A 72,089-nucleotide genomic window follows, 5' to 3' on the forward strand; every position below is an offset into this window, starting at 1 on the left:
TAAACCAATCACGCAGAATGAATTCGGCGCGATGTTTTTTATATGTGCGTGATTTGCTCCGTCGGATCGGATCGATGACTGCCGTTGAACTAAATATGAAACTGGGTATGCAATACCTTCGCCTCTCCCTTTAAGGTACGCATGCCGCTACAGGAACTATTGGATCAAAGAAAAGCTGGTTCATGAGGAATTCTCCCTCCTGCTGGGACCTCTGCGGAAAGTCTTCATTACGGCAAGGGTTTTTTGGTTTGACAATGCGTGTTACGCGGAATCATATCCCCCTTTATTCTTGAAAGCATGGCAATTACCCGACGGAGCCACTGAACGCCCGACCGCCTTAAAAAAAGCGAGGAGCAGCGCCGAACGGTTACGTATATATATGGTAGTGCAGATCAACTTCTGGGGTGACCAGGGAGTCAGCGCCACGCGATGGCCTGCGGCCTCTCCACGAAACATGTTTGCGTTTGGATGTTTGCATTACCTCCGAGATCATTTCCACCCGCAGGCGGTCAGCAGCGCGGTGGAAGAAAAGGAGGCTATGAAAAGGGGAGGGGGGGGGGGATGAGGGTGGTGCTACTGGCGCGTGTATAAACGGGAGAGGGGCGGAATAGTGGAGTGTCGACGCAAAATGTTATCCTTTTCCGAAAGAAGCAAAACGAAAAGGAGCACATCCGTGTTTCCGGATTTTACCGCCAGGGGAAATCTTTGGCGCTGCATGATAGGCCCCTTGCGTATGCCCTCTTCCCTGATCTTCTTTGCCCCTTCCAGCAGCCACGTTGTTTCGCGATCTGACATGCTTTCTAGAATAAAGGAGGGTATGAGAATATACAAGTGCTCTGAAGAGTGAGACATTATTGCTAAAGGCTAGAACCTAACTCGTTCCGATTAAGTTTGCTATGTATAGAGGGACGCACGGCGCCTCTCCTGTGGGGCATTCAAATGCCGTCCGACAGCGTTCGAAGCCAGCCTTCAAGGAGCCCTCAGACCTCAGACTTCTTCAGGGACCCTGTGCAGGGTTTTCTCGAGCGATAATCAGGCGTAAAACAATCGTATAAATAGAGCAACGAACGGAGTGATTAAACATTTTACAAATGCGTCTTTAAGCAGTAAAATGATCATACTAACATTTTGTTAATGTGAGTTAAAAAGATGCAAGAAACAAAAATAAAACAACAACAGCGTGCCATTCCTGTGCATCGAAAGAGAAGTGGAAACAAACCATTTTGTTGACGCTGCTGCTCACATACGGTGTCACACACAGATCTGTCGGATCTGCTTACGGGTGAATTCATCTGAAAAAGCTTTCATGTCTTTGTTCCAAGTCGTGCCATCTGGTAGTAACAGAGTCAAACAGACCGTTTGTTTTCGTTTTTCTCTCTGTGCGTAGAAATAGCACGCTTTTTTATTACTGATTTGTTTCTTGAAATTGACGTTTACGTAACTGTACCGTATTTTCCGGGCTATATCCCGCACCTGGTGTATAGTCCGCAGGGGCCAATTTAGGCTGAAAACAAACGCTTTTGCTTAAATAGTCCGCACCTGGTGCCTAGTTCGCACGCCGTGCATAGTCCGCATCTGGTGCTTACTCGACAAGAAAATCTTCTAATTTACGGCACCGCTTGACAGATGTCTGCTTTCCTATTTCTCAAAGAAGCCTGTATTATACATGAATCATCATTAACATACTCTTTCATTCACAAATTCCCTCACGTTTCGTCAGAATGAACGATCTTGAAAAACAAAATTTCTGTATAGTCCACACAGCCCGAAATTTTAACTTTTAAAGCTGTATAGTCCTCGGTCTATAACCCGGGAAACACGGTTAAATGATAATAAGCGCATCACCTAAACACATTTTTAATAAAAAGTTTCAGTGCACTCCCTGCAGCTTGTGTAGAGGCGGTAAGGTGTTCTTTGGCCTGAAGTTTTTCGAAGTTCCAAGCGCTCAAATTTATGGTTTGAGCGCGTGTACTCTTGTAGTTGAACGGTGTTTGAAGGTTTGAAAGATTACAGTGGGACAGCGCTTGACATATACTTGACCAATTTAAATTTAGCATTGAAGACATTAACATCGCTTCTGTGCTGATGAAATAAAAAAAAAGAGTTTAATAGGATCACGATTTCATAGCAAATAATAAAGAAAAATAGGACTGAGTCTGAAACATATGTGTGGCACATGATAAACGGCCTGACTAAGTTGATGCAACGTAGTCTTACATGCCACGTAAATAGACTGACTGAAGTATTGACCATAACCAGATCTTTGCAGTATATAGCCTTCCAAGTCATAAATTGACTACCGATAACAGCATGGTCTACGCCCATTACAACAGGTCGGTCGCAACAGACTTTCCACTACCCCATCCGTGCTGCTATTATGTTTCTTGTTTACCAAAAAAAGAAAAGAACTAACTTAACAGCCAATCTCTGTCTTCTTGCAAAGTGCGATGGAGGAGAAATCAGTCTAAAGATTGTAATGTCGCTGGTGCTCTTGCCTTTGAGAACTGCCATGCTTTCATGTATTTGTTGCAACATAAGAACCACAGGAAAAGCTCCACTCAATGGCAAATGCGCCAAGGTGAGCTGGAGCATTTTACAGGGCAAAGCTCTTAGGCAACTGTTTCCGGCTCGAGCGACAACGCCGTCGCTGTCGGCGTAACCGCGCGTCGCATTATGGGACGTTTCCCAAAATGACGTCACACGTGACGTCACATGTGACGTCATGAGGATTACCCTCGTGAGGGTTACGAGGGTTACCCTCACGATGGTTACGAGGGTTACCCTCACGAGGGTCACGAGAAGCATGAGGGTTACCTTTACGAAGGTTACAAGGTTTACCCTTACGAGGGTCACGTGGGTCACGAAAGATACTCTCACGAGGGTTACCCTCACGAGGTTCACGAGGGTTACCCTCCGAGAGTTACCTTCGTAACGTCACACGTGACGTCACGTGTGACGTCAATATAGGAAGCACGTGACGTATGACGTCACGTGACGTCACACGCATCTAACATTGCCTATATTCCAGCTAAAAATTAGAGGGTAAATTTTTTCGCGAAATATCGCGGAAAAATATTCTTGCTAAATCTACCCTAGTGACGTCACGTGTGACGTAACGAGGGTAAAATTTATTCCGCTCAATATACACCTTTCCAAAAAACACTCGACCCCAGGGGCAACAAACCGTTTTCGAGCCCAGTCACTGAGTTTGAGGCTAGACTCTTACCGGCGTCCCTCCTAACCCTAACCGAGTGGACTGTGATTTCAATAGGCGCAGCCTGCGTAGGCGCAGTTTAAAACGCTGCTGGCGGCTAAATTCTCGTCTTTTCCCGCTATATTTTGTGTTTCATGGTACATGTATTTTCTCAAGGACATTGAGAAAGTATTATGCCACATTTAAAAAAACAAAAAAAGCAACAAAAAACTAAACTATTTCTATTGGGTACGCGCACGACAGAACGAATGCGACTGGAATATATAGTTCTAGTTATTTGTTTTTTTCTTGCGATAAGTTTTGACGGCGCCGCGGGATTCGCCGCATGTGAAACAACAAAGCGCTTTGCTGTCAAAAATAAATTACAACAGAAGGGGGCCGAAAGGCACGCATTTTTCACGGTCACAAATAACGTGTTTATCGATGGACAGGGTACGGACATACAATTGAGGAAGTGTTAACATTCCAACAATAAATCGTATACGTACCACACGATGCAGCGTTATCCGAAAAGAATTTATTTGAGAAAGATCTCAAATAACACAATCACAGTCGACGAAAGTCACATCTTGACGATCGGACGGAATCCGAGATGACTTCGTTTTGGGGCGCGTTTTGGGGACAGCTTCCTTTTTTCACAACCGCACCAAGGCAAAGAAACAAACGCGACTGACCCGTTTCTCACCCCAACCCGGACAACTATTTTTGGAGATGACTGAGGATTCTACCCGGATTATCTCTGGGAGGGGAGAGAAGAATGTTCACAAAATCGCGTCGAGGGTCGTTCGACGTCCTTCACCTCCTTCGTTTCCCGTGAATGTCGAACAGAAAAGCTTGAATGGCAGGCACTTACCAGCCTTATTTCTCACAATGGAGGATAACACAAGAAGAGTATGCAGCACGCATAAAAAAGAATTAAGTGGAAACTTTGAATAGAGGCGAGAAAAAGTCGAATGCAAAACCGCAAAAACGTAGGTAGAGAACCGCGCTGAGCGGGTCTTCACAGTCCCAGAGAGTGGCAGAAAATTTCTAGCTGATAGAGGGCGCGAGAGTCGCACCAGCCGCATCAGCAACATGGCGGCGGCCTAGGAGCGTTTTTTGGAAAGGTGTATAGCTGGGAAGAAAGAGGGGCATACTCTCCTCTCAGTACCCTTTCCTCTTCGTCTTCAAGGGCTGCACCCTGATTCGGCGTTACAGAAATTTTTAAACGTTTTTCATTTTTTGTAAGCGTTAACAAAAAAAAAAAAACATATTGATCGAATCAGTTTTTTCTCTTCACGTGACGTCAGAAAAATGTTGCTTCATACTGAGGGGCGCAGTAACGCCATTTCTCCCCTCGCATTCGCGGACTAATCCTTCCTGCGGACCTATGTTGTAGCAGACTAGTAGAAAGGGATAAGTTAAAGGGGTCATGAAACGCTTTTCCAACTTTTTCCTGTTTAGCTTTCCTCCTCAACTCATAAATCGCCCATTCCACCCAACAGTTAAAGAAGACGAAAAGAAGGGAGGCCCTTCTCGCTCGGAATCTGGTTTGTGTAGCCGGATAGAGCCATTGTCCCCCTAGAAGATTAGCCCGTCGTTCAAAATTCAGACAAAAGTTGCTTTCCCCACCCCGTTCATTCCGAAGCTGATAGTGCTGTTGAAGCTACGTGCTCGTTGGGCCAGCCACACTTGCCACGTGAGCGTGGCAAATGTGGCTGCAGAGAATGAAGTCAGGTGATAAAAGGGAGGTGGCTGATTGGTCCGGCAAGCGCGTAGCTTCCAGCACAACGCCAGCTTAGGGGTGAAGGGAATAAGTGAGGTCCGGTTGCGTGTGACGTCAGTTTGGACCCGATGACGTGCTTTTGGAACCGCGCATGTATCACAGTGAAAAGGCAGAGAGGTTGCGAAGGGGAGGAGGAACGAAATAGTCCGCTCTGTTTTCAAATTTTCGCACTGAAAGTCGGGCTTTTGACTTTCTACCTTTTTTCTTTTGGTCCACTGAACGATGTGGTATTAGTAAAATCCCCATCTAAAATGATTTATCCCAACCCAAAAATCGTTTCATGGGCCCTTTAAAGATGTACGCGAAAGCGTCTTAGAGCTTTTTTTTTTTTTTTTTTATAGTTTTGAACCAAACCTGGTTCAGGCTTTGAATCACACGTTCTATATTTCGACGAGTTATTTTGTTATGCAGGCGTGTTGGAACAACTACCAAGCAATATAAAGGAATTACAATTCAAAGTGCGTAACTTTAAGTGTATTTATTTATTTAAATAAGAATGCTACCTGCTTTACTCACACCAACAGATAAAAGAATCACACCAACAGATAAAACTAGTTAAATCGCAGCTCCATATCCTTTACAAAATGTTCAAAAGACTCCTGATTGAGAATGTTATTTGTTAAATCATTCGTCCCGAATCGCACGATTGCAGTCGTTTTGGAACCTGTTTTAAGTTTACCATACCGGTGAAGATCCTCAAACAAAATGTTCAACCTCCTGAAAATCTGAAACATCAAGCAAGAAAACGGCTCTCTTTCGGGTTCTCATGATATGAATCCGCTTCGCTCGTGTTTTTTGTTCGAAGTCTGAGCGAAACAAAACAAGAAAACCACTCGTGCCACTCCCCAAAACTCATATATTTTCTAATTGCTTGAGGTGTCATGTTTAGATGTTATTTATGTTTTCTTTTTGTTTTTTCTGTAGCCAATTCACCTGGTGGATCAGGAGTTGTATAAGAAGTATGGACGACTATTTGGGTAAGCATAATCAACATATGACGTATCCCAGTGCGAATGAGATGAGCGTGTCAACTAACGAGCTCTGGCTTTTTCAGCTCCTTTGAGGCAGGCAAGCCCGCTTTGTATGTCTCTGAGCCCGACCTCATCAAGTTGGTCTTGGTGCGAGATTTCACCTCTTTGTCCGACAGAAAGGTGCGAAATCAATACGAAAAATGCATAAATTCTCATTTGTTTTACATTAATTGCAGCCTTTGGGTTTGTTTAGCTCGTCAAACACGCTAACCCGGACTATCCTGCCTTGTGAGATTTTAGGTAGTACATCTTTTAAACATATTAAAGGATTTCTTTCCAGACTACTACATTAGAAAGAAACTAGGATTCCATGGTCATTTTAGGGCTATAGTATGTTGCAAGTTAAGAAAAGAAGGACAAGCGCCTCCCACACAGCCTGCCACTCTTTCCACTTTAGCAGGGTGAACTCTGGAGAGGAGGTGAATGGCGAGAAGGAAACAACCAATTATAGCAAGCAAAACGTTTTGCGCGAGAAGCTTGTCCTACTCTCCTTTTCCAGCAACAGACTATAGCCGCGATCACTAATCGCTCAACGAATGTGTCAATGGATGCGAGTGGCGGTATCATTCAAGTCCAAATTAAAAAAAAAAAAAAAAAAAAAATTTACAGCGCCAGAAAGTTTGATATCTGCGCACATCATCGAGCATGACGGCCTGGTTTGGACTTCTTGTGTGCAAGCACGCAAGCATGAAAATAACTTCGCCAAGATTACAGTTTGACCTGTTTGCACAAAGAGCAGATCTTGCATGCGAGGCCAGAATACGCTGTTTTGAAATCATGTATGTAGCGGCAAACGAGCGTACGATTTTGTCAGTCATTGCATCAATACCAATAAGATAGGCGAGGCTTCGTGGTGTCGTTCAGTCTTCGGGAAAACACCGAATGCAATCGAATGCTTTACATGTTGTCATACGCAGTGACCCCACACACCAATCAGTCTACTTCGTGGCGCGAAGAAATGCCAAAAACGACATGCATGCGCCATTTATCCCAAGGTTTGGTCAGCCTACCCAATGTCTCTAATGCCTGAACCCCGCTAGAGCGAAACATAGAATCAAACGACAAACCCCAAGCACATGCAGAATGCACGCGAGGGTACTTTTGGCAGGCTTGCAGCCTCTGGGTGCTCGCGAAGTGAGCACAGTCGAGTTATTGCAAGCCTGCCTGGATACCAGGAATGGGCAGTATTTCAAATACAAGTATTTGAAATACGTATTTCAAATACTTTGTGTATTTTGTATTTGTATTTAATTACAAATTGAGTAATGTATTTGACGTGTGTATTTAAATACTAAAATGTGGGTATTTCAAATACAATTGTAATTAAACACAATTTTGCGGCCGAAAATACATCCCTCAAATTTATTGTCACTGTTCAGAACAGGAAAAAAACTACGTTCTGCACCGAATGCAGTGTCTCTTAGTCAAGCACAAGCGTTTAATGACTTTGTGATTACGGTGCTAGTCCAAGGCAAGAATAGTGACGAAATCGACGTTCACACTGCAGGCAGACTGGCTAAATAACTGCATGTGACAATTTGTGATGCTTTCCAGCCTGATTTCCATCCATATTTTTGCCTGGAACATTCTGAATGTGCGGGTCGTCCAGATTTTCGTAACTTGTGCGAGTTGCAACAATAAAAAATTCTCTAGCTAGTGCTGCGCGTCTTGGTCGTCTCGGTTCTTTGTTGGCCTACACCAAAATGTAATCGACAAAAAAAAAAGCTGCTTGAAGCTCTGTACTTTTTTCATGTCCAAGCTGATTGCATTTTTTGTGATTATATTTCTATTACGTTACTAGAGCCTCGCACACTAACTCCCGAATGTGCGATGCAAAATAAAAATGAGATACCCAGAAACCCGTTGCAGGTGCCCTGAAGTCGATGACGCAAATTTTGAGGAATGTATTTGGAAAAGTATTTGGAGGAGACCAAATACATTTGGTTGTATTTGTATCTTGTACTTAAATGCTTTTTTTGGGAATGTAATTAGCTTTGTAATTAAATACATTTTTGAGGAAGTATTTTGTATTGGTATTTCGATACATATTTGCATGTATTTTGCCCATCCCTGCTGGATACCTTCGCGTACACTCTGCACATGTTTGCGGCTTGTCAGTGTCGGTTGTTTCTGTTTGTCGCTCTAGCGGGACGCAGGCGTAACGGGTCACGTGACTACGTCGGCGATCCTCGTTCAATCGAATCGGAGTCACGTGACGCTTAAGAGGCTTACAATTGATGCGAATGGCACGTTATAGTTCTGGCATCGAGTCGGTGAGTGCCGTTTGTACGCGAGAAAACCGAACGACATCTTGTAGACCTTAAGATGTGGAACGATAAAAAGAACGGACGAACACAACAAAATCTCCAATCTCTTGTTGAGATTTTGTTGTGTTCGTCCGTTTTTTTTTGTGTTTTTTTTATCGTTCCCATCTCAGGGTCTACAAGATGTCGATTAATTACCAAAGCAAAAATAGTCTAGACATGGCGGAGTGCTAAAACTCCGTCAGAACGTAGCCCCAGCCGTTCGAGCCAGATGCCAAAGTTTCAGCAACGACCGTTATATTATTCAAAAGTTATAAGCGATTTCCTGAAACTTTCAATGAAAAGTTGGCGGACGACGGAGCTCTCAAATGCACGGAGCTCAATGGCGGCAGAAACTAAAACCGGGCGGAAATGGGCCCCATTTTTTCAGTGAAAATTACAGAAAATCACATATAACTATTGAATTAGGTAACGGTTGGTGCTGGAACTTCGCCCTCGTGCTCGAACGGCTGGGGCTACGTTCTGACGGAGTTTGAGCTGTCCGCGATGTCTATATTTCATTTCAGCTTAAGTGCAGACGCAGCCAATGCTATATTGGGAGTATTCACTGGCGGCCATAGCCGTGTGCGCGACTGCTGAGCGCGTGCTGATGGCGAGCTTCCACAGTTCTTTTGCAACGTGCATTCCACACCATCAAGATTGCCGGTCTTAGCAACCTCTTAATGTGGGTTTGTTCTGAGCATGCGCTCTAAACAACACCCACAAATATGGCGTTCACTGAATGCTCGCCTCGAGATTGAACCGTGTTGCCACCGTGCGGCCGAAATGGGAAACATGCGAAAGCGGGGATACCGCCGTGCGTCGTCTGCTACGGGCGCACGTTCAGAAGCATGGATCTCTACGACGCAATCCCGTTTCCAACTGAGCTTGACCCTCCTTACTTCATTTATTATCCCTTAAAGGCCCCGCAGGGGCATTACATAAGGGGGAGGGGGGGGGGGGCAATACAAAGAAGCACACGAGTAGAACTTTCATACAATAAAAACAAAAAAACAAAACATCATTTAATTTATTATCATCATTATCATCATCATTTCATTTATTATTAAATGTTGGACGTTTTCATTGTCGTTTCTTCTTACTAAAGGTTGTGTTGTATCGTTCCACATGCGTAGAAATTCAGGAAAGCGATTATTATAAAGTCGGATCGAAGCTTCCATAATCCTAGTGTGTTGGTTTGTATTCAACTGCTGGTTGACGTATTTTTCTTATCTTGCACAAATCATAGCTTTCATAAAACATTGAATGTTGATTTGAGTTGTGGTTTAATTAAAAATTAAACCGACTGATCGCTACCCTTTAATAGACGAATCAATGAATAAATCTGTTAGTTGCTTTTCCGCCGGTCATATTGCATGAAAGGCGTCAAAACTACACTTTTTTTTTACTATTTTTACTGTGCCATAAATGGCATATAGCATCCCCATTTTAAACTTCACGTTCCGATGAAGTTTAAAAATGAAGTAATTTTTAACTAATTATGTAAACAGTATAATCACTCTCTGTGACAATCAGAAGCACGCTGAATCGGTTACCGTGCGAGCCTGTGTGACAAAAGAAATTAACACGCTAAAAATATGAAAGCAGGCATTTTTTACTTTTTGCTGACTTTCACCAGCACAAGATTCCGCTTCAATGGCAAAAAAGAAAACGTAATTAAATCATAACTCGATTAATCTGAAGGTTAATCGATGAACTGCCCAGTCTCGATATGCGTCAGCTGAGGGCGGAGGGTGACGGGAAAGTCTCGTGAGAGTCGCTAACACTCATCAGTAAAAGAGTGTCGCTGCATCCGATGCTGTCTGTGTCGTGGTTCGGGTCGTTTGTTAAAGTTGCAGGAACTACTGTGTTTAAGAAGACGGTTATTTAGTCAGAAATTTATAATATTAGCCTCTTGACCTCTGCGGCCTTCACCAGGAATATTGAAGCGGTTGAATCCACACTACCGAAAAGGGCATTTAATAGCACGAACGTTGCTGCATTGCTCGGTCACACTCGTTTATTACACTCGCGGCAGATATAGTAAAACCGTTTGTTTCACTTGTTTCAGTTGTCGTGTGAACGTCCAGTTTGCGGAACGTCACTAGAAGAGGCACTCTCTCCTCATCGCGACGTAGTAGAAATGTTCAAGCTCCGAAAAACGTACCCACACCGCGGCACAGTGAAGGCAAACATTGGCTGCAGAGGAACTCAATAGCGCGGTAATTTCCAGCACAGCACTAACTTCTCCTCATGCTAAATATTTATATCACTGCAAAAGCTAACAGTTAAAAAAAATGCACTGGACCTGCGATTTCACAGCCCACAGTACCAGTATTATGTTATCCGAGTTGGAATTAATTATGTTATTGAATTCCCACGCTGGTCAGCAATGCAAGCGTGACGTTTACATTGCTTAATGTCACAACTCAGACTGCGTTTTTTGGTCTGGACATATGTTTCGGCATCGTCATTTTCTGAGTTGCCTCCGTAAGTTGCGGCGATTGGCTCTCCGAGTGTTGTGCGGGAAAGCAGATGCACGGGGTTTTTTTAGAGTGTATTTTAAAAGAAACAAGTATTTAACGTAAATAGTGCAGTTCAGCCGGAGACAGGCATCCGTCGTGGTGATCCATGCTTCCCAACGTCTACCTAGAGCAGACGACGGATCCGCCCAAGCGATTATTTAAATTTAGGCCGTACGCTAGTAACACGATTCGACCTTCATTGAAGCACCGAACAGTACCCCACCATTTTCCGCTAAAATTGTTTTCCCACCGATACTATGCGACAAAATAAACGCAAGTATCTACGCCGTCTCGCGCGCGAACATGGAGAGACTATGGGGCGGCCGTGCTTCTATCCCCTCTTTGATGATGATGATAGCGCGACAGTAGCGCCACATCTAGGTCAATCTCGAGGGCAGTAGGAGCGCGGGCTCCGGGCTTTCAGTGCCCCTGCCAGGCACGCGCGCTCGTGCAGCGCAACCACTGTTCAGGGCCACATGCTCGCGCTTGTAGCATTGCGTCTGGACTTCAGCTGAAACGAAGTGTAGTTTATTTTTGCGGTGCGAAAAACAGGGTTCAGTTTTCTCGCGCACGCCGTATATATATGATCACAGCGTGCATCTTTAACGTTAGTCGGCGACAGCTCAAGGAACGCAAGGCGCGGATAATTATGTTCGCGCTTGTTGCCGGGCGATTCGTTCTTCGGCAGTCTCGTCGGCTAATGCCACCATCTCATTGGTCGCGGTGCGATAATGATATGAATGCACAAGACAGACCAGGCTCGGAGCTTAAGTTGTCGATGAGTAGATAAACTCTGCTTTCGGGGACTCAAGTCTGAGCAGGGACAAAAGTTAGTTGCAGCGCAAACACGAACGCACAGACTCAAAGTGTGCGATGCCAAAACACGTTTCTCGCGCTTTAATATTGAATAAGTCGACGGTAGCGTGCACGCCTAGCTAGAGCACTGCACGGGCCCGGGCCAGCCCAAAGGCTCAAACCCGGCCCGGCCAGCGGGCCGGGCTCGGGCCGGGTAGTACCTATTTTCTCGGGCTCGGGCAGGGCTCGGGCTTGAACAAAACATTTTCGGGCCGTGCCGGCCCGGTTTGGCCCGGTTTGGCCCGGGCCGAGGCTGGGGAGTCGTGTGCCGCGAATGGAAAATAGTTGAGAACAAAAATTGTGCTCATTGATCTTTAGCTTCAATGAAAGCAAACAAGCGAAATGCAAAATCACTACAACGCATTTCGAGCAAAAAAAAAAAAAAAGGCGACGTCTTGTATTTGGAAAGCCTTTACGTCGTTAAAGGAAACGTATGGATTCCATCAGCATACACGGGAAAGTGCGCTCAACAAAACGAGGGCACTCCAGTCGTAGGGTACAACATGCAAACTTAAAAAAAAAAGAAAAGAAAAACGTGAGCATTAATTTGCACTTTGCGAGGGGGCCTTACTATGCCACCAAAAATAAGCTAACTACCATCGAAAATGTTATGCTAATACAGCCTTTTGAAGATGCACTACCGTGATTGTGGTTGTTTTTTCACAAAAACATGTAGATGAGAATGTTCTCTGTGAAACGAATTGAACATTGAAAACTCCAATATCTCTTCAAGAAATGCTTAGATAAAACATTGCCCACTTTTTTATTCTTCTCAAATTTACTTATGGCGTGCACATTTCGGCCATATACTCGAAGTGCATCGTCTAAATCGGAACATTTATCGTGTCAAAGAAAAAAAAAAAAAACTCGGTCCAAGTTTAAAATAAATTTAAATAAAGTATGCTCGCCTTATGCTTGGACAGCTCTATAGGTTAAAGTCTGGAAACTTTTTTGGGCTCATCTTTATAATCTTTCGGGCTCGGGCCGGGCCCAGGCCGTGCCTCTACCGGACCGAGTCGGGCCGGGCCTTGAGATTCCGGCCCGTGCAGTGCTCTAGCTGAGACACACGAAAAAATGCCGTAATCTATCACAAGGGAAAGTGCAGGCGAGTTGGTTAAACAACATAATTAAAAACCCCGTGAAAAGCGAAAAAAAAAAAAAAAAAAAAACACGGACAAGACAACACAAGCTCTTAAACGCAACCCCGTTGGCTCGTAGCATTGTCAGAGCCCAAAACTTCAGATAAAACGAACTATATCGCAACCGTTTATTTTTCGCTGTAATTCATCGTATAAATTACACCCTGGCGAGCAAATGATTTCAAGAAGGAAAATTTCATTGTGGGTTAGGAAACATCATAAACAAAACATGGAGGCACGGAGATAGTAAGGTAACGGAAGAGACGACACAAAGTTTCAAACACAGCTGGGTTTATTCGCGAGAAAACAGCAATATACGTATAGCCGTCCACGCGTATAGGAAAGAGGGAAGGCAAAAGACCTGTCGCCGCTACGTTTTGACGCAAGTCGGCCAGACAGACTGACCTCCGACTTAGACAGCGCACCAACAACAGGCATCCGTCGTCAAGTCATCCGACATGATGTATCTTTTTTTTTTTGTCTTTTTTTTCCAGCCAATAAAGTTTGGCGATCCCGTTCTGGATAACATGATGACGGCGGCAAGCCTGGACCGATGGAGGGTCATACGCGCCGTTGCAAGCCCCGCGTTTTCTGCGAGCAGAGTAAAAAAGGCACGTCTTACCCGGACTTAAGCGATCTCATTCGTGGATCTGCTTGGTGAGCATTACTAATTCTAAGACCCTTTTATTTATTTTTTTATTTTTTTGCAGTTGAGCAGCATTATTGCAGACTGCGCACGAATCACCGCTGAACATCTCCGGACCTGTGAGGGCGATTTAGAAGTGAAGACGTAAGAGGAAAAAAATATATCTTGTTTTTTTTTCTAAGAGTGGGTAAACGTTTTGCTATCAATACAAAGAAGCCAATAATAGCACTGCCATCCACTAGGGCTGATATAGTGTTTCCTAAACGTTTCATGGCAGCGATAGAATCCAGCATATTCGCATGAAACAGACGACTAGAAAATGGGAGTACTGTATTTCCTGCAAACACAACCTTGTTCAAACTTATAAGAAAACTACGCGTGTTTTGAGATATTTGGAATCAGTCAATGCGAATTATTTTAGATAAGATGACAAAACTCTGCATTCAAAATAAGAGAACGTAAAGAGGAAACAATAGCACAGACAGCAATGACAAAACAAAAACAGGGACGGACAAAACAAAGTGTCGCTTTGCCGTCCTTGCGTTTATTCTTTCAGTGTTGACTCATTGCAACCAACGCCGCCCACCGTATACATTGTAGTCGGGTACTTGCAGCTACAATTGAGGTGGCTTCACCCAGCGGAGAAGACGGGAAGGAGGGAATCGGGGTTCCAGTACAATTGTGCAGCAAAAAATTTCGCAGCCTGGTGGTGAAAATATGAAACAGATGAACGGGGCGATGAAGGGGGATAAAATGCACACGGCTGGAGTCTTCAGTACTGCGAACAATTTTATTTCGCAAATTTAAAAACAAATTTATTCGCGAATTGTGCGGGGTGTACGTTTAAGCTTTACGTCAAAAGCAGTTGATTCTACAAGACGACGGGGCCAATCAATTAGCTTCAAAAGCGCAGCATCATGGAGTTCCTATTTCTCTTTATTCGCACGTATAATATCGTGCGCATGTTATTGTCAGCTAAGCTAATCCAGCTCATTGTACGTGTCGTGATATTGATATATTTGTTCTGTAGGTCTGTGTTTCGGTATTTGACTGCGCCCTGCTCTATACTGAAACCGTGGAGGGTCTACATAAAGTGTTTCCACGCACAAAAGAAATCGTTGCTTAAGAGCTTTGAAAGATATAAACACGGAAGCTGTGGCGTTACGTAGACAGACTCGTAGATATATTTTCGCTTTTGTTTAATTACGGGTGGCGCTGTGATCGCCTATTATAACGTGGCGTCACTGAAGGAGAACGCGTATTCATGGCATCACGTAAGTAGATCGCACGTTTAGATGACAATTCAACGACAGTTCAGACACGAGTATGGACGAGACCTGCCAGATGTTAAAAGCATGTGCAATGTTTTAAGAGACTATTTGAGTTGGTGATGCGCATAGAGCTGGTGGGCCTAGTGTGACTGAGGTGGCTGCTTACGCCGGGCTAACAGCGTCTCAACGCATTCCTCAGAAGGCAACTCGTCGTATGACGAGTGAAATAGGTATCGGCATCGTCCACACTCATTTTTGAATGGTTTACTTTCGTGATACTACAGCACACTGCCGTTTCATCATCTAGGACGCATATTAAAACTAGTGATACTACTAAAAACGTGATCTTTCGGTTTGCATGATGCTTCAACTTCCATGTTTCAATTTGTCATAGTTTTAAGATATTTATTTAATTCAAGGAATGGCTTCATGTTCTCCCTGTGTGGTTATTATCGTCTATTGCTAAGCCGCTGCCCGCGCTATATTTCCCTTTCTTCTTTCACGTTGCAGGTTTTATGCAAACTTTGGCCTGGACGTTATTGCAAGGTGCTCATTTGGCATTAAACTGAAGCCGCATTCTGACGTCACCAACAAGTTTGTCATCGAAGCCAAGCGCGCATTTTCGCGAAACATGACGCTTCCTCTTATCGCCATATGTAAGTTCCCACATGAAACAATGTTTCGCAAATATTTAGAAAGGTTCAAGTTTTCTAAATAATCGCGTTGTTTTGCGTTTGCAGACCTCTTTCCGGGTTTGATACAGTGGTTTAACATTAAGCTCCTTAACTTCGACATAATTCGCTGTTTTAAGGACCTCGCTGGCAAGGCTATACGCGAGCGAGACAAGGGAGGTCATGTAAGTAATACTGACAACTCTATAAGCTACTTTTAACTATACAGGGTGTTGTTCTAATACAGGAAATATTCGAAACAATAAAGACACTGCCAATAAATAAAGAAAAGATATTTCTGCCGAATGACGCTATCAACCGCAGCGGACGTCAGAACGCGAGTATTACACAGAAACAATTAGTAACTTGATTAACTAAGATTTGCTAACTTTTTAATTAAACTTTTTAGCTAGGACATTTTAATTGAAGATCTGTAGCCTATGGTCAGTATAGGTCAAATAGGTTGTTAGATTTCGTTTCCGTCTGGTAACTGTGGGAATCAAGTGGGGTTTGGCCGTCACACTCCAATGCAGGTTTTTGGCTGCGAGACATTGTTCATGCATGACGCTGTTTTGCATAACCAAGGATATATGTATTTATTTAGGGAACACAGAAAAAGTTTATTGATTAAGCTTTTGTGTACTAAATCTGACTTTCGGGCAGGTAGATCGCGATCACGACCGATGAAAAGCAAAGTAAAGCCGACGTTGAATGTTTACGCAGTGTGAAGTTGTCAGCAAGTGTTATCGTTAATAAAATGTTCATCAGAAAGCATATTGTCTTTAGGAATCGAGAGGCCCAGTACATACTGATTTACATGTCACGTGAGGAAACTTTGTATAGTGCCAATTTTCCTCTGCTTGTTACCTAGATTTGTAGTGTTTAATTGGTTTTCTACATCTATTTCTCAAAAGTGATAGTGAACACGCTTACAACTATCCTCCTAGTAATTTTCTTTAGCACTAATAGGAAAATAACACGGATTTGACTAAGTTTATGGCACAGGTTCAATGCCGTCGAAGGGCAGTTTGGCTACTACAATATAAGTGCTAATTTTGTATACCTAATGAGAACCACGCAGCAGTGATTACATGGGTGCATGGCGGTATCACTAATAGGAAAATGCACTGAACTTCTCCAAACGTATGTATGTGCTGCTCCAAAGCTGCTTCAAACTTCAAAGTGTAATCTTTTTGTAATACAAAGTCTTTCCAACCGGCATTCTTTTTTTTCCTGCTCTGAAAATTGCTCTAAACTCCTAATTCGCTGGACCACTCCTGTTGACAGTAACCTGGAAAGCACATGACTGTATCGCGCGCAAACACATTCAAAACCACCCAAAGTTCACCATAATCAAGCGGGGCAAGTCATACTCATATGGCATGCACCACAGATTATAAACTCCCCGCGTTTATCTGAATAATGCAGACAAGTTTTTAAGTCTCTTTTTTTTTTCTTAAAGCTCGAATTGCTTTGAGCACGAATAGTTGTCGGACTTGGACTTATAAAGTCTTCTTTCGCAGAAGTCCGAAGACTATCTCAAACTTTTGATGGATGCACGTGAGGAACGCCATGACACAAATGGATATCCAAACCGTCGTGAGACTCCAGAACGTTCAGGTGAGGTGCTTCATCGAGTAAAAAGTTTTTTTTTTCGAATTTTGTTTCGGCGTTTTTTGGTTATTTCCAGTGCGTAGAGCGTAGGACGATGGCAACATTTTTTTCAGCACTGAGTGAAGTCGAGGTGCTGGCACAGTGCGTCGTCATGTTCCTCGGCGGTCAGGACAGCATATCGTCTCTCATTGCACACACTGTCTACCTGCTGGCCTTACATCCTGACAAGCAAACGAAACTTCGAGAGGAAGTGGACCGATGCTTTAGCTCACACGTACGTCGTGTCGTTCACGTAACATTCTTTGGCCTCTGCACACGCGGCATGTGAAATTTAACGGGTGGAACCAGACCGGTAAAGACGGGGAAAGCCGTCCTCACGGCGCTCTGGAAGCCGTGAGAACGATTTCCAGAGCGCGCTCGTTGCGTTCCGCCGTGCTTTGGCCCCGCATGCACGCTCGAGGCTCACGAGTCGCCGAAGCGAAACCGAAGGCAGGGGTGTTCGCGTTGAAGGCAGGACAACTGCAACTCCTCCCCGCCGCTCTCTCTCTTTCACCGACTACAATGTTACACGGCTCCCCGGATCGCGGAGGTAACGGAGAGATACGATTCAAGTGCACGAACTCTGGCAGGTTTCGTTCTACATTTTCTCGAGGGACGTAGTAGCTCCCACGGTGGAGGAAGTGAGAGGTGTCGGAACGGAGGCCAGAAAGAGGGTCGATAATCAATCAAGACTTCGCGCATTCTCCCAAAGCGGTCTCTGTCGGATTGGGACATAGGCGCGCAGGCGGAATTACGCCTCGAAAACGCGTGGGCGAATAAAGACGGTTCGTCGAGCTCCTATCATGCTGCGCCATCTCACGGCGTTTGTCAGAAACGGGAGCGAATATTCGACACACTTGCTACGTGCCAGGGATGGCAAAATTACTTTTAAAAAGTAATTAAATTACATTACTAGTCACTTTCCTGAAAACTGAAAATATGTAATTAAATTACATTACAAATTACGACAGACTGAAGGTAATGGCATTACATTACAATTACTTTCCGATAGTAATGAAATCACTTTAACATTACTTTTGAATACCTCGAGGCAGTAATTCGTGCTCATTTTATTTACCGTATATGTACTTAAACGCGGACCTTCCTTTTTACACCGCAACAGCCTTATGCGCCTCAAAGAGTCATAGTGAACCATACTGAACAGTCTTTTGCTGACGCACACGACGTAAGTGTTAAACGTGATGAATAGCTTCTTCGTTAGATGTGACTTAAAGACAGTCGACTCGCTGGTTTCGAAGTTAATTCAACGGCGAAGGTCCGTAGTTAAAGGGCGCCATGTTTTCGTCTTCCTGATTTGGAAGAAGCTGTAGTCCCTGTCAGTCTTTTAAGTCGGGCCATGTGAGCTCGTTCTTACAAGGAGTCGTCACGTGAAACGTTTTCCTTCCGCCTCAGAAGCAGTATAATCCTATCGTCCCAGGCGAACTAGTTGACGTATTCCCGGTCATTCCTCTCAAGGACTATTGGTCCCGAACACATGAAAAACCCAAGTTTTTGCGCATTGTCACACAAAGGGGGCTCGGTAATTGCTAAGCAGAAACGTCGCCAGTTGAGAAAAGGAACGACGTGAGCTTCCTAATTTGTATACTTTCGCAACAAACGGTTGGCGATATTAGCTGTATGCTTATTCCCGAATAAACTTTTCAGGGGAAGGCAGCGAGGCATACCACGAACGGCACCTGCTTGCTCGAAGACGCACGAAACGTTCTAGGGCCTTGACAAAGCATCTGGAATTAACTATTTATTCCGGTCGTCTCTTGTTCACAATGGTCACGAAGCTTACGGTTTGACCTTGCTTGAGAAAAGAACAAGAAGGCTGGGGATCTGCTTGTCTTGTCCTCTCAAATTTTAAAACGTGTTGACCTTAATGGTGATGTGCCCTTCGCCTCGTAGTCCAAAAGCCATTAATCTCTATGCTGACATAACGGTGGAAGCTGCATGCTCGTTGGAATAGTCACATGTCTATCTTTCGCCACGTAACCACGCTCCCGTTCCTACCCACGCGCAGAAAAAGGGAAGGGTCAGGTGATTAAATGGAGGTGTTTGATTGGTTCTGGTTAGCTCGCAACTCCCCCCGCACTGTCAGCTTAGGGAAGAACCAAGTACAGCATCGTCGTGATCATGTGAAGCCGTTAATTTCTCTTGCCTGGAGTTCGTAAGCCGTTGCCTTCCAGCGACGTCTACACATAAGCTTTTCTCCTTCGCCTTTCCAGCCCGTCTTTGTGCGTCTGTTTAGTTCTTCGTACGATGCTTTGCGCTCAGGTGGCCGTCGCTTATTTTCTCTGATATCTCTTCCACAACATTCCGCCATGCAAATGAGTTTTTTCTTCTTTTTTTCAAGCTTGTATACGAGTTTTCTAACTTGGGAAAAAGTTCTTTCGTAAGTAATGAGTGATTTTTGTCGAAATTACTGTCTGAGAGTAATTCATTACATTACTAAATTACCTGCCTAAAAAAGTGATTCATTACATTACTCATTACCACAAAAAGTAATTTAATTCCTGTAATTTCATTACAGTAATGTCATTACTGCCATCTCTGCTACGCGCAGAGGCGGCGCCGATTGGACGCCTCCCTACGCTTCCACATGCTCGCTCCTCAAACGAGCGTGGCAAATACAAGTTACTCGTTCGTTTGTTTTTTCCTTTCTCGCGAGTTACGAGCCCACTCAGGGGCGAAGAGAACGTGTTTACTGCCTTCTAAATAAAGCACGTGCGCTGGAAACGCGAGCCTCAATAGGGCCAAGGTCAACACGATTGGCTTCCGTGTCCCCCTTGCCCTTCGCAATTACATATACAAGGGCGTAGAGGAATAAACACGAATAGTGATCTCGCAAGGCTGCTTCGGTCCGCTGACCTTGATTGAATAGAACGCGCTCTCCTCTCCTCCAGAGGCACACCGCTGCATGAGAAAATCGATGACGTCGGTGCTCCCGGTTACCTTTCTTACGAAAACAAAGCGACCACACGTGCCGGCGGTGCTGTTCCGCAACCTGATAGACAGAGAGAGCGCTCGGAGAGGAAGGAGTGCCATCGAAACGAACCCTACTCCGTTTCACATAAAGTCTGACCGCAGCCAACGTTAGGATCCGGCGGAGCCAATCACGCGCAGAAAGAAGAAAACAAAGTGTGGGAGCATGGCACACTCACTGTGCGTGTATAGATTAGCCGGCAATAGCAAACGCACAAAGACGATTATAGACCTTCGCATCGCTTATCACCCTGGCGAAAAATGCCGAGTCACTGAGCTGTGAACGCATGAGCAGCGTCCGATATACCGCACCGCAGAGCAACAGCGCATGCTCAGAGGGCGTTCCACAGCCCAGCAGACAACGATGGCAGCGCGCAGAAGGCGATTTTTCGCGAAGGTATATAGAGCCGTGGCGAGTCAATTTTCGCGCTGCGTGATTCGCTCCATCGGATTGTAGCGTCGGCTGAGGTCAGACTTAAATGTGAAATTGAGTACAGCTCCGTAGCTCTGAAGTTTGGCCAGCGCCTCTGGCGAGCCAAATTGAATATGTCTCGGTCGCCATTTCGGTTACGCATTAATAATTAAGCTGTGGTCACACTGTTTATACATCATAGAAAATAGAGTGTGCATACAGATTCTAACCTGAGTCACAGCGAGATTCGTGCTTCGAATTCCACATGGCTATGGGTACAAGAATAAGCTGGGGCACGTGGAATTCGAACCACGGTTATTGCAGTGATTCGAGCTTGCAGACTGTCCCTTGTATGATGTATTGCAAGTGCGACCTAGGGTGGCTCAAGTGTGACCATGGCTTTACGTTTTTTTCACGTTGCTCGCGTACGCTAAGCTGGCAGATCTTCATTGGTAGAAATAAATTTGCGAAAGAAAGTATCACGAAGAATTGAGCTACAAGAAAAGCATTCTAATCATTTTGGTAGGACACTGAAAGCGCGAGCCACGTATCTATTTTCTTTATTTAAACTTTCTTTAGTTCTTTCAGACGCCCTGCTACCGCGCGTAGACAGATGCTGACACACGCCTCTAAACGACCATAGATCGTGGTTGACCGAACGCTGCAGTGCCACTTTATGCATGATGCAATAATTACGGTCGGGACACACTGGAGCGTTTGCTTAGGATTTCTTACGTTACGCGAGGAGTCACCAGCAAATTCGTGTTTCGTATACCTCGCGTGCAAAGCTGCCTCTTGAACTCGTCGCCACGTTTCATTCGAAGCACGGATGTCGCGGTGGCTCGCGAAGTAAGCAGTCGTAAACGGTCGTAACGTAACGTAATGCAGAGAGACACCCTTGTGTGAAGCGAGCTTTATGCTAGTCTTACGAAGGCGCTCGCGCCCCCTGGTTGAGAGAAACAAGCCTATGGGTGATCATCTCTGCCTTTTCAACTCACTCTCTTTCGATCATGCGATCTCGCGCGCGCTGGAAAGAGCGCTCAGCGTGCGCTGAAAGCACCACCAATATTCGATCACAGTACGTCGCCTCTTTCCAAGCCCTGAAATGTTTGCGAGGCCGCTGAAAGGAAAGACCGTAGATCGAGAAGGGAAGGAAGGCCTGGAGAAAGGCGAGCCAACGCTTTTCGGGCGATTGGGGTAGTTGTGAATGCTACACCGTCACGCCATTCTGCGGCGTTCGCAGGGCGGCTTTTCAGTCATAATTTTTTCTTGATAAATACGTTCTTTTTTTGCGGCCCAGTGTATGAGTGGTTGAAGATGTAAACGTATTTAGCCTCTGTTCTAATTTAAGAAGAAATAAAACAATTTGGAGGAATCAACGAGCAGTTTCAATATTAATCTCTATCGTCTTTTTTTTTTTTTCAATTAGAGCTTGCGAATGGATTGTGCAAATAAAAAAAAACACGTAAATTAAAGTAAGGGACGTTAAAGAGCCAGGCTAGGAACGTGAAACCACGATATAAAAGATTACATAATGTGTCAATTAATAGGCGTATACAGCTCATTCAAAGCATAATAACATAAGTGTGTTTCCTTGTTCCAAGCAGCATCTATTCCTCTCGTAACAATCCCAATCGGCGTCTTTGTAATTAACATGCTGGAAACTATAACCACTAGTATCAAAACTAGCAAAACGACCGCCATCGAAATCGTCACGGGCATGTATGGAATGCGTAGAGGCTCATGAGAATATTCCCAAATTACAAACATATTTTTAGTCCATCAATGGAATGCACCCGTAAGAAGTGCCGTAGCTCAAAAAAGCAAAAAAGCAATCTAAATTTGCTCTTGCAAGCTTTTTAATACAGAGATATGGACATGTTTGTGCATTATCGTTTTGAGTTTTGAACAGGACACTGCGAAGTCGCACTATAAAGGGAACTAGTTCGCCAGAATGAATGCACGCTTTATTACCGCGGTGGGTATAGGGGGAAAGGGATGTACGTTAACTTCTTTAAAAAAGGTATATAAACTTTATAAAGTTTTAGAATACAGACTAAATACTGGCTCTCAAAATGTACAATTAGCACGCTTTTAAGAACGTAATTAAAGTGTAGAATAAAAAAATTCTCCACATTCGAGGGGACAAAAAAAAAAAAAAGGCTGATGTTTTCGCGGTTGTTTTTAATGGAAACATTCGACCTTTTTTCCCTCTGAAGGGTGAGGAAATCTCTCCCGAAGTTATTTCGAAGCTGGATTACCTTCACGGGGTTGTGTCGGAGGCTTTGAGACTCTTTCCTCCTGCAACAAGGTATGCTCGCAACATAGGCCGATCTGCTGAAGATTCATAATTTGTCAAACATCGGAGTTTATTATGCTATGTGTTTTACGCCATTATTGCGTATCTAGGATTCAAATATAAAAATAAACGAGACGAAAACGTACCGTAAGTCTGACGAGCTCCAAGAAGTACTGGTTAGTTCAGTGAAAGCGCTCATTGATGCTTTTTCTGGATGGTGCGTCTTTTTACCAATATAACTATACTAAAATGTACCTACCATCGGATTACTGCCGCATTTAAGGTTTTCTCACAAACAATAGACTTCAGAACGTCATTGTGTACGCATGTTTCTCTGCAAAATTGATATGCAATTGATATAATTTTTTTTATATGATTCATAATTTGTTCCCTAACATTACGTACAGGGTGGAAAATATCTGCTCTGCCAGAGGTTTTCATGCCGAGGAAGCATAAAAGCAATGTGGGCAGCTCTGGTTACGTTAACCTACTAAACAAAAAAAAAAGTTTGAACTGCCACATTTCCTAATTCTGCAATATAGCTGTCGATTTCATAGCTAGATGCAGGAGTCATCCCACGCGACATTTTACGCCTTTTGAGTTGGTGCTGAACTGGGACAGCTTATACTGTCGCTGACTGTACCTTTGTGTACTCGGTCGCGGATCACAAGTCGTATGGGCATCATTATTGGGTTCAACGAGCTGATTTTTATATAATGTACCGCAAAAATTCGTTAATAAATTATGATAAAACAAACATACACAATGGCTTCAAACGGCATGCCGAAGAAGTTGTACTAACATTTGAGAATAAGTAAGCTTTCCCGCGGGTAGCTGATTTCATAGAAATATATTTTGGTTCAATGGTGTGTCTGGTAGCTGAGAACCTGTCAAAAAGATTGTCAGCGACCTTTATTCCTAAAGTCCTATAATGAATGGAATGCAATATTTAAGTATATATCGTTTGAACTTGTTTAGCGTACATTATGCAGTCTTGTCGGGGAGTGAAGACGAACATATTGTGTATTCAATTTCCCGCTAAACTCTGCGGGGAATTCGACGGCCCGTGACACCACAACTTTGCACCGTGACGTCAATTCTTATGCTAAACTTAGCTGGAAATAGATGTCACGTGATCTGACGTCAGGTAACATGTTATCGTCACGTCTATGTCACGCGGTGTCAGGTCACGTGACGTAAACTTCCCCGCTTAATTTAGGGGAACTGACATCACGTGGTGATGTCACGTGACCTGGCGTCACTCGACGTGGTCACGTGACGCGACGTTACGCTCTCACGTGTCTTGAGGTCACGTGGAGTCATGTGGCATCAAGTCACGTGGGGATCAGAAATGTCCGCCAAAAGGCATTCTATGCTTTGATAGTTAGCACTATTGCAGGAGTCGAAGTGGGCGCCAGAATGTTTAGTTCACTTCGAACCGAAGCTCTCCTTAATAGTTGTATGCTCTTAACATAACACTTGAGATTTCAGGTTGACTGCTTGTACTTGGCAACAGGATTGACAGGTCCACAACGGAAGACTACGCTCTCGGTGACACAGGCATCACTCTTCCCAAGGGCTGCACAATCACCGTGCCCATTTATGCCATGCATCGGGATCCTTTGAATTTCATTGACCCGGACTCCTTCATCCCAGAGAGGTACAGCTATATTCTTTTATTAAACGAGGTGATACTGCTTTGTGTCTAAAAAGTGGCAAATCTTTCGGTGTCATTCAAAGTAAAATGTTATCTACTTATATGAATTAATTGTAAGTCTTTATTTCGCTAGATGTTACGCTTTATAAGATAAAGACGCGCGGGACATTTGTGTCTAATAAATGAACAGGGCGTTCTATTTAGAGTAACAACTGCATTCGCCATTTGGGTATAAGACCAAAGAAAGGGAACGTGATTGTTTTGACTTAACATACAAATATTTGTTTTAAGTACCAATGATTGTCATATATAATTTACTTTTGTGTAATATTTCATTTTGTTATATATTTTGTACAACTCTTTCCCCAACTCCTGTCATAGCGCCAGAGAAAGCTGCAGTATTTGAAAATAAATAAATGAAGAAGTGTTCTAGCTCTCATACGCGCCTTGATATTTCCGTCGAACATATTAAAATCACTAATAATATTTAATTTATGTCGAGAAATATCAAAGTAAGAAATAAAAAACATACAGTTTGTGAAGACTTTTTGTGATTCTACCCTTGCCTTTTATTCGTTCACCCGTGTTAAAAAAAAGAAAAAAAGGAGGAGGAGTTTTTCGAGGTTGCTAACCCCTTCTTCAGTTGCCTCAAAATAAATAACATACTTCATCTAAAAAGTGCGATATAAAAGCCCCCAAAAATGTGAAAAACGGAAAAAAAAGAAACTAATGCATCACACTTGGGTACTATAGCAAATGATGCCCCTATTGTCATTAAGATTAAATGCGGATGAAGAAAGCTACATTAATTTTTTTTCATCGACCAGAATTGCCGCATTGCAATTCCCCAACTTTCTTATCGGTACTATTAGTCGTGACTGATGTTTAAGTAGGCCAAGGGGGACAGCTGTCATTACGTTGGTTCTATTTGATAATTATAGGTCTTTATCTGCCTGTAAGGGGCGGTGCACAACAAATTCTGCATAAAAAAATTGACGTGGCACATCACATAAGAAAATGATGATATATGATTTTAGTACAAGAATACTGTTAGGTTCTTCAAAATGAAATGACAAGATATTGACAATCATTCATAAAAATGATCAGTTTATTTACAATGTCAAAGGGATCCTTAAAAGCACAGTACAGTGAAGCAATGTTTAATAATGTCACTATGTTCAATCGATTGCTATATAAAAATATAATTGAATAAAGAAAAATAGCGTACAACCCTAGCTCATTTTGTAGATAACATCTGGAATTTTATTCTATCTTTTTTCATAAATGATTTACTGTTTTCTACAAAGTGAAGGGAGTTGTGAGCTGTGTATATTTTAAGTTTACCATAATATTCGACAGCAAACATTTGTCACTAGCTTCACTAGAGAGAAATGTTTTTCTGTACTTAAAAGGCAATAATTACAAGCGAAAGAGAACTACGAAACGACATGTTATTTTTTGTCACTCTTTGCTGCAGCGAGAACTTGTAGTATCCTCTGGAAAATATCTCATGGCTAGACTCTCGAAAGGATGTTTGCAATTTGAATAAACGTTTTCTAGTGCAGCGGCGGTATTTTAACAGAAGAACAATTTCAACAATACATTTGCGTTTTAGGAGTTATTTTATGTAACTTGGTTATGCAGCCGAAGATATGATCCGAAGTGTCTCATCTTTTAACAAACATCTCATCATGTGAAGTATTTGTAGTTTATTGTGTCTGGGAAAATAGTTTAGGTGCATAGTGTGGTAGAATTCTTTAATTGTGTCTTTGACAGCTACACTTCAGGAGCAACCGGTATTCGGCAGACGTAGCGTTCGACTGACCCGGGCGTCAATCACGAGGCTCTTTATGCCGTCAAAGTCGGTGTGCTCACGGCTAAAACATACGGGAGAGAGCAAATGCTATCTGGGATGCCGCATCCACCCTCTTCCCTTCTCCCCCCTCGCTTCCCTTAAGATGGATAACGGTGAACTGGTTTCTTGGTTCGGGTCGACCGCCGAAGAACTGGAGTGGACGTCTCGTCTTCGGCTATGTCAGATTGCCCCGGCGGGTCACCAACACCTTTTTGCTCAGGTGGTTCTGGCGTCGTGCCCCCCAATTGTGTGTGAGCCGTGCTTCCTCGTGGGCGAAGTTGATCCACGTTCCGCTTCAGTTTGACTGACGTTTCGACTGTGACCATGCGAAAATCAGTCGTCTCTTTTACCGTTCCTGGGAGCCACCTTTCCCCCCTCACCAAAATTGCAACCAAAAACGGAGTAGCCCGAGCCTATGGTATTTGTACACAAGTGTGACAATTTCTAACCAAACGTTTGGTCTCAATGTAAAGTCTAGGCCACCACACGATTATACTTGTGACCTACTTCAGTGCTGAGGTCCCCTGATGTTTCTCGTGAAGAAGTTGCAGCACCTTGTCTGGCGCAGCCTCAGGAACGACGACCCTCTGGCCCCAATATATGATACCTTGAGTCACGGTCATCTCGAACCTCATTGAAGTGCGCGAATATCTTTGCTTGTCGTAGGGCTTGCTTGGGCTTTTCGAGCGACTCTTGTTGCTCCGGACTCCAGGTCCAGCGACTATATTTAACTAGAGGGTTGTAAAGTGGAGCAAGCAAAGTTGCTCCACTCCGAAGAAACTTGCTATGTCATAAGACCGATGCACGAACGTAGTTCGCTTATGTTTTCGGGACTTTGAGCTTTCATCACTGCATTCAGGTTCTTCTTGAGAGGCTGCAGCCCATTGGTGCTGATATTGTGTCTTAGGGAGCCAACTTCTGGCACCCAGAATGTGTATTTATCCTTCCTTAACTTGACGCCATTTTTTTGAACATTAAAGAACCGGTGAAGCGAAATTCGGATTTCACAAAATAGGGTAGCAGTAGTGTTCAACGGGGCGCCACAAAACCCAAAACACCACTCATAAAGCGATATCTCGAACAGATGACCGTATTTTTGTAAAATAAAGGTGCTAGTGAGTAAGAATGGCGACGTCGCGTTTCCTGCAGAATTGTTGAGGAGGAGGGGAAACGGCCTTACTTCCTTCCCTTTTCGCGTCCTTGCGGAGCCAAAGCGAGAAGAGGAGGAAACGAGAATAGGGCGACGTCACGGGCTTTTTTGGTCTTGTTCAAGCGCGCTCTTCTTAAAAAAAAAAAAGAAAAAAAAAAAGAACGAACACTTGTTGGAGATATTGCTTTATGAGTGATGCTTTCGGGTTTATAGCGCCTTGCCTAGCGCTTTCGCCTTGTTTTTTTAAGATCTAAATTTCGTTTCACCATCCCTTTAAGCCTTCTTCCACAGTCTTCGTTCTTCTGTGAAACCAGAACGCCATCCAAGTATGCTCTTCAGCATAGACTCTATGATACGCTTAAAAATGGACGCTGCAGAAGCGAGATAATGAATATGTCTTCAATCAAAATTCTATAAGCCATCGCTGTTTACTGATTCTGAAATCATTCTCCTTGCCGGGGAGTTAACGTCCTTACTTTTTTATTGTTTTGTGACGCAATGCAGGTTCAGTGAAGACAACGTTAGTACCATTTCCCCGTACACCTATTTACCATTTGGTGCTGGCCCCAAGGGATGTCTAGGCACGCACTTGGCGCTTCTGGCAGTAAAACTCTGCTTACTGTACTCTCTTCAAGATGTTGAGTTTTTCCGGACATCGAAAACAAAGGTACGTCTGCCTTGTTGCACTGTTTTGTGAAATCAATGCGCTTTTTACGTACAGGGCTCACAAAGCATTCCTAGTAGTGATACATTTTTGAACCCAAAATGTTCTTTACAATTATTGAAAAATAAATATTATGCACGCACGCTGTTCAAGTTTTTCATTCATCTTAAGCGACAAAAAAAGTTACGAAATACCTTCAAAACAAAAATGCGCAGCTCGGAGTCACTTTCGCTTAACATAATGATGTTTGGCGCGCTGATAGGGAAACCGTTCCTGAAAGGCCAACAGTCGTAGCACACAGGTACAAAATGCGTTTTGTTTTTGTTCAATGTTGCCAGTTCAAAACTTTTTGATGCCCTCTCATATTTTATGTACTGTTGCGGAGAAAACGTTTATCATTAATTTAGAAGTCAAGTGCCTGGATAAACAAGGATAAAGAATGCAACTTTATTCGCCAAAACTATTTTAATCAATAACGGCAAACTGAGAGTCTTTGATAGTGTACATGACACCACTCTGATTGTTCTTATTTGAGCACATCCATAGCGTTTTTTTATTGCTGTTTTGTAAATAACAGCTTCTTTCCACGCTACCTGCAGACAAGAAAAACAAAGTCGCTAGCCTGCGTATTATAACTAGAGCGTCCATCATGTGCCGAGATACCTTTACATCGAAAATCTCAGCGAGGCGTGCGCATCTATATCGATTCTTGCTGTGCGACCTTTGTTCTTCTAATCACGAGTAGTTCTTTTTTTTTTTCGTTCTTATCGAGATAGAGAAAAAAAAATTACTATGCATGCTTTCTTGTTGGTATTTTCGTGTGTGAATTATGCGTCAAGGATACTGGTCGTGGTAACATGCATATGTGGTATGCTTGGAAACCAAAATGTTTAAAGTGAGCTCACGTAGATATGTATGCCTCTTGCAGCTGTGCTTGCTGTAAAATCTGGGAGTACACGCCCAGTCAGGCAGAAAGTTTGTTTATCAGTGCTTGACAATCAAGCAAATACCGTAAAAAAACAAATAAAAAAAACATCAAGCTAAATTTTAAACTGAACATTAACCGCGGAGCATATGTGTGAGCATACACAGTACTGACTTTGTTTTCATAGTGCCGTTTGTTATTTCACAGGTGCCTCTGAAGTTCTACAACGGTTTCGGGTTACTCCACTCCGCGCCTTTTTCTGTTGGAATCAAAAAACGAAGCACTGCGCCAACGTCAACCAGCACTCACAATACGAATTAAAAAACCCATACTGTAAATAAAATAACATTTTTGTAAGCATACGGGTATTACGTGTTGTAATTAAAATAATTTTTTTGAAAGCCTACGGGTATTACGTAGATCATCCGAGAATAAAAGTTAGAAATGTATATGGATTGGTCAGTCCGATGGATGTCATTCAATTTTTTTGGCTTGACTAGTCAAGCTGACCCAGTGTCAGACTTTATTTAGCGTGGGCCTTTTTGTCGTTCCGCTAAAATTTCAGCTCGCTTCAATGTTAATTTTTCGTCGTCACTGAGAACTTAAAATTATTTAAAACGACCAATCAAATTCCAGCATCACTGGGCGTACGAACTGCCAAGAGAGAAACGGCGTCCCAGCCAGCCACACGCTGTCGTCTGTCTATGAAGTACTTGCACCGAAAGGTTATGTGGAGATTATTTTCCACTACTTTTTACCCTGATTTATTAACACATCACTTCAGGTTTGCGACGGCAAATATATTTTGTTGTTGCTCCGATAACATGATTTTAAACTTTAGTAGCATGCATGTCTCACGTCACTCTTTCCTTTTACAAAACGAAACACGTATATATCCTATTTCTTTCTTATTTTTTACAAATTCTATACTCTCAGTGCCAGAGGCATAACGAATGATGTTTGCTAATCGATGCGGTAATTTCTACCGGCGATAATCTCTGATTTTTATGCCACGTGACCAGCTACACTTAAAGGCCGACGTACAACTTCGGTTTTCCGCAGGGAAGATAATCCTCTTAGCGCTTCACTCTGCTAAGCTCCGAGGGGAGCCAAATTGGAGCAAGATAAAAAGTGGAGAGGATATAGGAAAAAAGGAGGTGCGCAAAAGTAAAAAGCCCGAAGTGAATGTCGGCCTTTAAAGTGAAGAGCATAAGGTTGTTCGGATAAAGAGCCGAAAAAGACAAGGACGAGACAAGCTGAGCAATAAAAGGCGGACTCGAATATACAGTGTATTGAAACAACACCTATTATAAGGGCGATGTAGAGATCCCATGTCATATTTCTGTAAACGGTTTGATGTATCGGTACACTTATCGTAGTAAGGCTACGGATGCTTCGCTTACACAGTTTGTAACTTTTGTTCTAATTTTAAATACTTCGTGTGCCCTTTTGGGCATTTTGTCTTCGTACGAAACTTACAAAAATTTAGATTTCGTGAAACGCTGGTGACCATGGACATATGCTAGAAGGAATGACAAGATGTGCAGTCCGGCTCGTTCGCGTGTCAACGGCGTGCTGATGAGCGCGGTCGCTTACACGCCCAACCCTCTGGTACATACGCGAGACCATAAATGAGCCAGATTTCGTAGGTGACTCTCGTGGCAGACTCAATAAATTTCTTCCTAATGTTGCTTTGCTACAAATGTCTTTGGTTGTCTTGCGGTTGAGTCATCCTCTTCTACTATAGTCTCGTCCCGACCAGTTGCGAGCAATGTAACATGCAGTGCCCGGTTATTGGCGATACGGTGTTTACGGACTCACCAATTGCTATGCGCTACGCTCGCAAGTCCACTGACTGCTAAACTCACTAGCAGGTTGCAGACGGAACGCGACGCAGGTAGGTTTCATATCTAGAAGCAGTTTTAATAAAGCAGTGTCCTCCGTTTGCTTGGACGACGCTAGCACATTACTTGTAAAGACTGGATATGTAAAGCGAAATTTGATTACATCTTATTTTCACTGCGTTGCATTTAACTTCTGCAACATATTCTAACATTTGCACACACTCAATATACGCATACTTAAAAAGTTATTGTTCGAAATTAAGTTTACTTTAGTATTGTTCGATAAGTCGTTTTCACGGCCGAATATTTTTTTACGCATTGTCAAACGTAGTTGCTCAAAGAACCAGTCCTTGGCAAAGATTTGGTACACGCATTAACTACAAAAATATAGGAATAGTGCCCCTTTGAATTGTATTAAGCAATTTGAATACTCTAATTAATCCGCTGTTCAAATCTGCCAGTCGGTCACGCAATGCCATGGTTCTGCATATCTACAGCGTCTACGAACGCAAGTTCCCACACGAACAGAGCCGTGTTCCAAACCCATGGCTGCAGACTTTTTCTGAATAACAATAGTAGCTCTACCTGTAATTTAGCACCTCACTTTCGAATCTTTGCGTCGCCACGTCGAATGAGTAGGGTCACCCCCCCAATTGTGGTTGACTTTTAATTCGGACCTCACGGCAGAACAAGACAAATAAAGTTGCTTCACTAATTGGAGCAACCAATCTTTGAACAGCAAAACGTAAAATTATTCTGACTCGTATTGCAACATTGAAACGTGCGCAGACTGGTATGAACGTCACAATATCGTTCTAGATGGCGGGTCGGCGAGTCATTACATTACCGTGCGACAGATGGTGCTCATTTCTACTTTATGCGACAGGTCAGAATTCAGGTTGAAAATATACCCTTAAAAAGCCAATGGTCAGTAAATATTTAATATTGCATAAGGGGCGTTTATTTCCGCCAGCAGTAGTACAGCAAGTTTTAGATATCTACCACGGACAAGTATGGTAGCGAATATAGTCACAAAGTCTGCTTTCACATGCATTATACGGGATGTTTCACGAACGCGGGAGTCGCTCCTGCGAAAAGTATACGCATCGCACAGAAAAATGGCTGTTGTCATTTTGGCCTCTGTCGAAGGGCCTGTTTAAAAAAACCAATGTGGCCGCAGTATTTTTTTCAGTGCGATCTGCACTTTTCACAAGAGCGACTTGGCCCGCGTTCCAAGAAAACACTATCCCTCCAAAACCTCCAAAACCAAAACTGGTACTCCAAAACGAAAAAAAAAAAAAAAATAATAATAATAATAAAAAATTTATCAATTTTTTTTGTAACCAAGTGATTTGCGGAGAAAGAATTGTTAATACTTTTCTTAATTGTAAATATATTATGGAGGTACACTGTGACCGCGGAATGATACAGTTTGTGCACAGAAAAAGAGAATTCCTGCATCAAACTTATATTCATTGTTGAGGGGTTATAGGAATAAGAGTGTAGTAAGGCGCTTTTTGTGTTTTGGTTCAAGGTTTATTTTAAACGTAAAATTATATTTGGTGCCTATGCTTAACTACTCCTTTAAAGGATCCATAGTGGTAAAATCAACTGTCCCGAAATTGAACTTCCAGGGGGACTTTCAGTTTCCTCGAATGTTAGTTCTGGGGCTGCGGTGTTCACTAATGGGATAGTTTATAAATTGGCGTTTGCCTTTAAATTGTTTATACTATTATTAACTTGGTACTAAACCGATAAGACTACATTTTTTTTCAACGCAGTAAGATGGGTTCAGTCCAGGTCTTTGTCTGCACATGCCAAGAAAACGTTTAAGGCAAAGGGATTCATTAGTGGGAATGCGGCTTTTGGTATAAAATATGAAGAGAAGCATTTACTAACACAGCGTTTTTCTTCCGATATATTTATTCTGAAGACTCGTTCGTTAAATTCATGGTGCGGCATTTTTAATCAGTTCCCAATGTAGTTTGAAGCCTGTGCTACTTCCCCAAATAACTGTGTCCTCATTTTATGACGGAAGCGAATTGATTTTGTTTAAGCCAGACTTTATTGGTCATTTTATTGGGTTGAAAACAATTTAATTCTCCAGACAAAAAGATTAAACTAATAAACTGGCCACAGCAAAGCGACGAAAAAAATAAAAAAGATCACGAGAGATTAAAGTTCCGTCTTTGTGTTGGTATTTAAGATTAATGCGTGAAGACTAGTTTTCTGACGAAACGTAAGTGAGAGGACATAAAATGTGGCAAGGATTTTTTGTGTCATTATTAAACTTGCACGAGAGGATTACTGACTGATGTCATCTCAGCGACTGTATTCTATTACTATGCACATTAGAGACCATATGCTAGCAGTGGTACAGCATTTGCGAAATTTCTCGTCTGCACCGGGGTAACAGACACCTATCGTCACTGGCTAATAATTCCTATTGTCTAAACATACACACAGCACAATTACTTCAGTGTCTTTCGGCGCTTTCAGTTTTCAAATGAAGTAAGATCTAGATGAAATTAAAAAAAAGTTCTCGGGAGTTGCGTAAATAAATCAAGCATTCAAACGGTAAATTGCACAATTGCACAGTGAAAAAGAGAACACGGCTTTTATCTCTTGTGCTGTCACCCTAGATGATAAGAAGAAAGGGAGGTGGTATACACTCCGTGCGACTAAAGCCGTGCGACGCGACCGGCCCGCCGACGAGCAGCCGTTACCGAAGGTGGGCAGTGAGAACCCCAGCGAAACTACAGAATTGTAGACGTTCTTCCTGCACTCTGGTCGTTCCGGTCGCGTCGATTCTCGTGTTTTGTTTGACAGCTTGGCTCATAAAGAATATTTGTGATGTTGGGGCAGTTATTTCTATATATTTCTGCACAAACGGTTGGCACTTCTCCATCTGCGATTCTTTCTTGCACAAAGAGTGAACACCCTACAAAAACAAAACAAAAAAAAAGTTGATCATTAAACTCTCAAATTGTGGGGGAAGCACACCATGCATCCTCTATCCCTTCCAAGTGTAGTAAGTCGGCTTCGTAACATATAAATTAGTTGCCAGATTGCAGACTCTAAGCCAGCACAATATAAAAGCACATCGTGTGCGTCGTACTTTTTTTTATTATCGTAATGTGTGCACACAAGGCGGTTGAACCAATACGGTATTAAGACATTTAGAAATTCATGAGTGTGCACCCGTTCTGGTCGCTGCCTCAACTGTTCTTATTGATTATGCGAAAAAAAATTATTTGATTTAAATACAACATATGCGTTTTAAACGAATATGGGGCGTATAGGTCATAAAACATACTTTTGCCCGTGGACAGAACGAAACAAGAATCAGACCATTCAAGACGTTGAAATTTGTCACTTAATACTAATTCGATAATTTGTTGTCTTTAAAACAAACGGATAGAGTCTTAGACACCAATAATTATTGTTAATAAACTAGCGATAATAAAGCGGTAACATACAGACACGAATGAAGTCACGGAACATTTTACGCGAGGAAAACCTAACAAGGCAAAAGTAAAAACATATGGTGGCTTTGTAAGAGACACCTTAGTCAAGGCCAGATAGCCTGTATTGTTGTTTTGGAGGTTATCTGTGTAGATATACAATAATAAAGATGCAAAGTTTGCGAATAAGTTTTACAATAGAACTGATCAACAATTGATTAAGGCCTTTCAAGTTAAGACAATCAGTCTCTTTCAGGACGGAGAAGTGTCTTTGATAATGTATTGTATGACCATTTAAAAATCCATACATAAAGGGGCCTACACAATACAGCTAGTTTTGGCCGAATGCCATTCAGCGGTTAAATTTTAATATGTTAATTATATTAAACGTAATATTGCGAATTTAGCATTATTAGGTCTCATATTTTTTTCCAGAACTCCACTTATCTATGCACATGGCTGGCTCATCGGCGTCAACACTGGCTTCACCTTGAAGCCTGGAAGTGTTGGCGGTAACACGTTACAAGTAAGGGCGTTACCGGCAACGCCTTATTTTCTTCGGTGACATAGTAACGTACGCGTTACGTTTCAAGACGTTAACGCGTAAGCTACTTGCGTTACTCATTTCGAATAATGCTTGACTCGTTGCATGTTCTCAAGACTACAAGAAAATTACACTTCAATTTGTTCGTGTTTCTAGACACCAAATTATACGAATTCTTGTCGTGACCCTACATACATTCAAACTTAAAATCGTAAAAACATGAGATAATTATGTTAAGTTCCTGCATGGACATAATATTTCTCAAAACGGGGCGCTTATACACAACCTGTAGTGACAAAGCTGTGAAACGTTTCAATTGATAAAACGTAGCGCAAAAGAAACGTCCCTTACTTTTTATTTGTAATGGTAATAATAACAGTTTAATTTAATTTTCTGCTAACGGCAGTCTGTCTGTAACACGTTACGTTAATTTACATAGTTGCTTTTTCCGGTAGCGCCTAACACTCCAGCCCGGGCATAGGTTGACAAATTGAGATGTTAATTACCATTCTGCTGTGAGGGCACGCGAAGCACACAGCATGTTCTATTGGGATCGAGATACATCAAAATAAATAAAGTATCGTTTTTATCCCCTGAAAAACAAAAACATTCATGAAACAGTTGTATATGTGAATTATGTTACGATACTTTTTTTTATAGCAACTGCCGAAAATACAAGTTGAGATGCGCAAATATCATTTGAGTCACATCAAGGGGTCGAAACTTCCGAAGTGATGTTCGGAGTTCGAATGGTAGTGTGACATAGAGGCTCAGGTGTTCGAAACAAATAGCAAATATGTTGTAATCTAAACAAGTAGAATTGATTAAAAAACAGATGAATTCAATGCGCGCAGCGGTAAAGAAATAAAACGCTGCCGTGACATTTCTTTGTCATTAAGCCATCTGCATCGGATTTGATTGGCACGTACCAACTTCAAACCACTTCTCAGAGCCTCAAGAAAAGTATCGATCTTTCTTGCAGGCTGCATTCCCTTTGCGGCGTTTCGATTAGTTGGTAAATATTTGCCTACACGTTTCTAATGTCAATATATATTAGAAGTTCACAGAAAACTTTTTTAAATTTGTTAATGGCTCCATTTATATTAAATTGAGGAGAAAATCAGCATAGTTCAGAATGCGTTACAGTGTAAAAATGGATAAACTTGCAGCGTACACTTGACTGTAACAAGATACTAGTTATTTCACCTCAATAAAACATTATTTGCTTTAGTCACTACAGAGAACTGTGATTCTAACTTTTTCTGGGCCTACTTCTTCAGATTCCTCGGAATCTGCCTGGCCTCACACACCTTCATTTATCGTGGGATTGTATTTTTCATAAAAATCCGAACTTTCTTGCACCAGCTGCTACACGTCCAGCTCAGAAGGTTAAACAAATATGACGAATTATGTATTATTCCAATAAAGGCCAGAATGTTAGAGGTTTCCCGTGCACCTGAGATGCATAAATAAATTATATTACAGTGTTTTTATTCTCCCATATATTAATTTTTGGTGTTAATGAAAAAAGCGAACCTAATTTTCTTCAAAACATTACCGAACGAATCGCACAAGCAACGTGAAATTTAAAATTGATAGGAAGTCAGAAAGGATTTAAGACATAACATAAAAACCAAAGCAGACCGATATTCTGAAATTTATTTTCACTACGTTTACAGGGAGTTATGTATACATTTTGAAATACAATTGTCGCCAGGCGTAAAGCGTGGTTCATGCAAAAATCCGAAACGGCTCTCCACAGATTCAAAGGCCCCTCACGGCATTTTTCAGCACGCGAAACTTGCCATTTATAATATTGAGGATGTTGCATAAAGATATCTTGGGCTCAATGCTGCGTTTCGTAACAAATCTCGACATATAAACATTGCGTGTGAATATTGTCTCGTGAAAATTGTGGTCCAAATGGTTTTGAAGCCCTAATATTAGGATGCAACGACCGATTTCCAACGGCAATGTTTTGTCAGTTACCATAACGGTGTGGTAAGATGGTGCGCTATACTTTTTACAATAAATTGAATAAAAAGCTTTGTCTTTAATACAATATTACAAACAAACTAATATAAGTCAATATAAAATTCTACACTTTTTTGGCAAACTAAAAACAGAACAGGTTGTGGGGTGTTAAGGCATCTATATTAACGAGCATAAAAAATGGCAGAGACAAAATGGCTAATATTTTGCTTCCATTCTCTGTTTTGCCCTGTCAAACACTGTAGTAGCTCAGGGCAACATTGTTTCTTCTTAATACAAACAGTCTCAAATCTACATTGGTTCTTTGGAAAATGCTGGCTTTTACTTGAACACTTCTATTTAAGTACTTTGTCCATATTATATTTCAACAGGGCACATGCGCCGCTTAGTCGCATTTTGCAGTAAATTAAAATGTGTTGTTTGTACACGAATCTGTTTTTGGCGTTTTTATTTTACACTGAGTTTTACAAAAAACGTTTGGTGCACTTTTCCCACGAGTATAGATCACTTTAAATGGCGATTTCACGCTGTAGCCCACTGGGATCTCTCCAAAGAGTTTGACACTTTAGCGAGCGAGCAGCTCACGCGCCACATGCAAGAACGCGGAAGATGGCAGCGTCCTGAAGTCAATCATTGCACCAGCGTAGTGGTGAAGGGGCACAGGGTGCTAATATCAAGATAGGGCAACAATATGATAACTTGGCATTAAAGAGGAAATCGAAAGACACGACGGCAAGGTCAATTTTAACAATACCGGTGCAATCACATACTTGGAGACGTTTTGTGCAGCATAGCATTCGAAGCATTATGCCCAGGGGTCGTGGTTGAAGTGACCGGTAAGTTGAATGTTCTGCCGAGAAATGCACACATATATTTATAATTAAGAATATAATGTTTCACACAAAAATACTTACATTCTTGTTCCATTTGGAAGCCGTGCGCCAAACTGACTTAAGTATGTACCATTACCATAGGTGCACTGTAGTGTCGACGATAGGCATTTGAATGGGCTTTCCTTTAGATAGGTGCGGTATTTCATGTAATATGTCTCAGTTCCGCTAAACAACTGCAAGAAAATGTGACATATATGTTAGTACAATATACCATTATCAATCTCAGTTGACCCTATTTTATATTTATTCGTACGAACCACAAAAAGGAAAAAAAAAGGGTAAGGAAGAAATATAAATCAAGCGAGAAGGATAAGTCGTTCTCGCGACAAGATCGCAAGCCAGCCTCCACCCTATCCTAACGCTGGCGAGTGAGATTGAGTGTATTTAATATGTAATCGTAATCCCAAGAGCATTGTCTCCTATTGTTTGAATAGACCAGGGGTCGGCAATCTTTTCGCTGTAGCGGGCCAAATCGCCGCGAGACGGAGACGGAGAGGGACGGATAAAAACCGGAGAGGAGGGTATTTATTTATTTATTTATTTATTAAACCCTCAGGGCCGGAGGCATTACAGAGGGGAGTCGGTTACAAAGGGAAAATCACACTTAAAAAACAAAAAGACAACCTAAGAAAATAGGAACACGAACATAGTAACCATTAACTTAGAAAATTGGTGAAATAAAGGTTAAACACAATGGCATTTGTTACACACACAACTAACAATTGAAGGTGGATCCACGTGATTGTTGTTTTGGGGATGAACGAATTATCAGAAATAGTGGTTTTACAAACAGGTAGGCCAATTTTGTGTTGGAAATCGGCGCTTGGCTTGACATGAGGGAGGAGTTAGTAATTTATGACGCAAGGAAGGATTTTGACAATAAATACTGTATTATGAAACGGACAACTTCACGACGTGAAGAAATGTTAGATAGGTTTAAAAGAGATTTTATAGATGTTACGCTTGCAGTACAGGAATAATTAGTAAGAATATAGCGGATAAATTTATTTTGAATACTTTCAACTGCTGTTGTAAGTAAGTCAGTGCAGGGATCTCATATAGAAGGGGCGTATTTTAATTTAGAACGCATAAGGAAGGGTTTTATAGTTTATTAGTTTGAGAGACACAGGAACAGATGGAAAATTATGTTTGAGGAAACCAAGCAGGTGGTTAGCATTGCTACTACAATGAAATACGGATTCCCAAGTGCTTGTACGATGGTGCACGCTGCAACAAAGCACTGTTAAGATAGTAGGGAGAAGTGTGCGAGTTAAGTGGATAAACAGTCATTACTTTACATTTGTTACTGTTAAGCTGCATATTCCATTTCTTACACCAATTAGAAACAAAATCAAGGTCATACTGAAAAGAGCAACATGAGAGGTGTTGGTCATTTCACGGTGAAGAACGCAGTCATCCGGAAGTAAGCTAATAAGGACGAAACGCATGAAGGTAAGTCGTTGAAAAAATAAAGAAGAGCAGGGGACCCAACACCGAGCCTTGAAGAACACCTTATGTCACGGGAGCTAGACTTGAAGAAGTACTAATTCACGGACGCAAATTGAAATCGGTTATTAAGGAAACCACGAATCCATAAGAGTACATCCTGATCAATGTTAAGTTTGCTGAGATTATGGAGCAGTTTTATCTGACACTTTATAGAGAGCTTTAGAAAAATCAAGGAAAATGTAATCCACCAGAGAACCACGATCAAACATAAGGTGAAGCGTATGAGTAAAGGTAAGTAGCTTAAAAAAAAAAATTATATGATCGACGCACAGTGAACTACAATGCCTTGCGCTGCACGCTGTATCTTGCGAGGATCTTGGCGCCCAGGTTCCGCCTTCATAATTTTCAAGGGCTCCCAGTTCACATTCCAAAATCCAAAGACCCAGACAAACTAGAAGCCTTCAGCCCAATTGCTCTTTGTAATGATGACCTACAAGATTTATGCTAAAATTCTGACTAGTCGCCTGGCCACAATAACCATAGGAACATGGTGTAATACGCCAAGACAACAATGACGAAAACGAAGGGAGAACTGGACAGGATACGGCGTTACTTTCAACTTTGTCAAAACATGTAGAAAGGTCCGTTGTATAAGAAACGAATCCAATAAAAATGGCTAGTTGGTTTTGCATCAACAAGTACGAAAGTTACGCCGCGTCCTGTCTAGTTTTTCTTTCGTTTTCGTCCCTGTTGTTTTGGCGAATTATAGCATGATGCAAGACCAACTCCTTCTCCATAGGAAGTATATGTGTGTGACAGAAACTGATAAATTTGACAATCGGACAAAACCGTGATCTCGAACAGTTTATGCTGGATACGATGACCCTAATCAAATTCTAAACGCACCGGCTTGATGCACAACAACTGCAGATAGGTTGTGCATACAGTATATGGGCATAGAAAACTAACCCCTTGTTGTGCTGTTTCAGAATTAATACGTCCGATTACACAAGGTCTGCAAACTGCCACATTTCTTGCACCATTAGTTTTCCAGGGGATATGTGTGCATCTGTTTATAGTTGGGGGAGGGGTGCTTTCAAGTAGCGTGCCAGGGGCCGTATCATGTAGACCCGCGGGCCGGATCCGGGTCGCGGGCCGCTGGTTGCCGACTCCTGGACTAGACCATATTACGAAGCTTATTTGGACCTATGAGTTATCTAGAGGTTAGTTCACCAATCGTGAACGTGTTACATTCGCGTCGTTTATCTTAGTTTGGGTTTTAATGGCTGCAGTCCCAGAGAACCCACATTTTATGAGAATAATTTCACGTTATAAAAACAGACACTATCTACTTTTTTTTGCCTGCCTCTACCCAGTGACTATCAGCAATGGCAATTGCAACCACTCCGTAAGCATCATGGCCAAATCTCTTGGACATTTTGTGGAATAAAATGTTTTCAAGGAAATATCAAGCTTCTAGTGTATTTGTGTTCTTTTATACTCAGGCAATTGCAGTCGTTGGGAACATTAAAACCTTTCGTCAAGAGAAGCTGAAATTGACAATTTTGTGAATACGGCCCATAGGATTCAATGCAAAGGTTTTTAGAGCCGTGGAGTAATAATGATATATTCGTCCAAACGTTGAATTACTGCTTATTGATATTTTATGACTCTCAGCTGAGATATCCCAGGAAAACATTGCAATTATAGTTGTTATTCAGTTGAAATTCTTATTTTACAGCATGCGCCGAGGCGTTGATAATAATAATTAATCTTTATTTGATGTGTCCACAAAATGCACGTGGCCTAAAGAGTGGCACACAGTTCGCCGAAAAGAAAAGCAAAAAAAAGTGAACACAACAATAACAGGTTTATAATTACATGCAAAGTCCTGACTCTAGATTTTAGATGTTGTCGAAAAGTATTAATGTCCCTCAAAAACGTATACAACAGATTGTTCATGTTTATCGAATTCCAGTTGCAGTCTCGTTTGTGGTGATGTGTCGGATGTACCTATAGAGTAAAAAGGACTTCGAGAACGACTAAATCGCAAGGGAGCATGAAAACAAACAGTGCTCAACAAAGGTGGCGAATCAACATCTTTGTTCACAATGTTATGTAAAAACAATGAATCACGTAAACGTCTTCCATTCACTAAAGTACAGATCTCTAGTTTTTTTTAAGTCACCCTTCATAGTTGTAGTAAAATTTGTGTCCAAGGCACCTGTCATAAATAAAACCAATAGGGAGTCTTTGAATAGGCTCAATAGAACATGGGTTGATACAATTCCAGTGATGGAAGCGGAATTTGACATTTTGTAGCAGACATTCTGTAGCATTCCTTTGGAACATTCACTGATCCTTTTGGAACAAATGTCAACATCTGTTAGCGCATCACTTGAAAATAAAAAAGTGATTGCATCGCTAAATGAGTTCATCTTTGATAATGACTGAGAGTTCTTCCTTGATACTGGAGCATATTGCTTATTACCTTTTCTATTAATAGATGGGTTCCCAAGGAACACAGAGGGTCTTTTTTAGAAATAAGGCACCATTCAGAAAAAGCTCCACTTAGAATGGGTACTAAAAATAGGTAAAAAATTAATCATAGCGAAACACTTCAGTTGGGAAAAAGCTTTTATCCCCTCGTACTTTTACAGCGCGTTGTTTATTTACCCTGCGTATATAAGTTCTGTAAAATGCCTGCAAAAACCATCGTTTACCACAAAAAAAATGCGTTCCCCAAGCTTCATGACCCTTCCAAACTCAAGACTTTAATACTGCCAGGGATGAAGGCGAAAGGCGATGAATAACGAACTAAAATAAAGGTCTAATAGAACGATCTCACCAGCCAGTTTGACTACGCCACCACTGCTGCAATGCATCGAGGGAACTTTAGTCTTCCTGCACGTGCGACAACCTCGCTGGAGCTCTACGCGTGTAAAGCACAAGAAGGCACGAGCCCTCGCGTGTACGGCTGTCTGCCTTTTGTGAACTAAAGTTATGGCGGCGTCACACATGCCCCGAACGCGGCGAACTTGTGAAAGAAACAAAAGGAAGAGCAAACGTCAAGAAAGCAGCAGCGAGCGTCGTCGGATGCAGCAGGAGCCACGGTGCGTCGGCGTGACAGCTGGCTACCGCGAGAGTGAATGTGCCTCGTCGTCGGGAGAGTCTGAATGAATGAGCCGGCAAGACCACGGTAATCTTCCCATCTACGACACTCGGCACCTTTAATATTCGGGGGTGAGCTAGGACGAGAATGACTAGGCAAGGTAATTCTGACCTTCTTGTCTTTTAAGCTTTGGGTAAGAGTGTACGCGAATCTTCTGGATGAACGGAGAGTCCAACTTCATTTTTATTGGTTCCCCTTGAAGTTGTAGCTCGAACACGAATGAATCGGGCCGAGACGCATGTCCGTTGGCGTTCAAGGCACGTTCTCGATTGCCACGCGCCACGAGCGCCCGCGCAGTCTACATCATTATTTTCTAGCGCGCGTGTAGGCAACGGTGGCGCTAGCTCTTGTTTAGTAATTTAAGAACCACGAAGGATATATGTTAGGCTGAAAAAAGCGCTTAGGCACATAGCCATCAATTGCGTTCAACAGTAGTTTTGCAAGAGCTTCAAAAGTTGAATGAACGCACTCGTCATTCAGGATCGGATTCCAGTCATATCACTGAAGGTATTCGTACATATTAAGGTAATCGCCACTATTGTACAATAAGTATTAATGGCTGCGAATTCCATGCTGACGCAGTGGGAAACAAAATGAAACAACACGTGGTAGATAGAAATGATAAACCCATTTTTAAGGGGTCGGCGATTGGCAAAGTATACTATAAATTGCAGAAGTTACTAATGCAAGGTCGAGTGCATTACCCGCTGAATTCTGTATGTCGTTGCGTTGTTCAAATTTATTAAGATAAATTAAATCCAGAAGACTTAATACCTTCAGGCTACTGACATCGCTTTCCATCGAGTTATGACTTGCCAGTCAGTCAATTCCTGGTAGGTTAAGTCCCCATATATTTGCACACGAAATTTCGTTACGTCCAGATTTGGTTCTAAATTTTTTAAATGAAGTGAAAAACTTCCGTGTCAGAATGTGGTGTAAAATTGAAATTTCCTACCAAATAATTAAGCTCGTTGCAGGACATAACTTCTATCCATACACATTCCGAGTACGACTCGAGGTCACATGTCCTTGGTGCACACAGGGTAGCGTCAACGGTCGTTAGAACACCGCCTCTGTATGTCTGTCCTCTGCTGGTATAATCACGCTCTTTCCGAGATACTGAGTAACACGGAAGGAAATATTGAGAGCTAGGGATACTGTTCTATAGCCAAGTCTTTGTAAGGCAAACGACGGTGTATGAATGAGCTGATATTTTTCACATAAACGCAAAGAATTTCGTCTTATGAACACGAACGTTCTCGTAATAAAGTGTGTACTCGATAGCATTTGACTAGAGGTTTACATGATTTGATGCACCCGAAGTTACTTTTAGAACGCCAAAAAAACGGGCGAAGAAGACACCCGGTGGGCCAAACGTCAGGTGTGTTAATATACTTGAAGTCATCGTTCTTGACAGACACATGAAAGGAAGTATAACTGTTATGTCTAGTCACAAGTGCAAGAAAGTTGGGGATGACTATTTCTTAATAAAAATCCATTCTACCTAAAACAAATAAACGGGCTAACGTCTTAGGATAAAACTTAGACTCATTATCACCTCGATTATCTAATCCACCAATGAATTACTTTCAAGGACAGAAATAAAAAGGTGCCGTGGTAAACCCTTCACCTGAAAAGTGGGCCAACTTTCAGATAAATGACTTTCAGATAATATTAATTCACTAGCCACTACCTCACTGACTAAAAAAAAAAGTTGTCCTTTCTAATAAACAACCTCTTAAGGACATGGGACCTAAACAATTAAGGAACCTAACACTTTAGCAAACAAGAACCCGCTCTAGAGAAAAAAGCTAATTTTACATAACGAGCCACTCTCGCACCGACATTACTCACAAAAACAGAACTTGGAATAAAATCTCGTTATAAAATAAAGAGTGCAACCATAAAGTTAGTACCCTGCAGATCCAAAAGCAAATAAGAATCCAAGTTTCATTTTAATAGGGCTGAGAGCGGATTGAGAATGCTGACTAAGAGACTGTTCACTTGAATAGTTTTATTTAAACCATCTAAGCAGCATTTTTTTGCAGTAGCCAAGGTAGCCGCTAAACATTTATTTGCTAATTTAGCGGTTTTACCGCTAAAGTTAACTTTTTTAGTCTGGTAGTAAAAAAAATTGCCGTTGGCGGGTGGCTTTTTTTTTTTTAACTTGCTGTGTTTTTTTTTGGAGGTCTCAAATCATTTATAATTTTCCTTTATGTATAATAATGAACTTCAGTCCAGTGGAGATATGAGGTTGTCGCCTTTACTTTCTCTCGGCAAAATTGTGCACTGTAAGAGTAACACTCACGCTGCCATTGAGATATCACGGTGGCAAAAACGTATTGGAACATGCTTCAAACTGATTGGGTCATGAATGTAAGGCTGCGTTTTTATAAGTCAGAGATGAAAGGGGCTATAGGATCCTAAACTTTGAGACTGGTTTATAGAAGTCTTAAGGTGGCGGTCCCACGGCCCCAAACATAATACCGGTGGCAGCTATGCTAACGCTCCCGTTTTCGGGGCAAATGTCGCGTCTGTGCGCCTATTACGTATTTTGTTCTTTTTGCAAATAAATTGCCGATTCATCATCACACTTTTAGTGTAGAATGTGATATGCATTTTTAAAACTCAACGTACAATAAAAAACAAAACGTGCAGGTTTTGATATTTTCAGACATACCTCTATGCATACCGAATTTCTGGACTTGTAATGCATTCAAGACGCGTTCTCACTTTTTTATTGACTAAATGAAGGACTCGTCTAGTTCCGTGTTTACGTGTTTTCCTTAATGAGCACACTCACATTTTTTTATATTTATTAAAAAAAGATACTTTTTTATTTGATTTTTAAATGTCGTAACTCTCACATCATGACGCAGCAACGACAGTTAAAGGAGCTGTGCAACGATTTCAGGGCTTTGCTTAAATAATTGTGGAAGTTGATGCCTAACACTTCTGAAGTGAACTACAGAAAACAGATTTTGCTTGGTTGCCCTAGTTTTTATTTAAAAAAATGAAAAAGATCCAGGTTTTTGCCGCCTTTCAACTCGTGCATCGTCTTCCGGGTCACGTGCACAGTGACGTCACTTGAGTAGGCGCGGAGTTCCGGAAAAGTTCTCTCTTTAGAGCCATCAGCGAGCAGCGAGAACTCATCCGCTCGCGACCGCGTGACCACTCGTCCTTGCCCGTCCGGCGCTGTCCCCCTCCCCCTCCGGCTTCTGGCGGCTGTTCGCGGTTTTGTGGACCTAGGATAGATGGCGCCACTAAAACTACGTATAATAAAAGTTTTGTCGATGATACCAGGGTTTTGACGCATTTATATATATGTTGGAACGACAAGATTTATAAAAAAGTTACCTTTTATCGAGCAGGTATTCGCACAACTTGCTATCTTTCTTACAACTACCCAAGTGACGTCACGCCGCTTGTTTCTCATGGCCGCCGCTCGTGGCTGCAGGTCGGGAAATATTCCAAGTTTTGCCTCGCTATTACGCGGCGGAATCGCAACATTTCGATGAAAGGAGGTGTGTTTTCTGCCATTTGTGACACAGTGAACAATATCAAAAGCAGAAAATGCCAATTCTTTCAACGTTAAAATCGTTGCACAGCTCCTTTAAGGGCATGCTCCTGGTAAACATAAGAAATCCAGCACACACACACAAAAAAAAAAAAAATACATTAAGTGCAACGCAATCAGTTTTTTTTTCCTTTTTTTTTTTTGTTGTAAACACCACTTGATTGTGATAACATTTTAAAAAATTTCCTTCACGCGTTCGTGGCTTCCTCAGATAGCGTTCAGGCATCTGATCCCCCTTTTTTATTTATGCTAGAGTAACTGGGCTGGTTCTCTGTAAGGCTGATTTGGCTGTATTCAGATTCAGATTTGTTTAAAATCATTTTAAATCGTGTGACTATTTTGAAGCTCGACTATGTAAACAAGAAACCGGTTTCAGAGAAGAGGACAGCTATTTAAACAACGATTCTTCAGTTAGAGCTTCTGTGGTTCTAAATAAGAGCACTTTCTATTTATGTAAAAGTTTTTAAAGCGTACTAACTGTCCTAAATATTAAAAAAAAACTGATGTTGTAGCAGACGATGCGCACATGCTCAATCTTGAGAAAGGTGGCTGAAATTCGAGGTTGAGTATTTCAGAAGAAGTGGCGCTGATTCTGTCCCTGACGCAGAGGATTATTGTTTTAAATATTTCGTTGCTTCTTCCTCGCTTGTGAAGTGAGTCACAGCTATAGTCTTCCGAGAGAAAAAAACGAGAAGCGCGTCACAAGGATCACTAGAAAGTTCTTAAAAACACGTAGTGCCTATAAATAAGCTATTCACTGCTGCCCGCCATGTTCCGATTCCGACACCACGAAAGATGCAAATATTGAACTACATACGGTGGCGACAACCGAATGGGTATTTATTTCTCGTCCCTCCAACATAAACAAACAGACATTTTTTAGGGTTTTAGCTTCCCAACTGTGCCGGTTCTGTTTTGTTTGCCATGGTGCAGGGATATGAGATTTTTAGTTTTAACGTTACTCTACTCATAGGCAACGAGGGCAAACAGACAACCGGCGAGCCGGTTGTCTGTTTGCCCTCGTTGCTCATAGATGGCGGCACATAGTACAGCTCCGCTGCTCTTCCTTCTTCACCAGAGTGGAAAGGCTGAAAGATTTTTTTATTCCATTTATTGAAATAAGAATAATGTCAAACGATCAACTTTCATAGTGTTGTTTAATAATGCAACGACTCCAAGCTTGCACTTTGCGCTTGCGAAAACAGCTGCAGCGAAACGCTGCAGTGAGATTACAAACTCTGTGAGGTTGCGATTTGCGCTGATATTTGATGTCGGTCTTTCGGAATGAGCAAGTATATTGCTGTTTCGCCTCCCTTTTTTTCTGTTATAATTATTCTATAATAGATGTATCGGAAAGTTTATACCAGCATTTGCCACGAGAGTATAGTCGAACGAGATGAGAAGTTTAACCTTAGAAAAGTATTTGCATTAATAGCTCGTCTTAAATTTTTAATGCTTTAGCATTAGAACGCTTGTTTTTACGAAAACCCGTCGGTGTCTGGCCCCGTTTGTCAGCGCCATACATGACGTCGTGAGGAGAGTGCGGTGGTGAGGAGGTATCGTGTTTACGGATTCAATGTCGCACCACGGCGACGGAAAGAGAGGCTCAGGAAATGGAGGCGTGTTGACGTCAGCGCTTCGGACAAATACGAGCGTCGCACAGCTGGCGTGGAGCCAGAGACGAACCTGAGCTATTTGCTCAGGTTCGTCTCTGGCTCCACCCACTTTGGAATGCGGCCCAGCTTAGTTGCCGCTCCGAAGATAGATATGGTTCTTTACACGAGTGATAAAGGGGATGTAAAATTATTGAAAACGGGTCATAAACAATTCAAAAGCGGTCATAAACGAACGGAAAGGGGCAATAAACAACCGAGAAGCAGTGTTAAACGAATGGCAAGGGGTTCCTAAAGGAATCGAAAGGGGTAAAAAGGGGGTAAGAAAGAACCAATACTAACACGTTTTCATCGGATGAACCCCATTGATCGTCGAATAATTTTTAGTTTGGCCCCTCAAGCCGTTAAATTATTTTTCTAGCTGTTTTCTGTTATGTGGTACATAATAAATATTATAACTAATACTGTTCAAAGTAAGGTACACTCGAACGACCAATAAATGTAATGCATTTTTGTTTACGTACTGTGCTTTGTTTTATTAGTGCATTTTTCTTTTGAAAAGTTTAGAAAATTAACATGTTTGTAAAGGTACACAACCACGGATACACACTAAAATAGAACAGTTCTTTGGGCCAAAGTTTTGTATTGGTCTGGGAACATAGGGCTTTAATGAGCCCAAAGAAACCAAAGTAGAGCAAAACATGACATTCTTAGGCCACAGGCTTGGTATCGTTACCACAATTCACCAAACAAGTGCCAAAGTTATTCTTCGCTGCTGGCAGTTTTACTCCATCTGGCATCTTTGGGCATAAATCGCCAAACAAGTGCCAGAGCTAGGCTTCACTTATGGTTGTCCGATTTTAATGTGGCAACCTTGGGTCTAAATTGCAAAACAAGTGACATACTTAGGGTTTACTGTTCCAACGTGGCAACTTTGGCTCACGGCTAGCAGCTCGGCAATCACGTGGCAAGTCAACAAGAGGCACAGAAACTCCAAAGAAACGTTCTCTGTCACCAACAAACGCCTTGGAGCGAAGCTGTATTAGGCCCAAGGTGGGTCCCTAGGATTGCGAAGCTTGTGCAAAGTTAGGTGCTTCTCTGGCGTGCTTCCCGGGCAGTAGACTTAAAAAGAATGCTCCAAACATTTTGAAATTTATACTTCGTCTCACCCTACGATGGACTAAAGGCAGAAGCTACAAACCGCCAGATCCAGTCACCAGCAAATTCCGTGGTATTTCGCTTCGATGCATGTATCGGTGCCCGCGTTTCGGATCACTGATGGGAACGGGCGGACAGTAGTTCGGATCGAGCAATGAGTGACTCAACGATTTTACGTTGCAAGGAAAGCCACGACGTACTGGCTCTTTGCAGTGTCGAAGCTATAAAAATGACACAGCGTTTTTGGATACGGAGCATTATTCGTCCAAAGCTAACCAATGCTACGCGTGTCATAGTATAGCATGGAACGTGATTGGACCTGGCGGCCCGTGGCTTTGGCCTTTAGTCAATCGCAGTATGAGATGAAGTGTAGGTGCAATTACCTTTTTCGTTTTGCGGATGTCTCGCATTTTGCATTTACCGGCTTATAATTTCAATCTGCATAACGAAGCAGCCTTCAACTTTTACAATTTACATAATTTTCTCCGATTGTTGTAAACACTGATCTTGATATTTTTGTTGACGCGCGTGTAGACATTGACGGTTTGTTGATGGTATATTGATTTATTTAAGATGAAATTTTTGTCACCCTGTTCCGATTTTTTGAATGCTTACTCGGAACGTGCACGGCTAAAAAGAAGTACCCTTGTTTGTGAGATACTTATACAATCACACAAGCTTAATCATGCTGACAAAGATGGAAGAGCACGGATTGTGTCCCGCACAAACAAAACTCTGTTCTTGCTGTCACATGGTATAGCCAGCCGGCATCAGCTAGGCGGCGCCAGCAGAGTGAGAGCCCACGGTTATATCCTGTCGCGTTGTAATTTGGCAAAGGGTTAACGATATAGCCTCACATTGCGTGCCGACGGCTGCGATATGCGCTACGTATACGAGCGCAACGCACACATATTGGAGTATGACACTGCGAAAAGCTTGACACTTCTTCGCAGTAAAGGGGCACTCCGGTGATACGTAGTCACGTTCCGATAGGCCCCCCAGGGCCGTAGCTCCCGCCGTATTGACATGCTGTGGGATCAAGGCTTCCTGGCCTACCCAGTATTTCTTGCTTCAGATAGGCTAAGCGGCGCCACCAGAATAATAGCTCCCGTTTAACAGTACAGCCTCTAATCCCAGACATACCCAATATTTCCTGCTTCTTGCTTCAGTCGCTAGAAAGCGCCATACCAAATAACATTGCAGGTTGCCTATGATACACACCACTCTCGCCGGCACGTTTTGTCGGGAGCGAGTATAGCTGTGCTACGCAGCTCAGTGATATAGTATCTGATTGTCACCGCAACGACCCAGGTTCAAGCCCCGCTGTGGTGTCTTTATGTGTTTCGTTAATGTTTACAAAGAAACTGTTATGTGCTAGGTTCTGGAAAAACATTCGTCCATGGCGGTTAACAAAAAAACTCCAGTTTAAACGGCGCTCGTTCGTTCCGACTGGTCGTGGCAACTATAAATTAAGAAAAGGTGGCACCTCGCGTGAGTCAGCCTTCCTTGACAGTATTAGATAGTGAGGTCCTGATAAGAACCTCACTATTTAATAATAAGTAAGGTAAGAAACCTTGAAATCGTGCCTTTTGACTAGAAAATTAAGCTCGAGAGTGACTCTTGCAACCTTCCACACCCTTAAAGGGTGTGGAAGGTTGCAAGGTTGCTTTTCCCTTAAAGGGGAAAGGCAACGATTTTTGTATTTTGCGCAAATACCGCTTAGAACGGATCCCTGACGTTAATGACCTGCGAAATATCCGCGGTTTTTCACCACACGCAATCGAAGTCGCAGAAAAAAAAAATCAAGAAAAACGAGCAGAGTTCACCCCCTCAACTCGCAGCCAGAACAAGCGGCCACGTGATCTCGAGCCGATTATATGCCGCCAATGTTGATCATAGTCATGCGCTGGGGCTGGGGAGGCACAGGACACGTGCTGAGTTCCAGACATTGTTATGGTTCGGCTGTTGTCGTCATTGCAGCGATTGGACACAGGACACTACCCGAATGCTTCTCGAGCTATCGATTATCACGCGCTCAAACCGAGTGTCCACGCCATGCTCGGGTCCAATCTATGAGCCACATTCAAATATCGTCACTGGGCGGTACTGCTACCGCCCAGCTACGTCATTAGATTTTGCGAAGGAGAGATTGAATGAAAACACTCGGTTTTGTCCTCGAAATTACAGCACAACAAAAGAGCTCTTTTTTTTTCACTCGTTTTTTTAGTTTACAGTGTGTCAACTCTTAGTTCAGTTTAAACAAATACGACCTGTCGATGAAAGAGTACATCATATGCATAGGCGGAGAGGCTTGAATTTACCAAGACGAAAAAGAGCGGTAAGAAAGGGGAGAAGGGTGAAGCCCCCCTCCCCATCTCTCGTTTTTTCTTCCCGCGCCCCCAGCGGTCCCCAAGCGATGATACTTGCTTTCCCGAAAAGCTTCGGGGGAAGGGGGGGGGGGGGGGGGGGGGGTAGTTGCGCTTATGATCATGCTTCCAGTCAAGATACGAGTTTCATAAATTCCGAAAATAAAGACCTAATGAGTATCCAAGAAAAAAGGGACTCAGTGTAAAACTAATACATCACATCTCATGAACGCAAACATTTACGAACATTAGAACTGCTTATTTACACTGTGCGTTTCATTCAAAAAGTCACGGCAACCGTCTAGAAACTAAACGGTGTTCTCCAAACAAATTCACCTTTTCTGAATGCTGGAACGCTGAGTACTGAGGATCATCTTCCGCTGGTATATGTCCGTCACATTTGATCCTTGTGACACCAAAAAAGCACGTAGTTATAACCAGCAGGCAAGTACGTTGCATTGCTCGTGATAGCCCCATGAAAACTCTTTCCACAAACGTGATTTTACGCGCTTAATATATCTGATCTAAGCAAAGCCAGCTGTTCAAAATTGAGGAGAAATGAAAGCAGCTGGCTGTGAAAACACGAATGTAAACTTTTTCTTTTTTTTTTAGGACTCGCAACGGGTGTACGCAGAAATTGATTTTCGCAACATTGTTGCGAGGCGTATAGAATTTATTATAGAAGACTTTCACATAGCATTAGCACAAACATATATATGCTAAAGTTTAAAAAATGAAAACGAGGAGTGATCATTAAGTTTTGCCTCTTAGGCCGTAAATTCTTTATGTAAACGGAATTGAAAGTTCTTACATTCGAATCAAAGTTTTGAATTTCCTCTTTTCCAGGAAAGTCTAACTTTCCAATATAATCTCCACCGGCCGCGATGCACGTCCACTGCTCGTGCAGTGCAGTACTCTCCGGATGCCATCGTAGATGATATAGTGAGGGCTGTTGCTGACGACACCAAGGGCGCACGGCATTGGTAATCTCGTCGTCGTACGCAAACCGTGTATTTGTATTATTTATCTTGCAAAACAGGCGAAAGTGTGGTTTCATGAGGTACGGGCTGTTAGGTGAATGAGGCAAAATACCTTGGAACTGCAGCTCTTCCAGTGCGCGGCATTGGTGTCGTCAAGAGCCGCCCTCAGTCATCTACGATGGCATACGGAGAGTAGTGCACAAACAGCGGAAGTACCACAAACAGCGGAAGTACATAGCGGTCGCTGGGGACTATATTGAAGAGGTTTATTCTCCTGGGAAATAGGAAATTCAAAACTTTCAATCGAACGTAACTTCTTCCGATTCCATGACTGAATAAAAAGCTTACAGCCTAGGAGACAAAACTTGGTGTTTATACACCTCGTATGTCAATCTATATACACAATATCTTGAGTCTGAATACAGATTTAGATTGACTAAATTCTGAATCTATTGAGCGTGGTCCATAAATGAACGTTAAACAACTATCCCGCTTCGGATGAAGTTCTGAAAGAGAAGGCAGAAACGAAAAGATTTCAGTGTGCCACCACGGCAGCAAACAGAAAACGAAGCCCTAATTATGAATATCTGCGAAATGCGTTCCATAATAATCAAAACTTTCCGAATGTTTTGAAATACGCACGCTGAAGCAAATGTCATTCTATAAAACTTTCCATAAAGCCTTCTCCACCGTGGATAGGAAAAATGAAACGCTTACCTCACAGTTTATATTACGTTTGCAGTCACGAGAACTGTATTCTTAATAATCTTGCAGTTGTTAAAGAAGTGAGCGATGTAGTTCGAAGTCTTCCGAAAACTTTCAGGTATGTCACCTTAATCATTTTTATGCACATCGGTGGATAAAAGGTTTGATGTATACAAGCGTACGTTCAGGGGTGTTGGAACAGTCCCGGAAAGCATCGTACAATTTTCATTGTTAAAGAGGCTCTGCAACAATATTTGGTGGGAACGTTTCTCCCTTTACAACATCTTACTGGCACTGGTGGGCCCTAAGAATACTCAAACGCAACGCCACTGACCAAGAAGCGTCTTCGTTGCGGTGGAATTCCCAGAAATAAAGCGGACCTTTTCTTTCAGTCTCTCCTTCGCAAAACTTGATGACGGAGCTGCGGGGACAATCCAAAATTTGATGACGTAAAGTGGGGATTGAAGTACACCCAAATGACGATATTTGAATGCGATACATAGATTGGACCCAAGCGTTGCGTGAGCACTCAATTTAGACTCGTGGTAATTACTAGCTCGAGAAGCATTCGGGTAGTGGCCCGTGTCCAATCGCTGCAACGACGACAGTAGCCGAGCCATAACAATGTCTGGAGCTCAGCGCGTTTCCTGTGCTTTGCCAACCCCAGCGCGCGGCTATGATCAACATTGGCAGCATATAATCGGCTCCAGATCACGCGGCCGCTTGTTCTGGCTGCGAGTTGAGGGGGTGAACGGTGCTCGTTTTTCTTTGATCTTTTTCTGGAACTTCTATTGCGTGGGGTGAAAAACCCCACGCAATAGAAAGTCATAGATCATTAACGTCAGTTATCCGTTTTAAACGGTATTTTCGCAAAGTACAAAAATTGTTGCATCGCCCCTTTAAAGGTTACAACATTGTTAAAGAGTGCAATAACCTCAGCTCTGAATGTGTATTGCACTCGAAGATCTTAAAAATATATTAGAGTGAGGAACGTGCGAAGGCGACGGATAGCCTCCTCAAAGCATAAAAATTTAGTTCTACCTTCTGATCTTTCACCAGAGTGTTTCTCAGATCGTTTTCTATTTCACCTAGTTCTAAAGTTCTAATAGTCCATTCCAATTTGTTAGCAAAGCATCACCACGCAGCTTTAGGGTTCAGTGTGCACTCTGTCATGTCTACTCTTGACCGCCATAGCGCATGTAGGCCTAAAACCATAATTATCTCCGTCAGGTCAGTCAGCGTCCTTTTGTCGTGCAGCCGTAGGAATTTCAAAGTACACCAACCAACTGCCTCTTCAGGTCCTCGTGGCCGGACAGGATGGAATCCTGCTCGATGATGGGAGCTTTGGGAGATAAAGATTTCGTCGTTACTTCCTCCTCCTTTTTGTTTCTGCCCTCTCCCCTTGAGATGTGGAACCAGGATCTGAAGTGCACAGAGTTTCTTCTCCCTTTCTTTACCCGAGCATTTCATTGTCGCTGGTTTCATCCATTTCGGACGCCTTTTCCTCTGACTTCATTGGCTCTTCAGCTTGGTCTTCAGGGACAAGAGCACTGAACGAGTTGGTGATAGAACATTGCTCACTGTATCCTTTGTTGCAGAGCGTGACGACGCCGACCTGTCTTCGCACTTCTCAGTCCATGAGGCTGCCTCTACGTGGGCTGTGCTGTGGGGGGTGCTGACTTCCGCCGAAACCTCTGTTTGTGCTGTTTCTTCTGCGTCCGTCAAGTATTCTGTAGGAATCTGGAGAGATGTAGCCCTTCAATTAGGGTATGTTTTAATACAGCCTTCGGGATCGTGGCCGAATTTTCGGCATGCGCTGCACCAGGGAGCGCGGCACTGGCCTCGGACGTGTCCGACTTGCCTGCATCGCAGACATTGCGGTGCTCCGCCAGGCACGGAGACAAGGACGGCGGTTCCCAGAATCTTGAACTGATGCGGCAAGCTGTCCGCAGTCACCCCTTTGTTCAATTCAGTTGACAGTATTTTTGCGGTCGTCTCTACTTCTTCGAAGCCGGAGTAGTGCCACTTGTCTAGAACGATGCGCTTTATTTTTTCGAACGTAGAAAAAGCACTTACTACGCTTGCATCTGGGACGCTAGTTGCAAACCACTGTACCTTCATGGACAGCGCAGTATTTCTCCCGTCCGTTATCAAACATGTCTTGTGCTTTACTTGGATCTCCCGGAGCTGCAGCAATCTTTCTTTTTCTTTGGCAGAACGCACTGTGAGCAGCCACAGGTGATTGCATTGGGAGGCCCCAAGCGAAGCTAGCTCGTTTGGGTTGATGATTTTCTTCAAAGCAAGACCGGAATCGTGATGGGTTCCCATGAAAAATCAGTGAGTTTTCAAGCAGCTTACCGTTGGGAAGAGGTGGCAGTAAAATCCTGTACTCCGTTGAACTTGGTGCAGAGGGGGCAGAAGCAGAAATAGGCTCAGAATATTCCAGGCTAGGCTTAGCCGTTGAGATTTCCTTTAAGGTGTATCCACACGACGGACCAAATTGCTGTTTTGGTCCGCGGGCCGCGCATCACGTGATCTTACGTCACCGCTTTTCGAGGTCCGCCGGCGGTCCGCGGCTCGCGCTTGTGAGAAATGCCAAGCGCTTTTCTCGCCCGGACCTTGGCGGCGGACCGCGGCGTTTTTAGTATAATTGAAGTGCTAAGTCTGGCAACAAGCTTACTTTTGTTGTTTAGATTGGAATCCAAATCCAAAGTCGTGTTCTTTTGGCGCCAACTGTTGAAGACGAAGAAGACGAACCTTTTGTTGTGCGACGATGGCGGCATGGTGCGACGATGCAACTTTTTACTTCATCGCGCTCGTGGAGCGATTCCCCGCTCTGTGGGACAAAAGATGCATGCCCTTTTCGGATCACTTAAGTCCTCCTCGTCCTCAATAGTCAACGCCAGGGCCACCGCGGCCAAAAGTCTCTTTCGTTCAACCTCCATCTTGGCTCTTTACAAATAGCCTCAAAGCAGCTCGTTGCATGCGTTTGGCAGAGCTGTGAGGTCGAGGGTTAGACTGGCCCGTTCACTCTGTCGTCTGCTCTTTTGGTCCGCCGTGTGGATGCTCATTGCAGCCGGGCGGCCCGCGGGCCGCGCATCACGTGATCAATTGGTCCGCGGACCGGTCCGTCGTGTGGATACACCTTTACGGAGTCCATTTCCAACCCGGCCATTCAGCTCGTCGTCTTCTTCGAACTTCCTCGGCCACCGATCCCCCTCTGAGCTTCAGACATTGCTAGAGTTCAGCTTCACCGATTGAAAACGAGCCAATATCCGCATGTTTGGCGATGCTGATTGTCATGAACCTGAGTGCTCGACTCGAGCTTATAACAATCGAGTACGTCGCGATGTCACGTGACTCACGGTGTGAAGTCGTGATGTCACGGTGTCAACAACGCTAATAAATATAGTGACGTCCTCAACATAAATTGGCTTGACGCACTGAGTCACGTGACGACGTCACGTGATGTCACTGGGTCATGTGACGTGAGATTGACAGCATGACTTGACACCATGACGTCACGTGATCACGTGACACATGGTAAATAAAACAAACGCGCCATGAAAACCCACAATTTCTCATGCATTGCAATTCTTTGCATGATGATTTGATCAAAACAAAGAAGTGCAGGTGCCATTTTTTATTCTCCAATATTCATTTTGTGATAATAAAGAGTTTTAGTAGATCGTGTTTTTGGCTCACGCTATTTGTAGCGTGAGCCAAAAGTTCTGAAGCGCGCGACCGTAGCTGTAGCGGGTCTTAGAAAACGATCTACTAAAACTCCCTACTAACGAAATAAAAACAAAAAAACAAAAAAAACTACCGTGAACCGTTTCGAACCGGTTACCGTTATAATTTTTCCGGTTCAGTTCAGCTCCGGTTCGGCTAAAAATAATGTTTCGGTTCCGATTTTTGGTTCGGTTCCGGTTCGACTTTCTGGTGTGTACGTGTGTGTACGGTGTGCATATTTGTCCTTTTTTTTTCAATCTCGTGGTCTCTGTTATTCCGTAGTGTGCTTAATTAAAGCGTGGTGGAAACCTTGAGTCATCGCATCCGGTGCCCAGGCACGTCACGTGATTTCTCACTTCGCTTTCGAGTTAAGGAGGAAAGCCAAGGAGGAAAAAGTCCGAACATAAATTCAGTGTACAAAAGAAATGGCGCGGCGAGTCCCGAGCATCTCATTATCGCTTGGCAGCCAATCAGATTGCGGCATCAGCCGATAAGAACGTTGAAGCACGAACCACGAAACTAGAAGCAGAACCACGAGAGACGCTTTGCGCACACGCCTGATTACGTCCGCCATTGCTCACCTTTTCGCGTCTTATACCGAGCTACCGAGCCACTGAAACGGCCGTTGACGATCCCCCACGAAGGCCAATGTTGGGCACAAGGACAAGGTAGAATCTAAAATAGCAATGACCTGTCCTGCCGTGGTAATGATGAAGTGAAGTAAAACAAATGCTGAAGGTCGGTAATGGCGGCGCCCACACACAGCTGCTGCAGAGCGTCTATAAGCCACGCCCCGCGTTTCTCTAGCTGACATTGGCTGGAAGGCTTCAATTCACGGAGGGAACTCGGCCAATGACGACCCTTAGAGTACGTTTAGAGATGAAGAAAATTGTCTGCGCAGTGGCACCGAGCATGCCGTTTCACACTGATAAATGTGCGCAGACTGTTTTCTGTTTTCTTTTTTGGCTCTAAACATATTCCATGACACAAACACTGTTTTGCCCCGTAATCCGCCGAGCTTTCTCCGTAGATTTTGGCGAAAAGCGGAGGCTTCAGACTGGCGCGTTTACACTTGCGGATTCGCGACCGGATCCGAGTCGGCGGAAAGTGGGTTTTGGAGTCCCGTGGCGAGATCGACGCGTCGCTGGCGGAAAATCTGGTTGCGGGTCCCGGACTGATGCAGAGTTTTCGCCAGCGACGAGTCGATTTCGCCTCCCGGCTCTAAAATCCGATTTCCGCCTGCGGGGATCTGCCCTTGAATCCGCAAGTATAAAAATCACCGTTAGAGCATTGTAGTCGAGGCATGCGAACACCGGATCGAATCGAGTAGCGCAGTTTCGTCTTGAGTTTTAACCACGTTAAGAAAATCGGTTGTCGTCACTTTCTCTTCCTCTGCGAAGGCCATGAATGACGCAGTGCTATTCAATAAAAGTTAAAATGTTTTTGATCTTTCTTTATACCAATATTTTCGGAATATTTTTATCGAGAAATGTTTCCTATTGTTTACGTGAACCGTGGTAGAGTCATGTTGCTGCGTAGAATTGACGTCACTGAGGTCAGTGTAAGTGTTGGCATTCCCCCTGTTTTTCTTTTCATGTGCAAAGAACCGGTTGCGTGATATTTACGACAAATTTAGAGATGCCTTAAGGGCAGGGGTGATTCCAATAGACTATAGAATGAAAAACATTATAGCTGAACATTTAAAGTTCATTACCCTTTTATTAACGTTGATTTCCTCCAAACATTTGAGCATTTTAGTGGCAGTAACATCTTCAAATTTATTTAATTTAGACCCTTATTTTTCTTATCACAGCACACCTTTCAGAAATCGTGTACTCTCGCAATGCGCAATTAGTCTAATTTTTTTTCATCCGATATCCAGGGCATTAGATAATAAGAATTACCTCTGTATGTTTTTAGCAGAGATGCACGAATATTCGAGTTTTTAATTCGACTCTAATAGTGATTGACCGAATAATTTGACTTGACATTCGGATTTCTACTGTTAAAGATTTCAAGTCATTTCACGTACTGATTATCAGTACAGGTGGACGAAATTAAAGACCATTTAAGAAGCATCTCCATAAGTTAACATAGTATTCGTAGTCCTCTGAGAGTTCTTAAGCAAGCCTGCATTAAGAAAGCTGAGTCTGACTCATCATTTCGATAAAAATGTAGGTTGTTCTTTGTAGTCCTCGAACGAAGCAATCGCGCTCGTCCAAAATCTGCAAACCACGCGCGCGTCGTCATTTCGAGTTTAAGTGCATTTCGTCACCTGGCGCGAGCTCTGCGCACTGAAACCCTATTCCTGGTTGTTACGTTCGTAATATGGCTTATTAAAGCCGCCTTTATGTCTAACTTATCTCAGCGTCGAGCGTTGTGCCGCGATTAGCTGACGCAAGACGTCGCCCAATTCAAACGGTTCAATCGTATCCGTCCATCCGTACCGCAGGCTGCGTATCCACGCGTACACTCCGGAACAACTGGGTTTCTACTTTCCCGTAAAACCCTACGGCCTTCAACTTCAACTTTATTGTTTCCCTCCGATGGAGAGGGGGAGAAATAAAAAAAATGAAAGACGTTTACAATTTTCTGTAAGGCGAAATTAGAGCGCAGCTCTTGAGAAGGAGGGGGGAGGGTATACCTCTCCTCCTCTTCCGTGCCCCCCTCCTCTCCTCTTTTTCTAGCCTCCTATTTAGTGGGAAATTTAGCGAAAACTTTGCCGCTAAATTTAGCGAAGAGTTAGCGAAAATTACCCCGCTATTTATGTCGGAAAGTTTGCAAAAGTTTTCTCGCTAAATTTAGCGAGAAATTTAGCGAAAATTTCCCCGCTAAATTTAGTGGTGAAACTGTGACGTCCCAAAACGCAAAGCGCGCGGTTACGCCGACGCCGATGCCCACGGTGACACCACCCAACCCGGAAACGGGCGCCGTAGCTGTGCTCAAAAAAGCAGCCTGCTGTCGCTTCACTGTTTCTCCTTTCCACCCGCAACAGAGAAAAAATAATATACAGGGCACTCGTAATTGAAAGAACACTCACACAGAAATTGGAAGCGCACTGGCTAACATGACAAGAGAACCCCGACACAGAGCACTCATCACGGTTGCAGTCTGGCAAACATAACATTAAAAAAAAAAACAAAAAAAAAACGACAAAAGGTACACAAAATATTACTTGCACCGAGGGCGAGGACCATCTCAGGCAAAATTAACCTAGGCTAGAACTAGAGAAACAGAAACCGAATATTTTTTCCTGGACGTACTCATAACATCTATGTCGCATCTTTTCATAAGGATAGATAACTGGGCAAGTTGGTGAGAGTTCATGTTGAAAAACAGTATATTATTTCAACACCACGACCAAACATGTCGAGAGATGGTAGAAGCCTACAACATCACGAAGAACAACAGTTCGTGCGTGAGCCAACCTTCGGTAACTCTGACTCTTAGCGAGATGAAGTTTTTGGATTCAGGGTAACAAAAGCCTCCTGAGGAAAGAAAGGAGAAAACCAGTCTACAATCGGATGAAAAAAGGAGGAAGGGACATATTCCACGAGGCGCCAAGCAAGCGCGCGAACATTTGACTCCATGTTTTTCATTTCATTGTCGTTCTTCCTTATGTTGTAATAACGAACCAGTTGCTAGTCAGCGCTTTGTCTTGTTTTCTCTTCGTCTCTTTGTGTCCTCGTCGCAGTCGCGCTGTTTTTCAACATGAACATCTTTTCATGCTGTTCAAAACAATTGGAAGAGAAACATTCATCATTAGGAGGCCATACTTTGTCCTCGAGCGTGCGGCGTTGACCAAATGTCAACACAACGGCTTGGGGAGGCAGACACCTTCGGTTGCCTATCAGCCATGGATAGAAAGAACAAGTTGATTTTGTTTGACAGACATTTAATATGTCAGAAGCATATAACTGTAGTGTTCTGTAATTGGTACTATTCTAAGCGTTTCGAATATTAATTGGGTGTGAGTATAACCGGTCAACGCTTCACCTAATAACCCGCTTCAAAAGAGTATGTACGGGGCATACATCTGTTGCTGTATGTTTCCCCAAATAAGAAAAAAGTAATTGGTGTATGTGTACAACAGAGAGTAGTATACACAAGGGTTACCCCTGAACGGGGTAGTACATGACGACATTTCTAGGAGATTCCTACACTCTGCGAAAGTTTTCTAGCTATAAATTAGACTGTCGAGTATCAGCACGCATATTCATTGAATATTACGCCAAGCACCTTCACACTCTGAACAATATCGATTTTGCATCCTCCGAGGGAGAGCACAGGAATGTTAGAATATCTTGTATCCTTATTTCGAAGAAATACTGCCTTTGTTTTATCCTTATTAATTAGTAAAGAGTTGGAAAGCGTCCAGGCATTTATTTTCTCCGAGCTGTTATTCGCCGTTTAAGAAAGCTAATTCCCATCCTCACCTAAAAAAAAAAAAAAACTGGTATTATTGGCGTTTATTATAATTTATAAACTTTGCATTGTAGTCTATATTCACTGTATCATGCATGTAAAATTAAAAAAAAGGGATCCTAGCATGCTTCTTTGTGACGCCTGATGTTACCTTTCTCAGGCCAGAGCGCTGCCTGTCTACTTTGACGCATTGGTGTCAATATATTAGAAAGCTCTCAACCATACTCGAAGCAGCACGCAGGACACCGTACGCATTTAGTTTTAAAATTAAAGTTTTATAGTTTAGAGCTAGACGGTTGAAAGCCTTCGAAAAATCAATAAAGACGCGCAAGATAATTAACTTCTGTTCGATGTTGTTCAAGATTAGTTCCTTTTGTTTTAATAGCGCGAGTTCCGTCGAACGCCCCCTCATAAAACTAAACTGGCAAGGGGTTAGGATGGAATGTTTCTCGCAAAGTGCGTACCACCTCTCATGTATTCGTTTTTCCAGCCCTTTTGAAAACACCGGCAGCACAAAAACGGCCCTATCGTTACCCAGGTAGTTTCTGTTTCCGGACTTGAAAATGACCGAAACCTGAGCTATTTGCATTTTTGTGGGAAATTCTCCACTCTGTAGTGCTCAATTGGAAATATGCGCTAATATCAGCGCGATAGATAGACTTGCGTATTTGACTGGTTTAGTCCCAAAACCATGTACATCACAACTTCTGCTCTTTCCAAGCCCCTCAAAAACCCCTGCCACTTCATCCGCACAAGTGGGAGACAAAAAGCGTATCAGGGACAACTTTGACAAAAAGAATTGCATCGGTGTCAATAGCATCATCAGCAATGTTTACAAATTATTCATTAAATGTCTCCGCCAACGACAAACCACTTCTCGTCTCACCATGGAAAGAATGCTCGATCAATTTAGGTCCGCGGGGGCAACGACCAAGCAACTTTTCCACAGAACGTCGGTCCTTTTCTCGTCCTCAAACAGTATGGAAATATACCCGCTTTGCTTTGCGTAAAGCACCGGTCACCGCGTTTCTATGTTTGTTTTTAAAATTCGCCTACAGATATTGGTCCCTATTTTCAATAGCTTTTTTATACAGCATCTATTTTGCTCATTATTTTAACTAATTCTCTGGTCACCCATGGTTTTCGAGCTTTCTTGCATGCAATTTGTTTTTTTGTATGGAAAACAGTACTCATATATTTCTGTAAATATTTCGACGAAATATTCACATGCCCGATATGATGAATCACTGCACAGCACCGCGCTCCACTCCGTGAGGCATAATTCTCGTGTAAAAGCCTCCACACTTTTAGTGTTAATTTCTCGATAATGAACAGGGCAGCCATTCCTATACGTCTAGTCCGACGTTGAAGTCGATGAACAATCTCGGTTTGTAGGTGATCGCTTATTGTGATGCCATGACCCCACCACATACGTTAGATTCGACATCATTGGTTAAGGACATATCAAGTAACGTCCCATTTGAAGGTGTAATCTGGGTGGGTTTAGATATGGCGTTATAATATCTGTATGACTGATATAAGAACAAAACCTCCGACTGCGTCGGTGACGGGAAAAGCATGTCAAGATTTAGGTCTCCTCCTACGAAAAGCGTGGTTGTATACTCTGTTTTACCTAATGATGTACCGCAGGAAAGGCTACAAGAGCGAGCTCCTTGCTCTAGGGCACATCTCGGCGGCACAAGCTCTCGTGCGTTAAGAGCAGCTCCCAACGCTATGAGCTCGCGCTCCTAGCCTTCTCTGCGGTACAACATAAGGTGAAACGGAGTATAGTCACCCACGAACTCAAATGAATCTTCAAAAACGGTTAAAAAAAAGAAGAAAAAAAACCGCCATGCTGCAACTAGGAGGACGATAAATCGCGCAGAAAACATTTTGCAGTTTTGATAGTTAAAACATCATAATTACATTGCACCATCGTAGACTCGTTAACCTCGGCGCATGTAAGAATAGTTTTCACGTATATACAGACATCTCCTCCCTGCTGTGAAGAGCGGTTTGTATGCAGCTTATACTGCTCTAGATTCGGGACGTCAGTCGCAGCCCTGGCCCATGTTTCGATTAACATAATTATAGTGAAAGTAAAATTGAAACCATTTAAAAGACTGCTTAGTTCGTCACGCTTATTTCTCAATGAGTGAGCGTTTAAGTGAAACCAGCTAAGATGTGCATGTGAGTGCGCCATATATTGCTGCCCTGCTTCATTGGGAAGATGCAGCTTTGGCTCATTATATTAGGAGCCATAGAACTAAAAGAGAGAGAAAAAAAACCTTACCGTTCAAAGGTATAACAGTACTGAAACTTACTAACTTAATGCACTGTATCCTTATCCGAACCACCGGGCAAGCCGCGTTCGGGATATCCGTAGTCGACATTCTTACGGGGGAGCTCGACAAATGACGAGGCTGACAACATGTTTAGACTTAAAAAGTAACCTGTGTATGTGACACCGAGCAAATCGTGTATCGCACGCTCCAGATGGGACCAGTATCGTGTCGCACACCTACTTTTGTCCTGAAACATATTTTCCGTTTCTTCTCTGTACATTGCAGTCTGTGAAAAAGAAGGGAAAAAAAAAACGCGCGGGAATTGTTTAACATGTAGATGGGCGGTCGATGCCCATTAAAAGGGTCATCAAACGATATCGGGTTTCAATGTTCATGACTTTGCAGAGGCGTACTGGTCCTAGTCTGGCCCAAGCATATTCGTACTGACCGCCACTGGTTCAGAAGCTTCTTTGTCGCGGTGCTTTCGTTTTGTAACCTTTACAATTATCAGTTTGCACAATCTCGAGAGAGGCATTTGAGTAGGGGCGTGCATGTAGGTGCCGAGAGGATTCAAATGAATACTTCCTCACACGGCAATTCTAGTGGGTTTCATCAACAATGTTCTTGCCTATGACATGCTTGAGTAGAGGGCTAATTTACGTCCCAGTCACAGTTCGCCGATAATCGTAGGCGATTTCGACTTCTTCGACGATGTGTACAAAGCAAGCAGCAACGTAGCTGTGTCGGCTGTGTGCGTTCACATGACCAGATAAACCGAGACTAACCAAATTAACTCAAAATCATAACACATACTTATCTAAAAGGACTGACTAGACTTCAGAAACGTGGGTTTTATTTTAGTAATCAAAGATGTGGAAGTCTGCATGAAGAGTGTTAAATTAAATACGCTTCCTTTTCTTCAAGATCAAAAGAAACGCAAGGTTGTTTCTATAAAGCTGAAGAGACTTACGCGTGGTCCAACAACCTACAAGTTTTATCGTGGCCGCCACCACGCAGCGCCGCGTTCCCTTTCCCCTTCCCGGCCTCGGAGATCCTGAAGCGCGCGAACGCTTCTCCAGCCTAGCGCCACTGGATATGCTTCCGTAGGGAGCAGAGAAGCGCCATTGATTGATGATAAGACTGTGACGGCGCAGGCGAGCTGGTATAGATTTATCATTTTCTTGAACGACCTGAGAGTGGGTGGAGTACTAGAAGAAGCAAAAGTGGAAGGATCAGGGACAGAGAGACAGAAGGCGTCGTCTCAAACTCAGCTGAAAGTTTATTTAGTAACACTACCATATATACCAAAACCACAAACGTCGCCAACCAAGCACCACATTAAAGAAAACCAAACTTCAGGTTCAAAGCCGAACAAAATAGATTACCTATTTCCTGGATTTGTTTTCGTCCAAGTACACGCAAACACTCTTGCCTTATCTGCCGGCAGTCCAAGCTTGTACAGCACGGTGTAAGATACACTCTTTAGGTGAGGACACGGCGGGGCTGAACGCGCGGCGCGAGGAATAAGAAAGCATTCGTTCGACGGGCATGCGGAAGGCTGCATTATTCCGCGGCCACCATGCCCGCAGCTGACAGTGTCGCCGGCGGCCAAACGGGGAAACTGTGTGAGAGCGAAAAAAATTATCTCGCTGCCATGACACCCCGGTACACCGTGGTCTTTCTGCACGTGCGACAACCTCGCTGGAGCTCTGCGCGTGTGGTACATGGGGCGGCACGAGCCGTCTTGTATGTGCCCACGGGTCGACGAGTCACCTGCCGGCGCCGCTTGAAACCATAGTGAGAGAGAGAAAGAGAGAGAGTGAAGAGCGAACTTTATCGGGCACGTCGCGAGGAGCGCGCTGTCCTCATCTTACACCGTGTTCTACAGGCACGTGGAACCTCCTACTACTTTTTGAACCCTGACAGAACGTGCTGAACAACCGACCAATAAACACCCTTGCTTGCACAAAAAAGCAAAAAAAAAAAACATTATTTAGATTGTTTACTTTTAAAGCGAAAAACCCACACACATCAACCAACCACATTACACATGTAAAAAGGACTTGGAAGTGGGACTAAAGAACAAGCGATGCCTGACTTATGCAGTTGCCCATATAGAGTCAATTCGTCTCTTTCACTACCCTTTTGACATCGTTCACCTCCCTGCACACTTCTGTTCCCGACCACTCTGACGTGCAGTTGTTACACTCTTGTACATGTTTTGCTATACTTAAATTGGCCGCCTTGATCTACGTTTCTCTTATGCTCTGTTATTCTGTCATTCGCACATCTCGAAGTTTGCCCAACGTATTTGAATCCACACGCTAATGGTATCTCGTGCACTACTCCGTTTTCACACGGCACCGATTTTTCCCGATGGGTTTTCTGGCACCCCATTTTCTCTTTTAAGAAGGGGGTGACATTACACAACTTGAAGTTTGTGCTAAATACTACACTCTTAATCTGGGGCCGTCAAGCGTCACGGCCATAGCCGTGACGTTCAAAGTTTTCAGGACTTATCCGCGAACTGATCCGGCCCCGTCAAAATAGCCGTGTACAACGTCACGGCTGCAGTTAGCCCTTCCTCTCTTTGATGGTGCGAATGGCTATATAGGTGGCTCCGTAGGCGGCCCTGTAATTTTTGGCGGCCCGTTCGTGCAGGGCCGGCAAAAACGGGCCGGCTATGCGCATAATAGCGGGAAAAAACACTCTGATTTCCGCTAGATGGCGGGAGTAGAGGCCGCCCAGTGTTCTCCGCGGGCGCAGCCAGCGTGCAAGGACGATGAATTTCGAACGTACGAAGTACGAATATAATCGGAAGCATCTGCGGGTGACATTTGTTTTCTTATCATGGTGATGTAAGCCTACGTTAGAGAATGCGCCGAAGCCGCGGGACAGTGAGTTAGTTCTTCAGGATGCTCACGTTGAAAGATACCAAAGGAATTTGACGCGGGCGGTGTAACCATGAGGAAACATGTGAATGCGATGGGATCACACGGCCCGCTGATCTGGCGGTACGACCAGCACGACCACCCCTACTGAGCCAACTTGGCTGGTGCCGTTACTGCGGGCACAGTCCTCTTCAGCATAACCGACTGGGTAATTATGTAGCTCACTGGCTAATAAAGAATTACAGTCCATTGCTGAAAGAGTTCCTAACTAGTAACTTGTGTTTTCGCCAACCGAGGACAAGTGGGACCCTGTCCTGGACGATGCAGGTATCTATACACAATATTTTTGTATTCTAAAAAGCACGTTTGGAATCGCCTCTTTTCATATTATTCAGATACCGGCTGGCGTAGCCGTTGGAGAGCGGAAAACAGGCTTACTCGTTTCACCTTAGCATGGACTTACCATAACGGCTACAAGCGCAGACTCTTCGCGTTTGACGCCGGCTCGGCTGTGCACAAGCACTCGTGGTGGGTGACAATTTTTAAAGTGATCGGGTCACAGTCGCAGCCCTTACGGTTTGCCTATGGTAAGGTGAGGCAAAGAAAGGTAGCCGGCTTTGCCTCGACGGTGGCCACCAGCATTTTACAGCGACAAGGTGTAAATAGTTTATAGAAGGGTACTTCTCTCTTGGCGAAGTGTCCACCGATAGAGCACGGCGTATACGGCGCACTCATCAGCTTGCCCCGTCCGAGGTATATAGTCGCGCGTCTCGGCCGGCGTCGACAATCGCGTTGAGCAAAGGAGGACGGCCACACAAGGAACATTTATACTAAAATTGATGATGAATATAGCATCTAGAATACACTAAGTTTGCCCTTGTGCATCCACCCTCGTTTGCTCACGCGGCCGTCGACGTCGGCCGAAACGTTCTTTTTGTGTGAATGAGTTTATAAGCTTTCATTAGGGTAACTGAATTTAATAAATGCATTGTATTAAAGAATATTTTTGAAAATAAAATGTCAAACTATTTGTTTTACAATATTTGGCGCAGTTTAGCAAGGTCTTTACCCTGACCTGACCATACTTTTGAATTTAGTATTTAAAGAAAGTGAATTGTTCAAACTTTTGACACCATAATTATTTTAACATCACACTTTATAAATTTTCATATTAAACTAAATTAGCTTTTTATGTGCAACGTGTAGTTTTTGAGCAACGATTTAGCCAGCGTTTCATGACGCAGCCTGTATGATTCAGCCATGGACCTGTAGATCCCGGTAAGTGGACAGCCTCAGCTCCCCTGCCTGCAGGTGGCGTCAAAATTTACTGTTTTGTTCCCACTCTTGAAACTGCCATCAAAGCTATAAGGTCTATCCATATGACGTCAAACTGCTTTTTAATGTCGAGTAACTACAAACAAGCATGGCCGCCAAAAGCAAAGTGGTTATCTCATTGGCAAATTTCTTTTGCTTTTTTTTTTCCGTAGACCATATAAATAGACGTTATGTTAGCGGCCATGTTTGTGGCCGATGACTCAGCATCTGAATAGACTCTAACGTCCAGCAAGCTACTTTCTAAAAAAAAGCTGTTTGATAAATTTTAGAACGTAATTAATATACAAGACATGTTCTCTCTCCCTTATTCTCTTATAATAAAATGCTGAAAATTCTTAATCGCAGCAGCATCGTGCCTTGACGAAAGAGGCAACGGCCGGGCCTTCGGACGTGCCGCGGAGACCCGTCTTGTGGCACGAAGCTCCGGCTGACTGTAACACACTTGGCTCGGAAAGCGCACCTTCAACTGCAGTGGGTCCTAGTTCGTCAAGTGTGTCAAGTGAAAGCAACGACCATGCTTCCACCAATGTTTCAGCAAGTGGCACAAGTTTTCATTTACGTTTCTATTTTATTGTTTGAATTTGGTATTTATTAGAACAAAGCACCACCTGTATCTTCAGCTGCGCATCTAATTTAAAAAAAAATAAATGGATTGTTTACCTGCGGACCCACTGTTCTTTTAAATGTTTAGAAACCATCGGCCTTACCCATGAGACAATTCCTGTACATTTACTTTCCCCTAGAGCACGCGGGAAGTCAATCTCTAAAGTATACAAATTGAGCTTGGCAATGCTTTTCCTATATATTTTGCGACTCAAAAATAAAGTTGCGACGTGACTATGTGCATGACGTCTCACAAGAAGACGTCAGGCTCAGTGCCACGTCACAGCTTTATTTTTACGGTGAATATTTGCTGTACTTCTCAATTCCCTGGCTTTCTTCGTGGATCACAGTCCTGGAACCTCCGAGATACTCTGCTGGGGAGTGGACGACGGGACATTTTTATAGCCAGCAAAAAACGGGCCACCTAGAAGACGGGCCAGCTAGAAAACGAGCCAGCTAGAAAACGGGCCACCTAAAAAACGGGGCAGCTAAAAAACGAGCCAGCTAGAAAACGGGCCACCTAGAAGACGGGCCAGCTAGAAAACGGGCCAGCTAGAAAACAGGCCAGCTAAAAAACGGGCCAGCTAGAAAACGGGCCACCTAGAAGACGGGCCAGCTAGAAAACGAGCCAGCTAGAAAACGGGCCACCTAAAAAACGGGCCAGCTAAAAAACGAGCCAGCTAGAAAACGGGCCACCTAGAAGACGGGCCAGCTAGAAGACGGGCCAGCTAGAAAACAGGCCAGCTAAAAAGCGGGCCAGCTAAAAAACGAGCCAGCTAGAAAACGGGCCACCTAGAAGACGGGCCAGCTAGAAAACGGGCCAGCTAGAAAACAGGCCAGCTAAAAAACGGGCCAGCTAGAAAACGGGCCACCTAGAAGACGGGCCAGCTAGAAAACGAGCCAGCTAGAAAACGGGCCACCTAAAAAACGAGCCAGCTAAAAAACGAGCCAGCTAGAAAACGGGCCACCTAGAAGACGGGCCAGCTAGAAGACGGGCCAGCTAGAAAACAGGCCAGCTAAAAAGCGGGCCAGCTAAAAAACGAGCCAGCTAGAAAACGGGCCACCTAGAAGACGGGCCAGCTAGAAAACGGGCCAGCTAGAAAACAGGCCAGCTAAAAAACGGGCCAGCTAGAAAACGGGCCACCTAGAAGACGGGCCAGCTAGAAAACGAGCCAGCTAGAAAACGGGCCACCTAAAAAACGGGCCAGCTAAAAAACGAGCCAGCTAGAAAACGGGCCACCTAGAAGACGGGCCAGCTAGAAGACGGGCCAGCTAGAAAACAGGCCAGCTAAAAAGCGGGCCAGCTAAAAAACGAGCCAGCTAGAAAACGGGCCACCTAGAAGACGGGCCAGCTAGAAAACGAGCCAGCTAGAAAACAGGCCAGCTAAAAAACGAGCCAGCTAGAAAACGAGCCAGCTAGAAAACGGGCCACCTAGAAGACGGGCCAGCTAGAAAACGAGCCAGCTAGAAAACGGGCCACCTAAAAAACGGGCCAGCTAAAAAACGAGCCAGCTAGAAAACGGGCCACCTAGAAGACGGGCCAGCTAGAAGACGGGCCAGCTAGAAAACAGGCCAGCTAAAAAACGGGCCAGCTAGAAAACGGGCCACCTAGAAGACGGGCCAGCTAGAAAACGAGCCAGATAGAAAACGGGCCACCTAAAAAACGGGCCAGCTAAAAAACGAGCCAGCTAGAAAACGGGCCACCTAGAAGACGGGCCAGCTAGAAAACGGGCCAGCTAGAAAACAGGCCAGCTAAAAAACGGGCCAGCTAGAAAACGGGCCACCTAGAAGACGGGCCAGCTAGAAAACGAGCCAGCTAGAAAACGGGCCACCTAAAAAACGGGCCAGCTAAAAAACGAGCCAGCTAGAAAACGGGCCACCTAGAAGACGGGCCAGCTAGAAGACGGGCCAGCTAGAAAACAGGCCAGCTAAAAAACGGGCCAGCTAAAAAACGAGCCAGCTAGAAAACGGGCCACCTAGAAGACGGGCCAGCTAGAAGACGGGCCAGCTAGAAAACAGGCCAGCTAAAAAACGGGCCAGCTAGAAAACGGGCCACCTAGAAGACGGGCCAGCTAGAAAACGAGCCAGCTAGAAAACGGGCCACCTAAAAAACGGGCCAGCTAAAAAACGGGCCACCCAGAAGACGGGCCAGCTAGAAAACGGGCCAGCTAAAAAACGAGCCAGCTAGAAAACGGGCCACCTAGAAGACGGGCCAGCTAGAAAACGAGCCAGCTAGAAAACGGGCCACCTAAAAAACGGGCCAGCTAAAAAACGGGCCACCCAGAAGACGGGCCAGCTAAAAAACGGGCCAGCTAGAAAACGGGCCACCTAAAAAACGGGCCAGCTAAAAAACGGGCCACCCAGAAGACGGGCCAGCTAAAAAACGGGCCAGCTAAAAAACGAGCCAGCTAGAAAACGGGCCACCTAGAAGACGGGCCAGCTAGAAAACGAGCCAGCTAGAAAACGGGCCACCTAAAAAACGGGCCAGCTAAAAAACGGGCCACCCAGAAGACGGGCCAGCTAAAAAACGGGCCAGCTAAAAAACGAGCCAGCTAGAAAACGGGCCACCTAGAAGACGGGCCAGCTAGAAAACGAGCCAGCTAGAAAACGGGCCACCTAAAAAACGGGCCAGCTAAAAAACGAGCCAGCTAGAAAACGGGCTACCTAGAAGACGGGCCAGCTAGACGACGGGCCAGCTAGAAAACAGGCCAGCTAAAAAACGGGCCAGCTAGAAAACGGGCCACCTAGAAGACGGGCCAGCTAGAAAACGGGCCAGCTAGAAAACAGGCCAGCTAAAAAACGGGCCAGCTAGAAAACGGGCCACCTAGAAGACGGGCCAGCTAGAAAACGAGCCAGCTAGAAAACGGGCCACCTAAAAAACGGGCCAGCTAAAAAACGAGCCAGCTAGAAAACGGGCCACCCAGAAGACGGGCCAGCTAGAAGACGGGCCAGCTAGAAAACAGGCCAGCTAAAAAACGGGCCAGCTAAAAAACGAGCCAGCTAGAAAACGGGCCACCTAGAAGACGGGCCAGCTAGAAAACGAGCCAGCTAGAAAACAGGCCAGCTAAAAAACGGGCCAGCTAGAAAACGGGCCACCTAGAAGACGGGCCAGCTAGAAAACGGGCCAGCTAGAAAACAGGCCAGCTAAAAAACGGGCCAGCTAGAAAACAGGCCAGCTAAAAAACGGGCCAGCTAAAAAACGAGCCAGCTAGAAAACGGGCCACCTAGAAGACGGGCCAGCTAGAAGACGGGCCAGCTAGAAAACAGGCCAGCTAAAAAACGGGCCAGCTAGAAAACGGGCCACCTAGAAGACGGGCCAGCTAGAAAACGGGCCAGCTAGAAAACAGGCCAGCTAAAAAACGGGCCAGCTAGAAAACGGGCCACCTAGAAGACGGGCCAGCTAGAAAACGAGCCAGCTAGAAAACGGGCCACCTAAAAAACGGGCCAGCTAAAAAACGAGCCAGCTAGAAAACGGGCCACCTAGAAGACGGGCCAGCTAGAAGACGGGCCAGCTAGAAAACAGGCCAGCTAAAAAACGGGCCAGCTAAAAAACGAGCCAGCTAGAAAACGGGCCACCTAGAAGACGGGCCAGCTAGAAAACGAGCCAGCTAGAAAACAGGCCAGCTAAAAAACGGGCCAGCTAAAAAACGAGCCAGCTAGAAAACGGGCCACCTAGAAGACGGGCCAGCTAGAAAACGAGCCAGCTAGAAAACGGGCCACCTAAAAAACGGGCCAGCTAAAAAACGAGCCAGCTAGAAAACGGGCCACCCAGAAGACGGGCCAGCTAGAAGACGGGCCAGCTAGAAAACAGGCCAGCTAAAAAACGGGCCAGCTAAAAAACGAGCCAGCTAGAAAACGGGCCAGCTAGAAGACGGGCCAGCTAGAAAACGAGTCAGCTAGAAAACGGGCCACCTAAAAAACGGGCCAGCTAAAAAACGAGCCAGCTAGAAAACGGGCCACCTAGAAGACGGGCCAGCTAGAAAACGGGCCAGCTAGAAAACAGGCCAGCTAAAAAACGAGCCAGCTAGAAAACGGGCC

At 43.6% G+C, this 72,089-nt stretch overlaps 2 protein-coding genes across 2 annotated transcripts; one reads left to right on the plus strand and one right to left on the minus strand.

Annotated features, from left to right (window-relative positions):
* The first annotated feature begins 2,476 nt into the window (after positions 1-2,476).
* LOC8042028 (cytochrome P450 3A24-like) lies at positions 2,477-29,344 on the plus strand. Its single transcript, XM_042291458.1, has 13 exons — positions 2,477-2,578; positions 5,904-5,956; positions 6,034-6,130; positions 13,327-13,443; positions 13,543-13,622; positions 15,260-15,405; positions 15,490-15,605; positions 16,944-17,040; positions 17,148-17,308; positions 22,693-22,784; positions 24,289-24,432; positions 27,939-28,101; positions 29,231-29,344. Exons 1-13 carry the CDS (start codon positions 2,477-2,479, stop codon positions 29,342-29,344), a joined length of 1,482 nt encoding a protein of 493 aa, XP_042147392.1.
* A 4,279-nt stretch (positions 29,345-33,623) lies between these two features.
* On the minus strand, positions 33,624-51,572 carry LOC115308967. Its single transcript, XM_040205843.1, has 5 exons — positions 51,432-51,572; positions 37,782-37,933; positions 37,638-37,717; positions 35,382-35,468; positions 33,624-33,808 (listed from the first exon to the last, which is right to left on the minus strand). Exons 1-5 carry the CDS (start codon positions 51,570-51,572, stop codon positions 33,624-33,626), a joined length of 645 nt encoding a protein of 214 aa, XP_040061777.1.
* Positions 51,573-72,089: the final 20,517 nt, after the last annotated feature.

This window comes from Ixodes scapularis, unplaced genomic scaffold, assembly GCF_016920785.2.
Source record: "Ixodes scapularis isolate PalLabHiFi unplaced genomic scaffold, ASM1692078v2 PGA_scaffold2__306_contigs__length_199485367, whole genome shotgun sequence".
Classification (NCBI taxonomy): Eukaryota; Metazoa; Arthropoda; class Arachnida; order Ixodida; family Ixodidae; genus Ixodes; species Ixodes scapularis.

Bases quoted from the DNA above. Each gene is read 5' to 3' on its own strand.
- LOC8042028 (XM_042291458.1), top strand. From the start codon at position 2,477: ATGTCGCTGGTGCTCTTGCCTTTGAGAACTGCCATGCTTTCATGTATT. The intron at 13,444-13,542 runs GCACGTCTTACC...ATTTTTTTGCAG, and splicing joins CTGCGAGCAGAGTAAAAAAG to TTGAGCAGCATTATTGCAGA. The intron at 15,606-16,943 runs GTAAGTAATACT...CTTCTTTCGCAG, and splicing joins AGCGAGACAAGGGAGGTCAT to AAGTCCGAAGACTATCTCAA.
- LOC115308967 (XM_040205843.1), bottom strand. From the start codon at position 51,572: ATGGGGCTATCACGAGCAATGCAACGTACTTGCCTGCTGGTTATAACT. The intron at 37,718-37,781 runs GTAAGTATTTTT...ATTTCTCGGCAG, and splicing joins CTTCCAAATGGAACAAGAAT to AACATTCAACTTACCGGTCA. The intron at 35,469-37,637 runs GTATGTGATTGC...TTTGTTTTTCAG, and splicing joins GCTGCACAAAACGTCTCCAA to GGGATAAAAACGATACTTTA.